This window comes from Argentina silus (genome assembly GCF_951799395.1).
Source record: "Argentina silus genome assembly, chromosome: 8".
Lineage (NCBI taxonomy): Eukaryota > Metazoa > Chordata > Actinopteri > Argentiniformes > Argentinidae > Argentina > Argentina silus.
Genome location: NC_139662.1, coordinates 1,547,308 through 1,619,396, shown reverse-complemented (window position 1 = coordinate 1,619,396; position 72,089 = coordinate 1,547,308). Strand labels below are relative to the sequence as shown.

Here is a 72,089-nt window from a genome sequence, read left to right as displayed (position 1 = left end):
GTGACTGGAGGTGACTGACTGGAGGTGACTGGAGGGGACTGGAGGTGACTGGAGGTGACTGACTGGAGGTGACTGACTGGAGGTGACTGGAGGTGACTGGAGGTGACTGACTGGAGGGGACTGACTGGAGGTGACTGACTGGAGGTGACTGACTGGAGGTGACTGGAGGTGACTGGAGGTGACTGACTGGAGGGGACTGACTGGAGGTGACTGACTGGAGGTGACTGGAGGTGACTGACTGGAGGGGACTGACTGGAGGTGACTGACTGGAGGGGACTGACTGGAGGTGACTGACTGGAGGTGACTGACTGGAGGGGACTGACTGGAGGTGACTGACTGGAGGTGACTGGAGGTGACTGGAGGTGACTGACTGGAGGGGACTGACTGGAGGTGACTGGAGGGGACTGGAGGTGACTGGAGGTGACTGGAGGTGACTGGAGGGGACTGGAGGTGACTGGAGGTGACTGGAGGTGACTGACTGGAGGTGACTGACTGGAGGGGACTGACTGGAGGTGACTGACTGGAGGTGACTGGAGGTGACTGGAGGTGACTGACTGGAGGGGACTGACTGGAGGTGACTGGAGGGGACTGGAGGTGACTGGAGGTGACTGGAGGTGACTGACTGGAGGGGACTGGAGGTGACTGGAGGTGACTGACTGGAGGTGACTGACTGGAGGGGACTGGAGGTGACTGGAGGTGACTGACTGGAGGTGACTGACTGGAGGTGACTGGAGGTGACTGGAGGTGACTGGAGGTGACTGGAGGTGACTGGAGGTGACTGGTTTATGGACTGTGAGAACAGACGGGATAATTCCAGGCTATTTGGTTGTCAGAAACATGTAAGAACTAATAGTCAGAGCCACGACGAAAACTATCCCAAAATATGACCACTTTAGTGAAGATCACATTGGTTATGACTGGCTGCATACTAGCTAGCACCATAGCATCCATTAGGCTAGGCTAGCTGACGTTAGCCTCATGAATACCCTCATGAGAACTAATCATTCGGTATTTTCAGTTATACAACGGTTTGACCAGAACAGACATTGTGACTGGTAGAGAGGCGTTTATTCTCTGGTAAGGTAACAGCTAATGGCCATTCTTTCTATAATAGCCTATGTCCTTTCAAGTACAGCCAATGACCTAACCTGCATAGAAATCCAAACACACCTGGATAGCAGAAAATGCTCCGCATCTGGTCCCATCCATGGGTGAACAGACTGTAGGGAGGGCAACTGTAGGGAGGGCAACTGTAGGGAGGGCAACTGCTGAAAAAGCTGCGGAGAGATTCAAGGTGTCAGAAGCTGCTGGAGACCGTGATGTGGCAGCTGGGTTAGGGTTAGGGTTAGGGTTAGGGTTAGACCGTGATGTGGCAGCTGGGTTAGGGTTAGGGTTAGGGTTAGGGTTAGACCGTGATGTGGCAGCTGGGTTAGGGTTAGGGTTAGGGTTAGGGTTAGACCGTGATGTGGCAGCTGGGTTAGGGTTAGGGTTAGGGTTAGGGTTAGACCGTGATGTGGCAGCTGGGTTAGGGTTAGGGTTAGGGTTAGGGTTAGACCGTGAGGTGGCAGCTGGGTCAGGGTTAGGGTCAGGGTTAGACCGTGATGTGGCAGCTGGGTTAGGGTTAGGGTTAGGGTCAGGGTTAGGGTTAGACCGTGATGTGGCAGCTGGGTTAGGGTTAGGGTTAGGGTTAGTGTTAGGGTTAGGGTTAGACCGTGATGTGGCAGCTGGGTTAGGGTTAGGGTTAGGGTTAGGGTTAGACCGTGATGTGGCAGCTGGGTTAGGGTTAGGGTTAGGGTTAGACCGTGATGTGGCAGCTGGGTTAGGGTTAGGGCAGCTGCTGGGTTCCAGAGAGAATTCTCCGTTCAATTCACCAACAAGACCCATATTGAAGGAGCATGCAGGGGGAGAGAAAAGGCAGTTCTGTAAAATGAAGGTTTGTTTCAAAACTACATCAGTGAATGTGAATAAACTGAGGTGGTGGTTCACTTGCCCTCTGACAAAACATTTGTAACATTTCAGATTTGCAGAAAAGAGCAACGCCGATTTGTGTTTCAACATCCCTCCTTTATTAAGTACCAGGATCAATAGCAAAATGAGTGGAAGGGATTTATTTATTTTTATTGAACCAGGCAAGGCATTAAGAATAAATTCTTCTTCACAATGGCGGCCTGGCAAGAGGCAGAGAAACCTCTTGAGGGAAAAGGAGGTTGGGGCTGAAAATAACACATGTTCAAGTTAAAAGTACAGACATCAGCTATCCAACACACCCACAGACACGTACACACACCCACAGACACGTACACACACCCACAGACACGTACACACACCCACAGACACGTACACACACCCACAGACACGTACACACACAACAATGACAAATAACAGGCAATGTAGCAAACAAACAGCAGCAGGCAATACCACACAGAATCCAGTAGCGACACAGGCTGCAAGCAACAGGCAGGAAAAACCAGCAGCAGCAATAGAGCAAGAAATGTGCATCTGTCCACAGTGGGCAGCAGACGGACAACAAAGGAACAGCAGAGATCCACACAAACATGTGTAGAGAGCAGCAGGTGAGAACAGCCTCCTCAGGGGGAGGAGCCAGGTGAGACTAACCCTAACAGCCTCCTCAGGGGGGAGGAGCCAGGTGAGACTAACCCTAACAGCCTCCTCAGGGGGGAGGAGCCAGGTGAGACTAACCCTAACAGCCTCCTCAGGGGGAGGAGCCAGGTGAGACTAACCCTAACAGCCTCCTCAGGGGGGAGGAGCCAGGTGAGACTAACCCTAACAGCCTCCTCAGGGGGGAGGAGCCAGGTGAGAGTTATCAGACAACAGCCTCCTCAGGGGGGAGGAGCCAGGTGAGACTAACCCTAACAGCCTCCTCAGGGGGATGAGCCAGGTGAGACTAACCCTAACAGCCTCCTCAGGGGGGAGGAGCCAGGTGAGAGTTATCAGACAACAGCCTCCTCAGGGGGAGGAGCCAGGTGAGAGTTATCAGACAACAGCCTCCTCAGGGGGAGGAGCCAGGTGAGAGTTATCAGACAACAGCCTCCTCAGGGGGGAGGAGCCAGGTGGGATCATTAGGGGAGGGGGGCCAGATCTCTGCTAGCAGGCCAGCTCATGACGCCTCCTCAGGGGGATGAGCCAGGTGAGAGTTATCAGACAACAGCCTCCTCAGGGGGATGAGCCAGGTGAGAGTTATCAGACAACAGCCTCCTCAGGGGGAGGAGCCAGGGGGATTGTAGTGCATTCATAATAATGTCCGTTTCCATGTGAAGGTGACAGGAGCAGGTCAGGTGACAGGGCTATTGAATGCTGTGGTCAATCAATGGCAAAGCATGTCCCTCCTACCAAGGCAGCCAATAGTGTCCCTTCTACCAAGGCAGCCAATAGCATCCTTCCTACCAAGGCAGCCAATAGCATCCTTCCTACCAAGGCAGCCAATAGTGTCCCTTCTACCAAGGCAGCCAATAGTGTCCCTCCTACCAAGGCAGCCAATAGTGTCCCTTCTACCAAGGCAGCCAATAGTGTCCCTCCTACCAAGGCAGCCAATAGTGTCCCTCCTACCAAGGCAGCCAATAGTGTCCCTCCTACCAAGGCAGCCAATAGTGTCCCTTCTACCAAGGCAGCCAATAGCATCCTTCCTACCACACCAGATGTAAACATCCACACGTGCTTTTGTGTGCACTTCAGTGATGAATATTAATTGCAGTTAATAATGTTAATAATGTTAAGTAGCCAGTTACACAAGACTGAAATACACCGCTTCAAAACTCAATCACCATGGCAACGGGCCTATCAACACAGCGGTCTAGGCGGTGAAATATGGACTGTTGATGTAAGCAACTTATATCGTCTGATCTTCGCTACTTAATGAAACACGCAAATATTCCAATAAAACTAACCCTAGCCCTAACTCTAACTAACCCTAACCCTAACTCTAACTAACCCTAACTCTAACTAACCCTAACTAACCCTAACTAACCCTAACTCTAACTAACCCTAACTAACCCTAGCCCTAACCCTAACTCTAACTAACCCTAACTCTAACTAACCCTAACTAACCCTAGCCCTAACCCTAACTCTAACTAACCCTAACCCTAACCCTAACTAACCCTAGCCCTAACCCTAACTAACCCTAGCCCTAACCCTAACTCTAACTAACCCTAACCCTAACCCTAACTAACCCTAACCCTAACCCTAACTAACCCTAGCCCTAACCCTAACTCTAACTAACCCTAGCCCTAACCCTAACTAACCCTAACCCTAACCCTAACTAACCCTAGCCCTAACCCTAACTCTAACTAACCCTAACCCTAACCCTAACTAACCCTAGCCCTAACCCTAACTCTAACTAACCCTAACCCTAACCCTAACTAACCCTAACCCTAACCCTAACTAACCCTAGCCCTAACCCTAACTCTAACTAACCCTAACCCTAAAGCTTTATAGCTTCTGTTATGAATGTGTGTACAGTATGTTAGTACTGGAGTACCACAGGGTGTCGCTGTTTTACGGTACTACAGTTGTTGCCGACTCTGTACTGTGTGATGACGAACAGTAAACGTGGTTTATTAGCTCCAGCAACCCTGGCCTCTGTGCGCAACTTACACTTACAGCTTCAATAGGCAAAGGGTAAATCTAATCACCATGGTGCTGAACTAGGCTCCCCCTATCAGATGACCTGTGCAGCCATTATAATCTTGTCTGTAGGCTACAGAACTTGATCTTGTCTGTAGGCTACAGAAACAGAGAGATTAAAATACAGAATCGACATTTACAGGACAATGGATCTATTTCATCAGACAGCTGAATAGCACTTAGTAAACACCCAAAATATTATACAAATATATTTTTAATAATCCTTAAAAAGTAGAAAGCATTATGCAAGTGTTAAAGATATAGAACACAGTTAATGAACACATCACATGATTGTGTCTTAGCAGAGTTAGGAGCAGATGGAGAGGGACAGAGATGCCTAAAGTGTGTGTGTGTGTGTGTGTGTGTGTGTGTGTGTGTGTGTGTGTGTGTGTGTGTGTGTGTGTGTGTGTGTGTGTGTGTGTGTGTGTGTGTGTGTGTGTGTATTTGTATGTGTGTGGTTTGGGGTCAATCCTTTGGGTCCATCAGGGCTTACATTGTGAGGTGAGCTCTCCTGCTAGGTTTGGTCTATCAGGGCTTCCTTACCATCATTTGGTGTTGGAGAGTAAAGTCCATATGTCATTACAGAACTAATCCAGTCTATAGATGATGAACATCCTAGTTTACATTACAGAACTAATCCAGTCTATAGATGATGAACATCCTAGTTTACATTACAGAACTAATCCAGTCTATAGATGATGAACATCCTAGTTTACATTACAGAACTAATCCAGTCTATAGATGATGAACATCCTAGTTTACATCACGACAAAGCTGACTGGCTCTGTAAATCAATCAAGACTGAGAATCTTCCAAATTCCATGGATATTTATTCAAGAACAGACTGGGTCAAACGAGGAGGCTGAAACCAGAGGATGCTAGTAGGTAACAACTACTGTAACAACTTAGAATGGTCAGTTAGCCTGAATATCCAAATGTTCATTATGTTCCATATAAGTGAAAGGTTATACAGTCATGTGTTAGAGTGTTCAGGCAGTCATGTGTTAGAGTGTTCAGGCAGTCATGTGTTACAGTGTTCAGGCAGTCATGTGTTACAGTGTTCAGACAGTCATGTGTTACAGTGTTCAGACAGTCATGTGTTAGAGTGTTCAGGCAGTCATGTGTTACAGTGTTCAGACAGTCATGTGTTACAGTGTTCAGACAGTCATGTGTTAGAGTGTTCAGGCAGTCATGTGTTAGAGTGTTCAGGCAGTCGTGTTAGAGTGTTCAGGCAGTCATGTGTTACAGTGTTCAGACAGTCATGTGTTACAGTGTTCAGACAGTCATGTGTTAGAGTGTTCAGGCAGTCATGTTAGAGTGTTCAGGCAGTCATGTGTTACAGTGTTCAGACAGTCATGTGTTACAGTGTTCAGACAGTCATGTGTTAGAGTGTTCAGGCAGTCATGTGTTACAGTGTTCAGACAGTCATGTGTTACAGTGTTCAGGCAGTCATGTGTTACAGTGTTCAGACAGTCATGTGTTACAGTGTTCAGGCAGTCATGTGTTACAGTGTTCAGACAGTCATGTGTTACAGTGTTCAGACAGTCATGTGTTAGAGTGTTCAGGCAGTCATGTGTTACAGTGTTCAGACAGTCATGTGTTACAGTGTTCAGACAGTCATGTGTTAGAGTGTTCAGTGAAGAGTTGTTGTATATTGAATGGGGCAGTTGGAGTGTCCAGCCGGCATACAGAACAGAGACAACTTGTAGCTGAAACAGTCAAGTTTATTTATTTGCACAATGAAAGACAAAGTTGGTACATAGATGACAACTGTATGTGCAGGAGGAGCCAATCATATACTGTATATATTGTTATATTATATTCTGAGTTTGTTCTCATTTAAAAAATTATTGATGAGAAATAAACAATTTTTGTCAACTAAAGTGCATGTTTACACACGTTCACACTGGGGATTGAAGTGTATGCTTTTCTTGTATGTGTATTGGAGAAATAATAATAAAATACAAAATATATAAAAAACTAAGTTAAAAGGTAACGTTCAAGATACTACCTTCCAAGAAAAGAAATAAGGTTTGGAACAAGTGTGAACAGCCAACCTTCCCAAACGCAGCCCTCTCTTCAGACACAGGCTCATTTAGCACCCGCTGACGGTTCCTGTGGGGGTCTGTCATCTACTAATGCTTGGTCCCTTCATCCTCTGGCTTAATCTCAGATGGCCCTGCAGAGAACGACAGGAAGAGGAGGAGGAGAGGAAGAGGAGGAGGAGAGGAAGAGGAGGAGGGGAGGAAGAGGAGGAGGGGAGGAAGAGGAGGAGGAGAGGAAGAGGTAGGAAGGGAGGAAGAGGTAAAGTTCAGGAACAAAACTGCATGTTTTCCAACACCAATCACCTTTAACCATCAGAGGCACTTCCTGAAAATACAAACTTGGAAGGAAACACAAACACATACCCACGCACACACACACACACACACACACACACACACACACACACACACACACACACACACACACACACACACACACACTCACACACACACACACACACACACACACACACACACACACACACACACATACCCACACACACACACACACACACACACACACACACACACACGTCTTGCCTTGATGTCCCTCGTGTTGCCTCAGTTTGAGATCCAGAATAACGCTAGCTACAACAGCCAGTCCGATTAGCATGAACACGACCACGCCAGCAACAGCCACCTTCTCATCTGAAACACAGGCCAGAGGAACCATCAGGAACTGAAACACAGGCCAGAGGAACCATCAGGAACTGAAACACAGGCCAGAGGAACCATCAGGAACTGAAACACAGGAACCATCATTAACTGAAACACAGGCCAGAGGAACCATCAGGAACTGAAACACAGGCCACAGGAACCATCAGGAACTGAAACACAGGCCAGAGGAACCATCAGGAACTGAAACACAGGCCAGAGGAACCATCAGGAACTGAAACACAGGCCAGAGGAACCATCAGGAACTGAAACACAGGCCACAGGAACCATCAGGAACTGAAACACAGGCCACAGGAACCATCAGGAACTGAAACACAGGCCAGAGGAACCATCAGGAACTGAAACACAGGAACCATCATTAACTGAAACACAGGCCAGAGGAACCATCAGGAACTGAAACACAGGCCAGAGGAACCATCAGGAACTGAAACACAGGCCAGAGGAACCATCAGGAACTGAAACACAGGCCAGAGGAACCATCAGGAACTGAAACACAGGCCAGAGGAACCATCAGGAACTGAAACACAGGCCACAGGAACCATCAGGAACTGAAACACAGGCCAGAGGAACCATCAGGAACTGAAACACAGGCCACAGGAACCATCAGGAACTGAAACACAGGCCACAGGAACCATCAGGAACTGAAACACAGACCAGAGGAACCATCAGGAAATGAAACACAGGAACCATCATTAACTGAAACACAGGCCAGAGGAACCATCAGGAACTGAAACACAGGCCACAGGAACCATCAGGAACTGAAACACAGACCAGAGGAACCATCAGGAACTGAAACACAGGCCAGAGGAACCATCAGGAACTGAAACACAGGCCACAGGAACCATCATTAACTGAAACACAGGCCACAGGAACCATCATTAACTGAAACACAGGCCACAGGAACCATCAGGAACTGAAACACAGGCCACAGGAACCATCATTAACTGAAACACAGGCCACAGGAACCATCATTAACTGAAACACAGGCCACAAGAACCATCATTAACTGAAACACAGGCCAGAGGAACCATCAGGAACTGAAACACAGGCCACAGGAACCATCATTAACTGAAACACAGGAACCATCATTAACTGAAACACAGGCCAGAGGAACCATCAGGAACTGAAACACAGGCCACAGGAACCATCAGGAACTGAAACACAGGCCACAGGAACCATCAGGAACTGAAACACAGGCCACAGGAACCATCAGGAACTGAAACACAGGCCACAGGAACCATCAGGAACTGAAACACAGGCCACAGGAACCATCAGGAACTGCATGATTAGGATTCATGATCTTCTTATTCCAGTATCATGCACCTACAATAGATGTTCAGCCTGCAAGGGCTTAAAAGACACTTTTATACAGAACATGAACGCAAGTTCACACAATTACAGCTGCTCATTACGATGCATAGCAGATATCTGATATCCCAGGGTTCAGTAGAGTCCTCAGGGGCAACAAAGACGATGTTGAAAACATTCCATAGGGGAACCTGAAGTCATCCAGGCCTGATGAAGATACACCAGCATCAACCAATCAGGCGCAGTCAACATCTACGGAACTCCAACTGTATTATTGGTGACTATCAAAAGCATGACTGATATATATATAATTCAATCACATCACATGACTTACTTTGTAATTAATGATTAACTTATTTCAGGTAAAATCCTCACCTGAGTGAGTCCGGTGCCTGTGTCAGATTTTCTGCCTCTGCAACATTTTAATATCTGTTAATACTTAATAAAGTAATAACATTCATGAGAATGCATACATTATTATTATATTATATATAATATTAATATATAATAGAATATTATTATTGTTGTTGTTATTATTATTATTATTATTATTATTATTATTGTTATTATAAGCATAATTAAGCATTGAAATAAGCATTGGAAATGAAAAGCATTAATCATTTGTAAGCATTGGAAATGAAAAGCATTAATCATTTGTAATACATATGAAGCATTTGTAAGATTGTATAAACATTTCTAAACCTTTGAATCCCTTCAACCGAGAAGTGTAGAAGTCCAGAGCGCCACAGAGCCACAGCCTTAACACAAGAAGAAATGTGCTCTCTCACCCAGGGTTGTGTGTGTGGGGGGGGCGGGTAGTAGGGTTAGGGTTGTGTGTGTGTGTGTGTGTGGGGGTAGTAGGGTTAGGGTTGTGTGTGTGTGTGTGGGGGGGGGGGGGGGGGGTAGTAGGGTTAGGGTTGTGTGTGTGTGTGTGGGGGGGGGGGGGGTAGTAGGGTTAGGGTTGGTCACAGAGCCACAGCCTTAACGCAAGAAGAAATGTGCTCTCTCACCTGGAACCAAAAACGCTAACAATGCATAAACAGTCACTTGAAACATGAACATGGATCTTGCTGTGAGTGAAACCAGAAATCAAAAGCCCAGCTTGGATTACAAACATCCAAATCAAATCATGTGTTCAGCATTTATAAGCATGTATTAAGCATTTATAAGCATTTATAAATGTTTATTCATAGTGGAGGAGGGTTTCATGCTCGAACAACGAGAGAACAAGACACTCGCAATATAAAAAGAAAATACGATTTTATTTAGCTTCGATTACAAACCTGACGTTTCGGTCTCACGACCTTCGTCAGACAAGCCTTTTTTTCATACATGTTTTACACTGAGAGAGTGTCATGCCTCTTCATGTTTTACACTGAGAGAGTGTCATGCCTCTTCATGTTTTACACTGAGAGAGTGTCATCCCTCTTCATGTTTTACACTGAGAGAGTGTCATGCCTCTTCAACGAACATAAACGTGTATCAATGAAAGTTATCATAATGTGTCATTCAATAATTGAAGCTGTCAACAGTCCAGAGGAAAACGATATCCATCTATTCAAATCAAATCAAAGTTTATTCATCATGTACACAGAATCCAGCCGTAGACGGTGCAGTGGAAGGCTTAGGGCGAGCTCCTCAACAAACAACAAACAAACAATAAAAACTACTCAGCCTCCAGGACTCACCTCCACCGTCACCGACACGCAGCTCCACCGTGGCCCTCCGGGTCCTGAGACTGGGGATGTAGGACACGTAGGTGCCGCTGTCCTCCTCCGTCACGGTGCGCAGCATCAACGAGATGTTGCCGTTCTTCAGCTCCTCTTTGAACAGCCCGGTTCTGCCCCGGTAGGACGGGTTCAGGCCCTCCGCCAACTCGTAACCGTTGCGGTAAATGAGCACGTATTCTGGGCTCAGGTCTGTTCGTGTCCACTCCACCCTCTGGCCCTCAGCATTGAGGCCAGGGATCTTGCAGGGCAGGGTGCAGTCCAGACCCGTGGTGCAGCTCACATGATGGTAGCCTGTAAAAGCTAAGGACAGGAAGACAGACATGTCACTGATCTATCATCAGCATCTCTGTGGACATCTGAACTGGCCAAGCCCCTCAAATCAGAGGAGCTCAAATGCTTTCAGTTCCAGAGTGAAGAAGGTAGGAGGTTTATTGTCCTCCTCCTAGTAGACTAATATATTAGATTATACCTTCTTTACCACTGATCACCTCGTGGGAAAATGCTAAAGAATGTCAATAGATTTGCAGCCCTGATCAGTAATGTGAAGCATTTGTTCTTCTTTTGGCTCTATACTCAAAAGGTTTCCAAAGGTAACCCTAACCCTAACCCTAACCCTAACCCTAACCCTAACCCAAACAATTCATATGAGGTTAAAGTACAGATTGTCATATTGGTTTCACCATTCAGAAATTCCACCACTTTTTATACATAGTCCCCCTATTTCAGGGTACCCAAAAGTAATGGGACAATTGGCTTGACAGGTGTTTCTGGTATGTCAGGTATGTTCCTTCACATCATTTGTGCAGGCGTAAGAGAGCTGTCAATGTATTGATTCTATTGAGAATATTGAAAGTTGTTTGGATTCGACTTTGCTATTGGTGTCTGTCAACATGGGGGGGGGGTCTGGATGCACCGGTACCCCGGATGGTAGTAGAGAGAACAGGGCATGGCTGGGGTGCAGTAGGTAGTAGGTTTAGGGTCAGGGTCAGGGTCAGGGTCAGGGTCAGGGTCAGGGTCAGGGTTAGGGTTGTGTGAGAATGCATGCATTATTATTATATTATATATAATATTAATATATAATATAATATATTATTATTATTATTATTGTTGTTGTTGTTATTATTATTATTATAAGCATTTTTAAGCATTGAAAATGAAAAGCATTACAACATTGGAAATGAAAAGCATTAATCATTTGTAAGCATTGGAAATGAAAAGCATTAATCATTTGTAATACATATGAAGCATTTGTAAGATTGTATAAACATTTCTAAACCTTTGAATCCCTTCAATCGAGAAGTGTAGAAGTCCAGAGCGCCACAGAACCACAGCCTTAACACAAGAATAAATGTGCTCTCTCACCCAGGGTTGTGTGTGTGGGGGGGGCGGGTAGTAGGGTTAGGGTTGTGTGTGTGTGTGGGGGGGGGGGGGGGTTAGTAGGGTTAGGGTTGTGTGTGTGTGTGTGTGTGTGTGTGGGGGGGGGGGGGGTAGTAGGGTTAGGGTTGTGTGTGTGTGTGTGTGTGTGTGGGGGGGGGGGGGGGGGTAGTAGGGTTAGGGTTGTGTGTGTGTGTGTGTGTGTGTGTGTGTGTGGGGGGGGGGGGGGGGTAGTAGGGTTAGGGTTGTGTGTGTGTGTGTGTGTGTGTGTGTGTGTGTGTGTGGGGGGGGGGGTAGTAGGGTTAGGGTTGTGTGTGTGTGTGTGTGTGTGTGTGGGGGGGGGTAGTAGGGTTAGGGTTGTGTGTGTGTGTGTGTGTGGGGGGGGGGTAGTAGGGTTAGGGTTGTGTGTGTGTGTGTGTGTGTGTGTGTGGGGGGGGGGGTGGGTAGTAGGGTTAGGGTTGTGTGTGTGTGTGTGTGTGTGTGGGGGGGGGGGGGGTAGTAGGGTTAGGGTTGTGTGTGTGTGTGTGTGTGTGGGGGGGGGGGGGGGTAGTAGGGTTAGGGTTGGTCCCTGATGATCTTCCCGGCCTTCCTCTTGCACCTCCCGGAGTATACTCTCCTGGACTCTGCAGAGATGGATAGGGAGAAGGAGAAGATTGAGAAGGAGAAAGAAAACGATATTGAATGGATGAGAAAGGAGATGGAGGCGGGTATGAAGACAGTAGAAGAGATGGAGAGAATCCTGGAGGAGAAAGAAATGGAGGTGAAACAAGTGAAAGAGAGGATGGAGGTGATGAAATGGGCAGAGGAGGAGAGGGAGAGAGACAGGAGTGAGAAGGAGAAAGAAAAGGATTTTGAATGGATGAGAAAGGAGTTGGAGGCGATGAAGAGAGTAGAGGAGGCCGAGAAAGAGATGGAGATAATCCTGGAGGAGAAAGAAATGGAGGTGAAACAAGTGAAAGAGAGGATGGAGGTGATGAAATGGGCAGAGGAGGAGAGACAGAGAAACAGGAATGAACAGGAGAAAGAAAAGGATATTGAATGGGTGAAAAAGGAGTTGGAGGCAATGAAGAGAGTAGAAGTGGTCGAGAAAGAGATGGAGAAAATCCTGAAGGAGAAAGAAGATGACGTTAAACGCATGAGAGAAGAGATGGATGGGATGATAAATAATATGGTGGAAAGGAGGGAGAGGGAAGTGAAAGAGTTGTTGATGACAAAGATTACAGAAGATGTCGTGAAGAGGATGAAGACAGAAATGGAGAGAGAGAAGGAGAAGACTGAAAAGAAAAGAGTAATGGCGGCGAACCTGGAGTTTGCCAGAGAGAGCATGGAGAGGGCTTTCCATAAAGGGAAACAAAATACAGGTATGCCCTCCATTATCTGCTTACAGAGCATTCTAAGCATGATCCTTTTGGCTTCTCAAATCACCTCAAAATAATTTAGATTTTATCTATACAAATGATAAGACAATTTTTCTCTTTCAGATATTTCAACACAGAGACAATTCTGGAAATCCACAACTATCCCGAACTTACTACCACAATAACTACCCTGCATACTACCACTATAACTACACTTGCCGTTTCAATTCTCTTTCATTAAAGTCGTATTCAAAGGCAAACTGTGTGTCATGTTTGAAATGCTGTATTTTACAAGTTGCATAGCTGTAAACTATGTTGAGTGATGATGAGTTTAGGAAGAAAAGGTATGTAAAAAAATGAATACTCCTGCACACACGATTGTTACCTCTGCTTATTTATTTTGTCGACGTTTCGGTTTATGACCATTATCAAAACATTTTTATCTGTGAGGTCTGTATTCCTAACACCACAAAAAGACAAAGTGGTGGTGTTTGTGTTTTTTACATTTACAAGTTGAGGAAGAAAAAACATGGCACATGTATGCACATGGTTTAGATTAGAAACAATCTGGGTAAACCTTAATTTGAAGAGGTATGCATGAGGTCTGTTATGTTTTTCTCTATATCCCATAATATTGATTACAATGATCAACATATTTGTACCCTGAAAAGAACCCAAACTGAACAAGTTCCCCATTATAAGTACCTGGGCATTTAGATAGATGATACACTTTTAAAATACATGTTGAAAAAGTGATCAAGAGTTTGCGAGTTAGACTTGTACTTGTTTTGTAAAGAAATGTCTTGCTTCACCTTTGATAATAGGAGGAAGATTGTCTTGGCAACGCTCCTCCCTGTCCGTGATTATGGTGACACAATTTAAAATCACACGACAGCCTCAATTCTTAAACCTCTAGACCCGATTTATCACTCTGCTCTGCAGTTCATTTGTAGGCATGTTTTCTGTACCCACCATTGTCTTTTGTATCAGTCTGTGGGTTGGGATTCTTTGATGTTGAGAAGGGCTTATCATTGGATTTCATCTGTATATAAAGCAGTTCTTTTAAAACTCCCATTTTACCTCACATCATTGCTTTTATGGCGACTTAGTGGCAATCAAACTTGCAGCTTGTTACTATTTAATGTCCTACAAGTGATTACAGAATTGAGAAGAACTTTTTAGCTGCTGTGCTCCTCAGATATGGAATGATCTTCAGACTAGACTGAGGTTGGAGCACTTGGTCCCTTACACTTGTACCATCATCTGCTTTTTAGTGGACAATATATGCAATAAATACCTTTTTTACACAAAAATCTTGAATCAGAATGGGTCAGCCCTAGCCTCTTACACAAACAGGGTCACAGTCAATGGGTACAAAACTGGAGCAAACGTGTGTATACCAAGACTCCTTTCCATTCCAAAAGAAATGTGTGCTTCCCTTTCCCTTCACTCAAATGTTGTGGATGACATGTACATAAAGCTACACACTGGTGCAGGTGTGATGTTTTGAGAGCTTTAGCATTCAGCATTTCCTGTGTCCAGGCGTTCTATTCACTTCTAATAGGACAAATGAAGGTACACTTGCCTCATAAGGCTCATTCTTGTTTCATTTGTCCTATTAGCTCCTACTGACCTCACTTTACACAGACACAGAGGAGGAGTGACTCAGACTCATTAGAAGTTTATTACTGGATCAGTTTACAAAACAAAACAAAACTGCATGGAGCGTACAGTACAGCAGAGCTTGGAGTACCAGACATGAACACACACCTCACATGCACACACACATCGGAGCTGTCACAGTGGTATACCTTGGATCACACACAGACACACACACACACACACACACACACACACACACACACACACACACACACACACACACACACACTCACTCACTCACTCACTCTCTCAGGGCTGCATGCGGATAGCTCCATCCAGTCTGATGACCTCTCCATTGATCATGGGGTTCTCAGCCAGTAATGTCACCAGGTGGACAAACTCTGCAGGGTCTACCAGGCGCGAGGGGAAGGGCACCTGGCGGGCCAGGAATGAACGCACCTTCTCAGGTAAACCCGCCAGGAGAGGAGTGGAGAACAGACCTAAGGAGAGGGAGAGAGAGGTTGTCTTTCATGTTGTACAGTGTATTACTTTAGCAACAAACTCTTTTTATGCCAATATACCTTTGAAATTAAGAGATGGAGAGGAAGGGGGGTGGAAAAGTGTGTGAAAGAGTGTGTGTGTGTGTGTTTACTGACCGGGTGCGATGGTGACCACAAGGATGCCCATGGGTGCCAGGTCTCGGGCGATGGGTAGAGTCATCCCAACAATACCCCCCTTAGAGGCTGAATACGCAGCCTGACCCACCTACAGAGAGAGAGAGTGAGAGTGAGAGTGAGAGTGAAGGAAGGTACTGTTGAGACAGTGTGTGTGTGTGTGTGTGTGTGTGTGTGTGTGTGTGTGTGTGTGTGTGTGTGTTTGTGTCCAGTCTAAAGCTGGCGCACACACCCCCATCCTCATCAACGGGACTGAGGTGGAGCGAGTCACCAGCTTCAAGTTTCTGGGTGTCCACATCTCTGAGGACCTCTCCTGGACCCTCAACACCTCCACCCTGATAATGAAGGCTCATCAGCGTCTCTTCTTCCTGAGGAGACTAAAGAAGGTCCATCTGTCTCCTCAGATCCTGGTGAACTTCTACCGCTGCACCATCGAGAGTATCCTTACCAACTGTGTCACAGTATGGTATGGCAACTGCTCGGCATCGGACCGGAAAGCACTGCAGAGGGTGGTGAAAACTGCCCAACGCATCACCAGTTCCTCACTCCCCTCCATCAAGGCTGTCCAGGGCAAACGATGCTTGCGTAAGGCACGCAGCATCGTCAAGGACATTTCTCACCCCAACCATAGACTTTTCACCCCACTCCCCTCCGGGAGGCGCTACAGGTCTCTCCGCACCCGAACCAGTAGGTTCAGAGGCAGCTTCTTCCCTGCGGCTGTCACCCTACTGAACTTGAACACTGCACCGACCTGACAACCTACTACCCCTGCAACCCCCCTCCCCCCCCCCCCCCCCCCCCCCCCCCCCCACCCGGACAATTGCACTATTGCACTATTACTCCCCTCCCCTGCTCTTACTCAATACCACTGCTCTTCTGTACATACCTGTCCATACTGTTCATACTGTTTCATAATGCACATAATGCACATATCCTATATTTTCTTTAATACTACTGTACATACCTGTTTATACTGTTTATACGGCATTCCATATTTATATTTATTCTGCATCTACCTCATGTACTGTTAATACATATATACTGCTAGACTGCATTACCCATACAGCTCATATGCTGCTACACTGCTCATACTGTAACTATTTATTCTGCTATAATGCTACTCATATACTGCTATACTGCACTGCTTATATTATACTGCACTACTACTGATCATATATTGCACTACCTGTAAATACTGTTCATTGCACTTTCTGCTATTTTGCACTTCTGGTTAGACGCTAACTGCATTTCGTTGTCTCTGTACATGTACTCTGCACAATGACAATAAAGTTGTCTAATCTAATCTAATCTACCTGTCCATCAAATGCTGCTACACTGGCAGTGTTGATGATGCAACCTCTGTGTCCATCTGCGTCTGGTTCATTCTTCTCCCCCACGGCCAATCGGATTACGTTAAAGGTCCCTGCGACGTTCACCTACACAAACACACACAATCACATAATACCAACGATTTACGCATACCAATACATCTGACTGGACCACACTGTAGAGAACATTGTTCCTGTCATAAACCATACATTCCCCTCTCTGAGGTTCCATTGTTTTCAAGACAGACTTCCAATTGGTCTTATCTGAGTCCTCATCACCAGAGACCCCTCAAAAGACCCTAAACCATGGAGTACTGGCTTTGTATCAGAAGGTGCAAATGGTCAACACCACTCCCACAAGGAAGGATGGGAGAGAAGGGTAAGCGGGGTTCGTCTCCAGTTGTGCACAGCTGGTTACTCATCCCGGAAGGAATGATCTTTGAGGGGATCACTCGCCTCCTCCGCACCCTTCACTGGCTCCTGGTAGCAGCTCGCATCAGATTCAAGACCCTGGTGCTTGACTACCGGGCGGCAAAGGGAACAGCCTCTCCGTACTTGCAAGCAATGGTCAGCCCCCAAACCCCTGCCCGATCACTCCGCTCCACCTCGGCTGGCCGCCTGGCACCGCCGCCTCTACTGGGATGCAGCAGCCGCAATACTTGGTCACGGCTTTTCACTGTCCTGGCGCCCCGCTGGTGGAATGAGCTTCCCACTGCTGTCAGGACTGCAGAGTCACTACCAATCTTCCACCGTAGATTGAAGACCCATCTCTTCAGGCTACATCTTAACGGTCCCTCCTAAAGACCTCTTCACCCCCACTACCCTTGTACAAGTTCCTCTCCTGTTAATAAAAAAAGAAAAAAAATCCTTCTTCGAGCATTGTGACTGCCTATGGCCCCTGGTCTGACCATTGATTACTTTATCTTATGATGACTGATGGAGACTGATGGATTCATTTACTTAAACAAATGTATTTGTTGTAAGTCGCTTTGGATAAAGGCGTCAAAATGCCATAAATGTAAATGTAAATGTAATGAGAAGGAACATTCAGAGAAGGCACTCATACACACATAAAACACAGACAAAAGGATCTGTGCACATGACTGACTGATAATTTCTTAACACATTCGAAATACCAACATACTACCTGTGAATGTATTTTGAATAGTGTGTGTTGTGCAACAATGCTTGAGATTGATAGATAGATAGATAGAAAGATAGATAGATAGATAGATAGATAGATAGATAGATAGATAGATAGAAACTTTATTTATCCCAGGGGGAAATTCAGGTTCCAAGTAGCATACAGACATAGGGGTATCACACATAACATACACATACAACATACAACATTAGCAGCATTTTATACAGACGAGGTGCAGTTGTAAATGTCTTTGCAGTTAGGTGAGGTGCAAAAAGGTAAGGCAGACAGTGCAATTATAGCATTAAATACTAAAAACTAAATACGGGTGTGGGGGGACATGCAGCGTTCGGCCTGTAGAGGGAGCTACAGGACCGTGGCCGGGGTTGTGTCGGCGAGACTTTTGTTGCACACCTGCTGCGAATTAAGTCTCGCCGGCAAATGTTTAAGATGTGTGTGCTTCTGCCATTTCAGTAGGCGAGGTGAGCTGGGAACGGCGGAACGAGAGAGAGAGAGAGAGAGAGAGAGAGAGAGAGAGAGAGAGAGAGAGAGAGAGAGAGAGAGAGAGAGACGACTGCAAAGTCGCCGAGTAATCATTGAGGAGGCTGGAAAGCCAAAAGGACATTCGTACGAACTATATGAATAAACGGGAGAGATTCCCTTACAGTAACGCTGCGTCTGCCTCTGTGTACAACGGACTTTGTTACATTGGCGCCCAACCTGGGACACAGAGGGAAGGCAGAATGGAGGTGTTAGCAGCGGCGATGTCGAGGATAGCGCTTGTCCTCGAGCAGCAGACGGCCCTGCAGCAGACCCAGCAGACGACGCTGGAGGATCTAACGGCGGCGAGGATCACGGACAGTGCCCTCCTTCAGGACTTCACCAGGGTCGGCGGGCCGGCGCCGGGGACCGGAGCGGCACCAGGTCCCCCCAAGGTCCAGTACCACCGCCCCCAGGACCTCCAGACCGCCGTCGGACAGGCCGAGGACCATCTCTCCCTCCCACCGCGGGGGCCACAACGACCAACCCCGGCCCCGCGGCAAGGGGGGGGGGCCAACGCCCAGGAGGAGCCGGGGGAGCAGAAGGAGAGAGGCCGGCGCCAGCCCCGAGGACGAGATGGCAGGGGCGCACCTATCCGGAACCGACCCCGGCCCCACAGGGAGCACCTCGAGCGACAGGGGGGGTGTGTTGGCGGTGCGGACGGCCGGGCCACGTGCAGGCCGAGTGTCGGGCGATGGACGTGGGACGGGTCGTCCGCATCGGCGACATACCGGGCCCTCCCCCCGGACCAGGAGCGGCGTATCGTATTCCGGTAAGGATACAACATGATACGCACCAGGCATTCTTGGATTCGGGCTGCATGCAGTCCATGATCCAGGAGCGCCTGGTTCGGCCGGGGGCATTGTTGAAGGCATCGAGGGTGCGGGTGAGGTGTGTGCATGGGGACATTCACGAATATCCGGTGGTCGCTATCGAAATTCATTTTGAGGGGAAAAACCATAGAGTACAGGCGGCGGTTAGCCCACGCCTCACGCATCCCCTGATTCTAGGTGTGGATTGGGAGGGGTTTCCTCAAGCGGTAAAGAGGGCTACCGGGATGCGTGCACGACAGCTAGGGAGGTGTGTGGCGTGTAATGTGCTCTGTGCCGAGGCGGCGCCTCGCGACACTGCCGGGGAGCCGGAGCCGGCGGGGGCGCCTCACCCCGAGACTTCCTCGCCGAACTATCTGCTGCTAGGCGACTTCCCCCTCGAGCAGTCTCGTGACGAGACCCTCAGATCAGCCTTTGACCAAGTGATAGCAATTGATGGTACTTTGATACGGCCAGACACAGTGCGCGCCCACCCCTATTTTGCGATTATCAGCGACAGGTTATATCGAGTAAGTCGTGACTCACATAGTCAGGAGGAAGTAACCCAGTTGCTGGTTCCCCGCAGCCGCCGCGAAATGGTCTTCCAGGCGGCTCATTTCAACCCCATGGCGGGCCATCTAGGGTATGACAAAACACTGCACCGTATAATGGCTCGATTTTATTGGCCGGGGATTCGGGCAGAGGTGCGTAGGTGGTGCGCTTCCTGTCGGGAATGTCAGTTAGTAAATCCCCCGGCCATTCCCCGGGCCCCCTTGCGGCCCTTACCATTGGTCGAGAACCCGTTCGACCGCATTGCGATGGATATTATCGGGCCATTTGAACGGAGCACACAGGGTTATCGATTTGTGTTGGTCTTGATAGATTACGCCACCCGATACCCCGAGGCAATACCTCTGCGCAATATCTCTGCCAAGAGTGTAGCGCAAGCATTGTTTCAAGTCATCTCCCGCGTGGGAATCCCGAAAGAGATTCTCACCGATCAGGGCACTAATTTTATGTCACGCACCCTCAAGGAACTGTATGGCTTGTTGAACATCAAGGCGATTCGAACCAGTGTTTACCACCCGGCCACTGACGGCCTTTGTGAGCGGTTCAATCGGACCTTGAAGTCAATGATCCGGAAGTTTGTCCACGAGGATAGTCGGAATTGGCATAAATGGCTAGATCCCCTGTTGTTTGCGGTGCGGGAAGTTCCCCAAGCTTCCACCGGGTTTTCCCCGTTTGAATTACTCTACGGGCGTAAGCCCCGGGGTGTCCTAGACCTGTTTAAAGAAAATTGGGAGGAAGGGTCTAGCGACAGTAAGAGTGAGATCCAGTACGTCCTCGACTTGCGCACAAAGCTCCACGCCCTAGGGGCTATCTCACGTGAGCATTTGCTGCAAGCCCAGGAGCGTCAGAAACGCCTGTATGACAGGGGGTCTACCCTACGAGAGTTTACACCGGGAGACAAGGTGCTCGTACTGTTACCCACCTCCAGCACGAAATTACTCGCGAAGTGGCAAGGACCGTTTGTGGTCACACGTCGCATGGGGGACGTGGATTATGAGGTTGTACGCTCGGACCGGGGGGATAGCTTGCAGGTGTATCACGTCAATCTCCTAAAAAAATGGAACGACGTGGTCACGGTTGCTCTGGCTACGGTAATTCCGGAGAGAGAGGAGTTCGGTCCGGAAGTCCCAAAATCGAAAGTTAGCACTCCGGTCGATATTGATAACCATCTCTCTGCTAGCCAGGCCGCGGACGTTGCAGATTTGCAGCTTAAGTTCGCTGACGTGTTCTCTCCCCTGCCCGGTCGGACTACGCTCATCGACCACCATATAGAAACGCAGCCGGGTTTAACGGTGCGCACGCGTCCCTATAGGGTGCCGGTGCACAAACGAAACGTTGTGTGCACGGAGTTGGAAGCCATGCTGGAGCTGGGTGTGGTCGAGGAGTCCCGCAGTGATTGGTGTAGCCCCATCGTGCTTGTCAACAAGCCAGATGGGACTATACGGTTCTGTGTGGATTATAGACGGGTTAATGCGGTCTCCAAGTTCGATGCCTATCCGATGCACCGGGTCGACGAGCTCTTGGACCGGCTTGGTACGGCCAGGTACTTCACGACATTGGATTGCACGAAGGGATACTGGCAGATTCCACTCTCGCCGGTGTCCCGGGAGAAAACGGCATTCTCCACTCCGCTCGGGTTATTCCAGTTCACCGTGCTCCCTTTCGGGTTGTTCGGAGCCCCAGCCACTTTTCAGCGCCTCATGGACCGTATTCTGCGGCCGCACGCCGCCTATGCTGCGGCCTACCTAGATGACATTGTCATTCACAGTGACACCTGGCCGCAGCATGTGCGGAGTGTGGCTGCTGTTCTGCGGTCCCTGAGGCAGGCGGGGCTGATTGAAAAGACTGCGGCCATCGCCACCTCTCCCCGGCCCAAGACAAAGAAGGAGGTGAGGGCCTTCCTGGGGCTGGCGGGATATTACCGCCAGTTCGTACCAGGGTTTTCGGAGCTGGCCAGTCCCTTGACGGACCTCACCCGGAAGGGTGCCCCGGATCCGGTCCAATGGTCGGGCCAGTGCCAGGGGTCGTTCGAGGCCCTTAAGGGGGCTCTTTGTGGAGAAACGGTCCTGTATGCGCCTGATTTTAACCTCCCTTTCTCCCTACAGACGGACGCGTCGGATAGAGGGCTGGGAGCAGTACTGACCCAGCGCGTGGAGGGGGCCGACCGGCCGGTGCTGTACCTGAGCCGCAAGCTGTCGGAGAGGGAGGGTCGGTACAGCACCGTGGAGAAGGAGTGCCTGGCCATCAAGTGGGCGGTCGGCACCCTCCGCTACTACCTGCTGGGTCGCGCCTTCACCCTCTACTCCGACCATGCCCCCCTTCAGTGGCTCCACCGCATGAAGGATGTAAACGCGAGGATCACCCGGTGGTACCTCGCGTTGCAGCCCTTCAACTTTTCCGTCGTGCACAGACCGGGTGCGCAGATGGTCGTGGCAGACTTCCTCTCCCGTGCAAGGGGGGGGGGGGAGTAGGTCGTCGGCCGTCGGTTCCCCGACCTGTGTCGGGCGGTGGGGGTATGTGGGGGGACATGCAGCGTTCGGCCTGTAGAGGGAGCTACAGGACCGTGGCCGGGGTTGTGTCGGCGAGACTTTTGTTGCACACCTGCTGCGAATTAAGTCTCGCCGGCAAATGTTTAAGATGTGTGTGCTTCTGCCATTTCAGTAGGCGAGGTGAGCTGGGAACGGCGGAACGAGAGAGAGAGAGAAAGAGAAAGAGAAAGAGACGACTGCAAAGTCGCCGAGTAATCATTGAGGAGGCTGGAAAGCCAAAAGGACATTCGTACGAACTATATGAATAAACGGGAGAGATTCCCTTACAGTAACGCTGCGTCTGCCTCTGTGTACAACGGACTTTGTTACAACGGGCTACATACATATGGACTATTTTAAAGTGCATTTAGTCCAGGCTGGTGGAGGGAGGTAGGGGCTGTGTATGAGACCTAGCATAGCTAGTAAACATTGTAGATAATGAGGTGAAACAGTGACATGATACATGATAGTGATATGATACAGAGGGTGGAGGTTATGCAGAGAAGTCCATCTCTTTGCCCTTGATTGACCTATTGTAGAGTTGTATGGCTCTGGGGACAAATGATTTAGTCAGTCTGTCAGTTTTGCTTGTCAGTGCTCGTAGCCTCCAGCTGATCAAGCTCTTCTGCTGGATGATGGTGTGGTACAGTGGGTGACCTTCATTGTCCATGATGGTGAGCAGTTTGCTCAGAGTTCTTTTTTCCATTACTGAAGTGATGCTCTCCAGTTCAGCTCCCACAACAGAGCCAGCTTTCCTTACCAGCCTGTCCAGTCGCCCGGCATCCCTCTTCTTAGTGCTTCCTCCCCAGCACACCACTGCATAGAAGAGAACGCTGGCGACCACAGACTGGTAAAACATCCCTAGGAGTTTGCTGCAGACATTGAAGGACCGCAGCCTCCTCAGGAAGTACAGCCGGCTCTGTCCCTTCTTGTAAATCGCATCAGTGTTGGTTGACCAGTCCAGTTTATTGTCCAGGTGGACCCCCAGATACTTATATGTGATTGGAATCACTTATTGTTTGATGTAATTCTCAACTAAAATATAAAACATAGACTTTAGTAATAATTGCAGATGTGCATATGCCTATTAAAACATTTTAGGAATTTTATCTTTATTTCTTGACTATCTGCATTTCACTGGTCATTCCTAAAGGAGAGGTGAGATTGCCGGAAGCTAACTGTAGAGGCTTGTGTGTGTGTGTGTGTGTGTGTGTGTGTGTGTGTGTGTGTGCGTGCATGGTGCAATGGAGGTCTGGGCGATCTGTTGGTTCTTGTGTGTGATTGGTCCACAGTATCAAAAGCTGCACTCAGGTCCAGCAGGACAAGGACAAAGAGCATTTTGGCATCAGTGTTAATTATTCATTCATTCATTCATTCATTAACAACCTAGTTAATAACTTAACAACATAGTGCTATCTCAGTGCTATGATCGGCACAAAAGCCAGATTGGAACAGTTAATCATTTAACAGTTTGAACACCTTTTTTTCAAGAATTATTTTTTTTTGGCTTAAAAAGGGAAGGTTGGAGATTGGCCAAAAATTGCTAAGGACTGAAGACTCTAAGTAACAGCCCAGAGAACATTACCATGGTGCTTTTGAATATTAGGTCCCTATCTGATAAAGCAAAAGCAGAGACAAAGTCAAATGGGTGAACCTGCTAACCATTGAAAGACAGATCTTACCATTGGGCTAAAAATAATTCACCCTTCAGCTAGAAAAATACACACAAACAAGTCCAAAGCTACACTGGAATGGCTTAACACAAAGTCATAAAAGCCCCAAAAATCAAACACCCTTTTACAATTAGAACATGAATCAAGTTGAAGTCTTGAGGGGAGACTACGATTACTGTCCATCCAATCCCTAACCAACTTGATAAATCCTGGGCAATTCACCAAGGAGAATGGATTAATATTGCCTAGTCCTGATGTGCAATGTTAGTAGACTCATCTGAAAAGTCTCAAAGCTGTAAATTGATCACTTCACATACTTATTCACACAAATCTCCATTTTACATTTTTACTATTTGTCAACATTTAAAAAAAAATCACTTTCATATATTTATATGCTGTTCAATTTCAGACTCCAATGCATTTTTTTTTTAATTCTAATCAATCACATTTAAAATGCTAAAGGGGATGTCTCAAGAGAGGAAGCTTTCGGTTTTCAGATAATTTAAAAGAAGGGCCTTCCTCACTGAAACCCAACACAGGAAAATATGCATCTGCAGTCGTGCATGTTAGCATCAGAGGTACATTTCTACAGTATGTCATGCCCCCCATGTGGGGACTATGTGTAAATGCTTTTCGGGCCTTTGACTTGTTGCACTTGGTAGCCAATATAGTCTATATAAAAATACAGTACTATCTTTTAGTTCACTCATATCTCATATACTAGCAAGTGAAGTGCGCACTATGTCGTTTAGGTGCAGACATTATAGGACTGTACCCTCAGAGGCATTCAATAGGTTCACTTCAAACACAGAAGAATCTGTCTCATCCTGTTGTTTTCATCAAAAGGACCTTACCATTGTCTCCCTTGAGACATATTATTTGTATGTGTTGCTCTTGTTGACAAAAGAGATATATGGATATATAAAGATATATGTTTTTCAATTTGAGGCTGACTTTATGGAAAAGGGAAGAGTGAGGTCTTCGGATTCAAACATCTGGATCAAACAATGCCTCCTTCTGGTGGTGCTGATACAATATATAAGCCATTTAGCTGATGCTTTTATCCAAAGCAACTTACATTGCAGTGAGTGCATACATCTTTCAGTATATATGGTCCCAGCAGGAATCGAACCCACCACCTAAGCATTGTTAGCGCCGTGCTCCACCAACTGAGCCACAGAGGACCACAATGGAGGAAGACCAAATAACATCAATGGAAGCACAGCACAGTTGACTTCCATTTCCTATTGAAGGCGGCTTCTTGCAGATGTTATTGTTTACATATGTGTAAGTGGCGAGTATCCTGAGAATTATGTAATACTGGATAGGTTTGCTTCTATTTCTAGGCTGGTCCAACAGTGACTGAAGCTTTCACAAAATCATGTTTGGAATGTTTTAATATAGAATGTTTCCATATTAAGTTTGAGTTCATTTTATTTCATTCACATGGCACGAGGTTCTGTACGAGGTGGAGTTGGGTGGACCCAGGTGCAGCAATAACTTGGGAGTCAAGGTGTGCAATAATTCAAAACTCAGGTGATACACAGACAGTGAAGACTGAGGACTGAACACAAAGTAACAACTGAGCCAGGCTTATATACTGGTCACATAACTCGACACTGGTGTAGCCAATTAACTAAACAAGATGAAATAAGGGAAACGATGAGGAGTCTCTGGCGGCCACTGGTGGCCAGTGGAGGAAGCAGCAGGAGTGAGAAGGATTCCTCACAGGTTCTATTCGACTCATTTCGACCCCCTCACTGTGGGACACGCACTTGTGTACCTTTCGCTGAATACGACCTATTCAATCACGCAGTTGCGATTTTAGCATGGCATTTCTGGAGGGGCAGTTTTGTATGACGTCCCCATCACAAACAATAAAGGTAGTCTACGGTAGGCATAGGCTATGGGCTGCGCTGTGAGTGCCAGGGAGCAGAAAGATGACTAAACTGAATACACTTCATACGCTTCAGCGCGACTCAGAAGGCTACATTGAGGTGGCCTATACTGCAACAAAGTAAAAAGATGAGACAGACACGTGTCTTCAATAACTTGCTTGTTTTATCAAAATACAAGCATGCGGCACATTGTTAACTTGTAGGAAAGTTTCATTAGGTTTTATCAATTGTATTTATTTAAATGTCAAATAAATATCATCAGTGCAGAGGCTATAACACACTACAAAAGTCACATTAAGACACGGAAAGTAGGCTAGGCTAATTAACGGAGCTATATGAATATACAGCCCGAGCCCAGTCCAGGGTTCTGAAAGCGACAAGTAACAAGTGTGCCCATCAACGGTCTAGACATTAGGCCTATACGTGACATTTAGTCCTCCACTTTATATCACAGACAGTATAACACGTTTAAAATGACTACAAAACAACTTAGTCAAAAGCAATATAGTCTACAGTGAACGGCGCACTGTCCATTTGTCATACATGTCCAAACAGACCTGCTCACTTGAATAGGAAAGTAGCGCGGCGGTTCGTTGCTTCAGCAAACCTCTCGATGACTTTACTGTTGAAATCTATCTGTCCCTGGACCAATGCATTTTCAATGGAAAGCATGTCAAGGCCGTTCAGTCGCTGGTGTCTGTTCTGTTCTGACAGATGTTTAATGTCTTTGAATCCAGCCGATGCCCAAATAGTCTCCACCAAAAATCATACATGGGAAACAGAACAGCGCATGTTTCGAGGTGCTAGCGGTTAGCCATCTCTTTTTGTCAAACCATTCCTGTTGGCCCTAAACGTTTTATCTCCAACTTCTCTTCCAAAGGCAATGTACTAAACCGTACGGTCAGACCATGTTAAGGACATTAGCGTTTAATAGTTTTTCGCCACCTGTTGCTAGGCAGAATTCATACCCAATATAATTTGCGGGAGGTTTTCCCTGCTTACGCCAATCACGCTCACGTTGTTCCCCTAGCAACGATGGGGCAGAGTGCTCCGCTGCCCCACAGCAGAGAGACGGAACAGGGAGCGCAGTCCGCAGCATGAGCACACACACACACACACACACACACACACACACACACGTAATTACTAGTAATTAGTCATTATTCCAAAAACAGCACTATAAGGATTGTGAGTCAAGTTTATTATATTTATACACACCAATTTCACCATTGAATCACTATTTTGTATTAAATATAAAATACTTATTATTATTACTAATAAAAAATATTACTAATCATTGTTTTGCATTTGTGATGTACTTTATGAGACTTTATAGTTGTAATGTACTTTATAAAGAAAGAAAACCTGTATATCCCCAAATTTGATTCTATGCAATATGTTTTTTCAAATGTTGTATTTGTCTTGTAGGCTACTTTTGTGTAAGCCGTATATTGTGGGTAAAATGCACTATAAATTCAAATGAACTTAAACTTAAATGTGTATTGCAGTGGAATCCTAACTCGAGATCCGCGTGTAAATCGAATCAATTTCCCATTGACATGAATGCAAGATTTACGCGCGCGGATTTGGAGTTAGGATTCCACCCAAAATGCGTTGCTATTGGTATCATTATGACGTTAATATGTACACAGAATTGAGAATGTTCTGCAATAATACACAAAGTTCTTGAACTTTTAGTTCAGTGGAATAACGAGCCAAGACGCAACCTGAACCTGTGCAATCAGTATTACCAGAGTGAGATATAAAGAGATTATAACCGGAATATTCGGCGCTTATACACAGCCTACTGACTGAGGTAGGCTAATGTAGGCCAGAGATGTAGTATAGTTGACATATAGTATCGTTTTATAACACTTGTATTTGTAAATACTTGAGACGGCATAGGCCGACTACCTTTACAGCATTTGGACAAGTGACGCGTAAAAATGTCACTGAGAGATATCTGTCACTAGGAGATGATATTTCCATTAAGTCGAATTCAGCGTTGGATATTTCTATATGCCTAAAAACTCACATCTTTAGAAAGGCCTTCCTTTAGGTCCTGTCCTCTTGTTGTTGTTAGTGTTTTTTTTGTGTTTTTGTTTGTGTGTCTATTGCACTCAACTGCACCGGCTTTGAAATTATCGGCTACAAATGAAAAACACATTCCAAATAAAATATATTTTTTATTATTATTATTAGAGACCTAAATGCATGAATTGAATTAGGGCTATTTTAATTTTGCCGAGGTCTTCTGCTTATTAGCCTATAGGCTCCTACCTGTACCAGGCCGATTCCAGTTAATAAAATGTGCCCATTATATGGCCACTGATATTTGACCTGTTGACCACAATTGTAGGCTATATTTCAAGGCGTGTCAACAAACATAGCCAGCCAACCCACACTGGAAGCTTTTGCTGACTCTAACATAGGCCTCTGACAGGACCAAGTCACTTCGAACCATTGCATCGAACGCTGATAAGAGTTGTTAGCCAGTGAATTACCATGATAATGAACGCACACTCTATAGTCATTCCAAACCCATTATGACGCCAGCAAAATGCACATTACAGTTAATAACATTTATTTGCTGCCAATCGGTGTACTGGTATGTGTTGACTGATTCAGAAGGGTAAACTCAAAGATTGTTATCCCATTCTCATTTGGGGAATCTTTCTGACATTCCTGTTGCATTATAGTATGGGTGTGTGGAGATTATTTCAATCATTTTTGGTTGTGTTCTATCTACTGTAGGTGCATAAAAACAATGGAGGTGGAAATATATATGAGTATTGAGGATATCAGGAAGGAGCATGAGAGGATTAAGACAGAGAAGGCAGAGCTTGAGAAAAAGATAGAGGAATATGAGAAACAAAAGAGAAGGGACCAAAAAGTTAGGCAGAGGGAGGAGGAGATCCTGGCCAGAAAGGCAGAAAGACTGCAGGAGGACAGGAATGTGTTCAATAGGGAGAGGGAGGAGATGGACAGTGGGATCAAGATCCTCATGATGGAGATTGAGAAAGAGAGGAAGTCCTCAAAGGAGATACTTAGAAAGGCTGAGAAGGCAGAGGCAGAGTTAAATATGATGAGGAAGGAGAGCGTGAAAATCCAAAGAGACGGGCAGAAGGTGGAGCAAGAAATGCTCAGGATGTGGAAGGAGAAGGAGACATTTCTCAAGGCCAAGAAACAGATGGAGAAAGAGATGGAGAAAAAGATGGTGGCAGTCAAGAGGAGAGAGGCCCTAGTGATGGAGGCCGAAGAAAGACTTAAACTGAGCCAGGAAAAGGAGAAGGAAGAGCAGGAGAAGGAGACCTCAAAGGAGATGCTTAGAAAGACAGAGAAGGTTGGAGCAGAGTTGCAAATGATAAAGATGGAGTGGATGAAAATCAAAAGAGACGGGCAGAAGGTGGAGCAAGAAATGCTCGGGATGTGGAAGGAGAAGGAGACATTTCTCAAGGCCAAGAAACAGATGGAAAAAGAAATGGAGGCAGTCAAGAGGAGAGAGGCCCTGGTGATGGAGGCCGAAGAAAGACTTAAACAGAGCCAGGAAAAGGAGAAGCTAGAGCAGGAAAAGGAGACCTCAATGGAGATGCTTAGAAAGACAGAGAAGGTCGGAGCAGAGTTGAAAATGATAAAGAAGGAGTGGATGAAAATCAAAAGAGACGGGCAGGATGTGGAGCGAGAAATGCTCAAGATGTGGAAGGAGAAGGAGACATTTAAAAAGGATAAGAAACAGATGAAGAAAGAGATAGAGGCCATCAAGAGGAGAGAGGCCCTGGTGATGGTGGCTGAAGAAAGAGCGAAACAGAGTCTGGAAAAAGAGAAGCTAGAACAGGAGAGGGAGACATTGAAGAAGGTGAGCATGGTGAGGATTAGAGAGATGGTAGAGAACCTATAGACTAAATAGATGAAGGTGGTTGTTGCTAGTTTTACTATAGCATTTAGTCCATGACCTTCAACTCTCAGTTGAATTTGTCCAATTCTTGTCTCACCTTGGACTCCCTTCTGATGTTACTTTTTTAATTTCAGATGAACGAATGCTCCAGATATGCCCCAACCCTCATGTTCTCGTTGAGAGCGACTCCTCTGATGGCTCAGCTGGTACACCATCAGGCAAGCCAGGGGACGAGCCTTTGTGTCAAAAGCCTGGTTGATGTGGCCCTGGCTGAGAGCGTGTGGGGGTGCAGAGATAAGACAGGGGACTGCACATGCCGACACCGTTAGCCTGGAAACCTCAACACAATTGGCCGCTATTTAGGGATATAAAGCAAATCAATTTAGATAGTTGTCTTAAGTTCAATAAATTAAGTTGAACATTAAATTAAATTGACTTCCTTTCTCAACCACTGTGACTGCTTGTGGCATTTATTATTATAGAAAGTCTTACTTGTGATGACCGTGATGTATGTAGCTGAAGATGAATGTAGCTATTTATTTTAAGTCGCTCTGGATAAGAGCTTCTGCTAAATTACTCAAACGTAGGCCTAAAGAACATCCGTAAAATAATGTATCCATTTCCTGTTAACCATCTCTAAACCCTAGATGGTAGTATTTACTCTTACACCAGAAACGTGACCAGTGTCTTCCGGCAAAAGTTGAGTTTCAGTTTAAAAATATAAAAATTCACAAACAGAACTCAAAGCCCTATACAGGGCTCCGGTACCAACCCTCTAGTAACAGGTTTGGACCTCGGGGTCCGGTGTTGGGCGGTGGTGGTTAGATTCACTCCGCTGTTAACAGCCTAAAAATCCCATAGTTCCTCCATATAGGCTTTCTTCACTCACTTCAAATGCACTGAAAAGTCATCCCTATAAAACCGTGCACAGAAGCGGGCGACCTCTATGGTTGTACGGCTGCTCTAACCTCAATGAGTGCCAGTTGGTGTAGTTGCGGATACAAGATTTATCGGTATGGAAAATATACCCAATGGAGGTAAAAATAATAGGCCAGATATAACCCTTCAGATCCTATGATATCACATGCACAATTAGCCTATAACCTTTTACATTACCAGGAGGAGAAATGTGACTTATACTGAGTTCTACAATTTAAAGTAAAAATAATAAACCATTACATTTCATGACACTGTTGCTTTGAATGCAGGATATGATGTTTAATTAATGTTCAAAGCATTACAGCATAGCTAAAATATCATAAAATGGGGTTACAGACAGAGTGGCTAAAATGTTAACATGATAACATTTAAAACGATAAAAATTAGAAAATAACAAAACCTATCAGTCTGTCTTACTATTGGTCAGTGAAGATTTAGAGAAGCTCCGGTTCCAAACCCCGTTGAGTAGGCCCGTTTCCTCTGTCCGCCGTGTTTGTGGTGAGCTCGAGTTTCCTCTACCCAGCCAAGAGGCTCTGATTCCCCGCGGGGGGCCTCAGCTTTGCCCCTGACGAGTAAAATCTAGAAAAACTACTAAAATTATTTTTCTTTGGAATTGATTGAAGAATCCTGAATTCTGGACGAACCTGAAATCTCGAGGATCCGGAATTCTGGAGGAACCTGAAATCATGTGTCCAAGTATTTTCCATGAATCTGTTGAAAACTCCTATAATAATACTATATCTAAAGGTGCTCCTCTGAATTTGTGAAAACCTATGATAATAGCTCCTCGGTGTGAAAACCTATGATAATAGCTCCTCGGTGTGAAAACTTATGATAATAGCTCCTCGGTGTGAAAACCTATGATAATAGCTCCTCGGTGTGAAAACCTATGATAATAGCTCCTCAGTCTTACTCACTGCCACAGCCCCAACAGCTAAGGGTCTGGCCCCGTGCTGAGAGAGGAACTGTGGAGTTTTCAGAGTGTGGTCTAGTCACTAAAAAGATCTCCAAATACTTGTCAAGAAAACTCGTCTCCAAAAGTTGTTCAGCGGTTGCAATTCGTAAGTCAGAATATGGTCAGAGTATGAGCTCCGGGCTTGGTCTCCAACACACTCAATCCTGCTCCGATGCCTCAGGTTCATACGCTCCGCAGCGGGGAATGACCAGCGAAATGCCCCAAAAAGCATGTTTTATACCCTGGCTAACCCTGTGTTGTGTCTATGTTTTGCACAGTGCACATCTATGTTTTGCATGTTAAACTTCTCTGTTTGTTGTACATCTATGCTTTGCATAGTGTGTATCTCTGTTTGTTACACAGCAGGCCTGCAATGCTTCCTTTCCAGGGATCACAAGACGAGAAGGAGGGGCTGCTACAGCCCCAAATGTTGCAACTCTGTGGTTAGGCCATTTCCCTTCACCCAACAAGTATGGCTTCCAGGCCCTATTACCAACACACTCTCCTACCGTATAACAATATAGTAATCAATCATTTAAAAAGCCTTAAAACCAGCAAATCACTCTATTCTCTATATCATTAGCATCACACATTTCTCAGCATATTTCTACTTAATTTTGGACGCCAGGGGACTTTCCACCACCTGACCTGACCCTTCGACGGGTCTCACTTCATATTTTCTTTCCTTCAGTGGTTACACTTTGCACCCATGACTTCAACTTTTCAAAGATATATTGCCTTACCTCAGCGATTAATTCTGAGCAAGACCACACAGTTAAACATGGTTATTTCTAGCACTTTCTTTGTTAGCGGGCCTACTCTTACAATGAGGCCTAAGCAGATATAGTGACACGGGGTCATACACTCAAGTCCTAGTTATATCTAAGCAGTTTAAGCAGTTTACATACATTTGAATCAACTCATCACTTCTAGGTAATTTATGCAGGTACACTACTTATAAATCATTTTATCATCTATAAGCAGTTATGCAGTTGCACCTATTTGAGGGATAAATCAAAGATAAAATGTGTTTCAGGAACATCCGCAGCCGCGGTGTCCCTCATCAGGTTGGGCCCCCAGCTGCTAAGCTTTTTCTCTTTCTCGCAGTGTCGTGGTGATTCACCAAGGTTGCTCTCAAACCTCGGGCCAATCCTGCTGTGCTTAACTGGGTAACGTTGGGAATGGTGTTTAGGCCGGGGAAAGGCCATACTAGACTCGCCCTCGGCGACACCAGTTGTGTGGATGCAGAATAAATAGCCCTCCCAGTCTGTTTCTGCAAGGAACTTCTAATTTATGGATTATCTACATTGTTTTATGTTGAGAGTCTTGTCAAGTCTGAATATGTTAGAGTTGGGATTTGTCCTCGACCTCCAAATATAAACGAGGACAATCACTTTGTTTTTCAAACAGGTACCACTATTGTATGTATTTCTATTATCAAGGTTTCTATTACTTTACCATACTATGAAACAAATTGAATATGTTTTTAAGCGTCCAAAAAGCATTGATACCATTTCCAAGCACTCCAAGAATCATTTTGCGTTGCTGCTACAGCAGCCGCGCAATGTCAACACTTTACACACGCACTGGTGTAGCATGTAACATTAAAATCCATCAACTTCATATCACACCATTGCAACACTTGGTGAACTTGTTGGATCAGTTAAGGCCTGTGCCAGAAATCAGTACACAGACCAATCACACAATGGGACTATAACAGGCACATACATTGCATTCGGAAAGTATTCAGACCCCTTCACTTTTTCCGCATTATGTTATGTTACAGCCTTATTTTAAAATAGATTAAATTATTAATCTAATCATTAATCTACACACAATGCGCAATAATGACAAAGGTGCTTCAACAAAGAACTGAGTAAAGGGTCTGAATACTTATGTAAAGGTGATATTTCAGTTTTTTATTTTGAATAAATTAGCAACAATTTCTAAAAACCTGTTTTCGCTTTGTCATTATGGGGTATTGTGTGTAGATTGATGAGGGAAAAAAAAATTTGAATCCATTTTAGAATAAGGCTGTAACATCACAAAATGTGGAAAAAGTTAAAGGGTCTGAATACTTTCCGAGAGCACTGTATTTACATCTTGATTCACAGAATCACGCCTCGTACACATTTGCAAGTGATAGCAACGCCCATCACCTGTCCCAATAAAGAGATGCTACAAGCGCACCATTTCATCCTTTCCACTCTTCACTCTCTGACTGTCTCAAGTGTACTGTAGTTGTGTTGTTGTAGCTGGCTACACCTCAGCCTATGATTCTCACGGGGCGTTAGGTTGAAAAGTGTACTGTAGTTGTGTTGTTGTAGCTGGCTACACCTCAGCCTATGATTCTCACGGGGTGTTAGGTTGAAAAGTGTACTGTAGTTGTGTTGTTGTAGCTGGCTACACCTCAGCCTATGATTCTCACGGGGCGTTAGATTGTCTCTGATAGAATCCTACGGTTCAGCTCGACATTCAACAACGATTTTCACCTTCTGAGCACCTGTTAACTCTCTGAGCTAGCAGGCTAACCTGTGAGCTCTCAATTCTTTGTTATTGTTGAACCCTAGCTCAACAATAATTCCTCAGGTTATTATTATAACTTGCTAGGTCACATGTGTAGGCTACAGCTAGCACTTGGGACGGTCGGCTAACTAAGTTACTTGTTGTTTCCGGACAGCTGAGAACCTTGGCTAGCTTTGACAAGCAAATATTGAGAAATATTAGCACCCTGTTTGCAGGAGGGTTGGCCAGCTTGTGTTTGTAGCCCTAGGACTACTGAGCACTTTCTAGTTTGACATAATTCCTAGCTAGTTACCCCGTAAAATGATCTAGAACATGCCAGTTCTCTCTGGTGTGGGACCAGTGCCATATCTAACTATGCGGGTACCAGTTCCCTGTGGTAGCACGATGGTATAGTAATGCTGAGGTGTGCTGATATTGTACCTGCTTGTTGCATCGTGCGCTGTATCTAAACTAACCCCACAACTAAGTCAACTAATAAACATGGGCTACGCATATCTTAAACATGCCTGTGTGTGTGTGTTTGTGTGTGTGTGTCTGTGTGTGTGTGTGTGTGTTTGTGTGTGTGTGTGTGTGTGTTTTTTCGGGGATGCAGAGAAAGTCTTCCAGCTGTTCCAATGAGAACATCCATCCATAGACCTATGCATTTAATTCTGGTTTGTTTATAACTAAGAGGAAGACACGGTTATCATCAAAAACCACTAGTTATCATCAAAAATGATGGTCACAGTTTGCTAAAAAAAGTACCTAAAAAGCCTGTAGAGGTCTCGTAAAAATCAAAGTTTGGAGAAAAAAGGATCTGCCCAAGATTTACAGCATACCACCTCATCTGTGAAACATGGTGCAGGGGGTGTTAGGTTTGGGCATGTATAGTTGCCATTAGAACTTGTTAACTTGTCTTAATTGATGATTGTACCTGCTGACGGCAGCAGCAGAATGTATTCTGAAGTGCACAGAAACATCTTGTCTGCTTGAGTGCAAGCAAATGCGTCCAAATGCATTGGATGGTGCCACACCATACAATAAAACAATGCCATAGCCAAAACGCTGCCATAGCAACTAGTGGAAAGATCTTGATTGGCCAAGTCAATCTTCAGATTAAAATTCAATTGAACATGCATTACATTTCCCTAATGATAATAATTTAGGCAAAAAGACCTCAAAACAAACAACAACTGAAGATGGCTGCAGTACAGGCCTAGCAGAGCATCACCAAAGAAGATGCCCAGCGTCTGGTAGGGTTAGTGGGTTGCAGACTTCAGGCAGTTATTGTCCACTAAATACTAGTGGATTGTCCACTAAATACTAAACATGACTGCTTCATTTGCACATTTGATAAGTCCGTCCCATTACTTTTGGGTACACTGAAATAGGGGGACTATGCATAAAAAGTGGGGTAATTTTTGAATGGTGAAACCAATGGGTACACAAATACCATCAAATAAAAGCTGAGAATCTCTACTTGTAATAATTGTTTAATTTCAAATCTAAACGTTTGGAGTATAGAGCCGAAAGAACAAAAAATGTTTTGTTGTCCCATTACTTACACAGGCAGGGGTTTGGGAAAGTGACAACATTTGACGGCGAATATATACTGTATGTCAAACCCCTGCCTGACCACTCCGTTCTTCCACCTCGGCTGGCCGCCTCTAAGAGGATGCAGTGGTTGCGCTAGTTGGTCACGGCTTTTCACTGTCTTGGCGCCCCGGTGGTGGAACGAGCTTCCCAGTGCGGTCAGGACTGCAGAGTCACTACCTATCTTCCGCCGTAGATAGAAGACCCATCTCTTCAGGCTACATCTTGACTGTCCCTCCTAAAGACCTCTTCACCTTCCACTACCCACCTGTACAGTACCTCTACTGTAAAGCATTTTTAAAAAGCATTGTGACTACCAATGGCCCATGGTCCTAGCATAGTTTTGTTTTTCTTATGATGACTGATGTATAGATGATTCACTTACTTTAGACAAATGTACTTGTTGTAAGTTGCTTTGGATAAAAGCATCTGCTAAATGTCAAAAATGTAAATGTGGTGAAAATGGGTGAAGTGTCTAGCCCCAAATTTACAAAAAATGGTTAGGGCATAAACCCAATATTTTCATGTTTTATTCATTTTTCCAGAGAACAGATTGGTGTTGAATTGTGGGATATATGAAGGATTGCCCCTTTTAAAAGGCTACCCATTTTTAATTGGCAATTAGGGCACTTGAAAGTAGCCAAATAAGCCACCTTTTTGTAGTGGTAGGGTCTCTCTCTGATAAACCCCCCCCCCCCCCCCCCCCTAAAAACTACCACACAGGTTCTTGACATCAAAGATGAGCATCTTTTAACAGACAATTAACAGGCCATGTAGCAATTAAGTTTATTTTATTTTCTAGTGCATGAGGTTATTCGCAGACTCAAACCTGGCCGTAGGGTGATTACTGATTAAAGTATTTGTTATTATTTGATTTCAGCTAATCACACGGCTGCAAGGTGTAGCTTCTTATCAGAAATGTGTGGAATGTGCTGTGGAAGATGATTGATGCGAGGTAAAGCCAATGGCTATGCCCCGTCCCTGTTTTTGACGCTCTTGCTCTTGGCTTAATGAAAGCCAATGAAGTTTAACGCATTGGTCCAACAGACCTTTCGGGCAAGTGTCTGGGAACGAGACTACTTAAATCTTAACATAATATTAACATAATCTTCAGCAGTACATGCTAATCACAGTGTATCTATGAGAAGATATTCAGCAGTTTGCTCGTACAAAAGTCCTACAATTCCGAAGCGAGTATAAACCAAGGCAATAATTAATATTAAATACATTTAACTACATTCATAAAGTTCTTCATAACCAACATCAGGGAGATGTGACCAGAGAGGTGGTGAGTGGATCCTGGCTATAAGGGCACATTCTTGCCAACACACATTCTGGTGTGACATGTGGGATGTGTTATTGATCTATGTTGCTTTGGCTGTCTCCATGTGTGGATCATTGTAATCAGGGGTGGGGCTGGCCTTTTAAACACCTGTGCTTTGTTTCATTCAGGGAAAACAAAGAGATTTTTAACATTTCTTTTAAAGAGACAACACACATTTTCTGCCATGCCTGTCAATTGTTTTGGCTTTAATCAATGGTTTCTTCTTGATGTTGTGTACATGTTTTCATGCCTATGTCACCTTTCAGAGGAAATCAAGGAACCTATCCAGATCTGATGTCGTATTAGATGAGTCAAACCCTGTCAGAACATAGTTTGCTTTTGCTAGATTATTTTCTTTTCTTTTGTCTAGTATTGGTATACATGGTCGAAATTATGCACTCATATTTAGTATTTGGTCGACAATACTTTGTATGCAATAACCGTCTGGGACCCATTGACCCCACCAGGTGCTGGGTATCTTCTCTGGTGATATTCTGCCAGGCCAGCCATCTTCAGTTTTTGAGGTCTTTTTGCCCAAAATCTTACTATCAGAAAATGAAATGCATGTTCAATAGGATTTAAATCCAAACATTGACATGGCCAGTCAAGAACTTTCCACTTTTTCGCCCTGAAAATCTCCCTAGCTCCAATGGCAGTATGTTTTGGGTCATTGTCTTACTGTATGATGAAGCGCCATCCAATGAATTTGGAAGCATTGCTTTTACTCGACCAGACAAGATATTTCTGCTGCTGCTGTCAGCAGTAACATCATCAATTATGATAAGTTAGCAAGTTCTAGTGGCAGCTATACATGCCCAAACCATAGCATCCCCTCCACCATGTTTCACAGATGAGATGGTATGCTGTAAACCTTGGGCAGATCCTTTTTTCTCCAAACTTTCCTCTTGCAATCACTCTGATAATATTCATCTTATCTGTCCACAAGACTTTTTTCCACACCTCTGCAGGCTTTTTAGGTACTTCTTAGCAAACTGTAACCTGACTATCCTTTTTAAGGATAACTAGTGGTTTGCACCTTGCAGTGAAGACGAGTGGCGATTGGCTGAAATACCAGCAGAGCGTTCGTGTTCAGAAAGGAGACGTTTTCGTGGTCAAAGGTGTGACCCTGAGTAAAGCAACCAAACAACTTTTACTACAAGTTACAAATACTGCAATGGAAATGACACTATCTATTCATTTGGAACATTATAATCTAAGATAGAAATATTTCTCAGACTAACTAGAAAATGATGCAGGAAATATTTATCATTGTTTATTATGTTGTGATTATTATCATTATTACAGACTTGATTAACACTGAGATTTTGATAATAGTCAAATCTGATTGATGTTATATAGATCATAGTAATACCTACGTTTGGTGTCACATAACCAGTTTGTAGACCTGTATCTGATTGTTAAATGTTTTGGTCTTTGTGAATACGGTAATGTAACAGCGTGACATCAACAGTCAAAGGGTTTGAACATGAACAATGTTTACATCCTGGGATGTAAACATTATTTACATATATATATATATATATATGCGCTCCATCATTATTCTCTGACGCTGACGTACGTTCCTCTATCCTGCCGCCAGGCGGGACAAGTAGATCTCCCCCTGACTTCTGGGAAACAGAAACTTCGGAGAGGAGGCAGAGAGGAACTCCTGACCATGGGGGACGTACTGTATACATCTGAGTTAATATTATCATTTTGTTTGATCCTTTACAATATATTGTACATATAAACACAACATGAATGTGTCTTAAAAAGCCTCCTAGAGAAATATAAAACCAAATGGACAAATGTGAGAAAGGGTGCACTATCCAGAACACGTTGTTGTCCAATATCTCCCTATCAAATAAAACATACATTATTATGATAGAGGCTTTTTATAAGCTACAAAGACTTAATGTAGAAAAGGTGTGTGTGTGTGTGTGTGTGTGACCCACACACATACACACACACTGACCCCCCCCCCCCACACACACACACACACACACACTGACCCCCAAAAGCACAGTCAGATTTACTTGGGTTAGGTCAGGGTTAGGGTTAAGTCAGGGCTAGGGTTAGGGTTAGGTCAGTGTTGGGGTAAAGTCAGGGTTAGGCTTAGGTCAGGGCTAGGGTTAGGGTTAAGTTAGGGTTAGGATCAGGGTTAGGTCAGGGTTAGGGTTAAATTAAGGTTGGGGTTAAGTTAAGGGTTAGAGTTAAGTTAAGTCAGGTTTAGGGCCAAGTTAAGGATAAGACTAATGGTTAGGGTTCAGGTAAGGGTTAAGGTCAGGGTTAGGGCTAAGTTAAGGTTAGGGTTAAGGTCAGGGTAAGAGTTAAGGTCAGGGTTAGGGCTAAACGTAGGCCATCCCAAGGATCCCATTTAGCATCTGTCCTGCCAAATGCCAGTTGTATAGTCAGACGGAGATTAGAATAGTCACATGATTTCCTTTAACAGCATCAAGGATGTATAATACAACCTTCCACCTGTAGAGGGCGCTGTGACCACAGAGATGCACCACGGTTCTGTGTGTGTGTGTGTGTGTGTGTGTGTGTGTGTTGCTTCTCACCAGGGGACTTTCCAGTCCTTGACTCATCGCCTGATAACTGTACTTGTTGTGGTATTCCCCTCCATACACACATACCAACACACTCTGACAGGAGGTTTATTCATGTTATGTTTATGAACGTGTTTGTTGTTTAAATAATGTAACGTGTTGAGAAATGCACTTTAAAACTAAATAAACTTGAAACTTGAAATTTGGGTTAGGGTTAGGGATTAGACAACAAGGCGAGCCGGGAAATCATAGTAGCTCCCATGGTTGGTCCTGGAGAGAAATGTAATCTCATCTAATCTAAATGTATTCATCATATACACATTCATCCTACAGCCGTAGACAGTGTAATGGAATGCTTTGGGCAGCTAGCTCCTCAACAACGCAACAAAGTAATCAAACAATAAAAACAACGAAAATGTATGAAAATGAAACTAACAAAGAATATGACTCAATGTCATACATCCCACAGCAACATGGATCTGACCAATCAGGTGGGAGCGCTGTGTGTGTGTGTCGGCCATGTCAGGAGGACTGGGAGATGAAGACACAAAATGGCGGCCTGGGTTTACAGTCTCTCAACAGCATGTCGTCTCCTCCCCCACCCTAGTGTGTGTGTGAGTGTGTGTGTGTGTGTGTTTTGTCACACTGTGTGGTGTTCTGAGCGTGTTTTGGGTTGTGATTGTATAAAAGTATTTCTTATCAGGAGGAGAAGCACCTCCTTCAGCGTGTTATCAAAGCCATCATCAGAGTGATTCCAGTCTGAGAAGGACAGGGAAGAATAGAATTTAGTCATGCCTCTCATGATCTAAGTTCAACTGTCTTACCCAATCAGAACCCAACAGAAAGTGTTAGAAATTATTTTTAGAAAAACAGTTGCATTATAATGCTCAGTAGCAGACGAGTAAATAAAGCTATTCAGTTCTTTATTTAGGGTGATTCAATTTACTAATTGTATTTGATATTCCATATGCAAATCAATTGAATTAATATGTTTTTTAATCATCAGAAATTTACTAATGTGATGGCCTGTTGATAAATGAGAGATGAATCAAGCATTAGTTCCATGGTATGTTGGATTAATACATAAAGAGGTAAGGGTCAGGTCATCAAGATAGATGTTGCAACACACACATAACATAGGAATGATGTAATGGAAAAATACTAGGATAGGAAAGGACAAATCAGAGTTTGTTTTCTTCAGCAGGTCAACTCGTTCCCCAGAGGGAACGGACCGGCGATATCTCTACCTGGAACGGATCGTGTGTCAGGGGCTGGGACCAGCCTAAAACACCAACGAGAGGAGAGCCAAGTCTAAACCGCGGCTCCTCCCCAACCAAATAGCCAATCACAATCATTTTGTTTACTGTAAAATGCTTTGTTTGACATTTTGAATGTATCCATTTTTGGAGGGTTGGTTACAGATTAACAGCTTGCTGACTGTGATTTTCTTCTCCAAAGGTGGTCCTTGTACAAGTCTAGAATTTTGACATATAAATAAATAGCTAAAAGTAAGAAGTAGTTTGTCTTCTCCTTCAAATAAAGAACATGTTTTCTCACAAAAGGTGTGTTTTATTCCATTGTTTTTAAACAATGCAGGTGTAAACAAAGACTTCATAGACTTTATAGCTTCAAAACAGGCTGAAAACTATCATGTTGATGTCATGGATGGTTAGGGTTAGGGTTTGGGTTAGGGTTAGGGTTAGGGTGGAAACTATCATGTTGATGTCATGGATGGTTAGGGTGAGGGTTAGGGTGGAAACTATCATGTTGATCTCATGGATGGTTGGTCCTTAAATCTGTCGCTCCATCTCTGAATATGAGAGTGATGACATTCCTCCAGCTCCGTCCCTCGGCTGTTTACCAAAAAAGTGGCGGGGAGCCCGCTTTGTTATTGTTTGAATTACAGATTTATTATTTGACCCTTTAAGTCTCTTTTCAGATCTAAGAGAGTCCCATGTGCATATAACACCATCATCAGGGTTAGGGTTAGGGCACCATCAGTAGAAACAGTCTGATCAGGGGTCCACGCCCTTATTTGACCCTGAAACTAATATGTTGTGTGTTGTCATGGTTTTTCAAATGGTAAAAACACACACTCCTCCTTGCAGTCTGTGTTGGTGGTGGTGGTTATACGATCACCCTAACCCTCGCCCCGCAGATCAACTTACCTTGAACATGAATGATGACACAGTCATAGTGAAAGCCAAACACTCAGCTCAGCAGAGAAGCCAAGCTGTTTGGGACTCTGTTGAGACACCTGACCTCGGTGATGCAGGTACACAGCTGGGATGAGGAACAGAGTCATGACTGACTGACTCTCAACACTGAACTGGTTACATTATCAGCACTGGTCACACACTGGAAGTTACATCTGGCAAAGGTGGACATTAATGCTTCAGTGATGGTTGATGTGTAGTGATCTTGGTGCCTGCCTAATAGTGATCTTAGTGATCCTATCGATGCCTAATAGTGAGCTTAGTGATGTTATGGCTGCATAATAGTGATCTTAGTGATTTTATGGATGCCCTGGTGTCAATGCAGTAGAAATCCACTTACAAACGGCTGCACCCCATGATACAGTTGAAGTTGAAGTTGAAGTTGATTTGATTTTTAAATGTAGGCTCACTAAAACATAACTCATAGTAGACCTACCAAACGTCTAAATGACGTTATTAATGATCAATATTCTGCGCCAGGCCAACTGGCCAAGTCCTTTCAGTTTCGAGTGACAACCTCAGTGGCTCCGTCTTGCCTGGGTTTTGATGACGTAGGTGCCTTTATTTGATTTCTATTGGTTGAACAGATCCTGTGTGCGCTCCTCAGGTATTACGGTACAGCCTCCCGTTTCCCCACCGACTCTCAACCCCGTCGGAGCTCCGCCGCCAGCGACAGGCGCGCTTTTCTGACAATCTTCACCTTCCTTTCACTAACAAATCATCATGAAGGCTTTTCTGGGTCTGCTCCTCTGCGTTCACACCGCATCTGCAGGTAAATGAGCTGAGGATATTTAATTCATGGAAACTGCTGTTGTTTTCAAGTTGTTTTACCTCCTTCACTTAAGACGCACTTCAAGATTCAAGATTCAAGATTCTTTATTTGTCACGTGCATACAAGTATACAATGAAATGCAAAAGTGACAGTGCCACAGAGTAGTGCAACAGTACAATAAGTTTTAAAATAGAATAAAATAAAATAAAATAGAAGTACTAAAAAATATACAGTATGAACAGTATAAACAGTATAAACAATATGAACAGTATAAGCAGTATAAGCAATATAAACAGCAGATGGTTGATTATGTGTGTGCATATGTGTTATGATGTCAGTGAGTGTGTGAGTGACTTGAGGGGGGCACTGGTGGGGTCATCACTGATGATCCTGATGGCATGGGGGAAGAAACTCAGTCTAAGCCTCTGTGTTCTTGCTGCATGACAGCGAAGGCGTTTGCCTGACCGCAGCAGCTGGAACAGTCCGTTCTTCGGGTGGTGAGGGTCCTTCATTATCCTGTAAGCTCTGGTCCTACACCTCCTGGTGTACAGGACATGGAGAGGGGGGGTTGGAGCTCCCATGGTCTTTTCTGCCAGGCGTACCACCCTTTGCAGAGCTCGCCTGTCCTGGGCCGTGCTGTTACCGTACCAGACGGTGATGTTGCCAGCCAGGATGCTCTCCACAGCTCTCCACAGAGTAGAAGGACTGAAGGATCCTCCGGGAGACTTTGAATTTCCTCAGCTGCCTGAGATGGAACAGGCGTTGCCTTGCCTTTCCCACCAGTGAACTGATGTGGGTAGTCCAGGTCAGGTCTTCTGTGATGTGGACTCCCAGGTATTTAAAACTGCTCACCCTGTCCACAGCAGTCCCACCGATGTCAAGCGGCGTGTAGGTCCTTGGATGTTGTTGTACTCTCCTGAAGTCTACAATCAGCTCCTTAGTCTTGGAGACATTCAGGATGAGGCTATTCTCCTGACACCAGAGTGACAGGTCCGCCAACTCGTCCATATAGGCTTCCTCATTGTTTTCTGAGATCAGCCCCACCACAACTGTGTCGTCCGCAAACTTGATGATGGAGTTGTCGCTGGACTTAGCCACACAGTCGTGGGTGTACAGGGAGTAGAGGAGGGGGCTAAGGACGCAGCCCTGGGGGGACCCTGTGCTCAGGATGAGTGTGCTGGAGGTGTGTCTACCCACCCTGACCACCTGTGGCCTGGCCGTCAGGAAGTCCAGGATCCAGGCACACAGGGGAATGTTCAGTCCTAAACCAATCATCTTTTCAGCCAGTCTGGTGGGGATTATGGTATTGAACGCTGAGCTGTAGTCTATAAACAGCATTCTCACATAGCCCCCTTCTGATTGTCAAGGTGAGAGAGAGTGGTGTGGAGGACCTGGCAGACTGCATCGTCCGTAGATCTGTTTGGTCTATATGCGAACTGCAGTGGGTCTAAGGTCGGAGGGAGGGAGGAGCAGATGTAATCCTTAATCAGCCTCTCAAAGCACTTCATGACCACTGAGGTTAGAGCCACGGGTCAAAAGTCATTTAAGCAGGCTGGGGAGGTGATCTTGGGCACAGGCACGATGGAGGATCTTTTAAAACAGGTGGGAACTACTGAATTTGCCAATGATGTTGAATATGGTAGTGAACACAGGAGCTAGCTGGTTAGCACAGGTCTTAAGTACTCTCTTAAGTACTTTAGGTTATTCTCTCGATAAAACTACGTTAAAACTACCATATAACTACCGTATAACTACCTTATAACTACCTCATAACTACGTTAAAACGACCTTATATCTACGTTTCGATGATGTTTGGTGGATCAAATCATGGGGTGTTTGACCTTCCTTAAATGATTTAAATGAAATTCAGTCAAATTAAAATAAAACGTGTTTCTGTGTCACATCCATTTGATTGATTCCCCTCAATCTTTGAGTGGTTCAGACAAATGTACTTATTGTAAGTCTCTTTGGATAAAAGCGTCTGCTAAATGACCAAAATGTCAATGGAAAATGTTCCTTTCCCGGAAAGCAATTCAGGGCTGTTGTATTACCAAGTGGTTGTCGGCTTAATGACAGTTGATCAAACTATCTAAGACATATTTGATATCCTGTTGTATTTGTTACAACCTTCATGTCTTGGTAATTATCACATAAGATTAGTTGAATGTTGTATAGTTCAGTAGATAACTAGTTGTATAGTTCAGTAGATAACTAGTTGAAAGTTGTATAGTTCAGTAGATAACTAGTTGTATAGTTCAGTAGATAACTAGTTGAATGTTGTATAGTTCAGTAGATAACTAGTTGAATGTTGTATAGTTCAGTAGATAACTAGTTGTATAGTTCAGTAGATAACTAGTTGTATAGTTCAGTAGATAACTAGTTGAATGTTGTATAGTTCAGTAGATAACTAGTTGTATAGTTCAGTAGATAACTAGTTGAATGTTGTATAGTTCAGTAGATAACTAGTTTCACAGGAAAGTTGATGGGAGAAATGACACATTTGGCTCCTTTCCGTCTCCGGTTTGATGCGTTTGTAAAATAAAAGCCTTGTTATCAGGTGTGTTGAAGAGCAGGATATCAGCTGAGGTCAGCAGAGGAGCAGAGACCTTGTTTTACTTCAACCTGTCTGAACCTGGACCCTATTAGGCTACGCTTCATTATAATGATTATGTCAAGTTGATGTATTTACTATCGATGTGAATCACCTGATAGTCAGAAAATGCATCTCAGTTGTGTGTCTGTGTTGCCGTGGTGCTGAGCCCCTCAGTGCCCCAGTCATGACAGTGATGTTAATACCAGCAGTGGCCGGTAGGTGGCGCTGCAGCCCCACTGGAGCAGCAACCAGCTCCATGCTCAGTGTTCTCGCTGTGTGTTGCTGTCTGACTGACATGATATGGGGTTTAGAAAGGGGGTTCATTAAAGTATTTCATGTTGAAAGCTGCAGTATTCCAACCCTCGTTAAAGAAAGTCATGACTGATACATTTCCCCTGAAATGCTACAACAGTAAAAACAGACTTTTCATCATGTTGCCACGGTTCCTCACCATCGACAAACGTGTTCAGTTCATTACAAACTAACTGGTGCTGCTGTCATTTCACTTCATGCTTTGTCACACATTTAAAGTCACTGAGCAGAATTGTTCTTATTGTCACCTTGTCCTGCCAACCGCGACTGCTGGTCTTAGAGGGCATTGGAGGAACGTACGGAGGATGCATGACATCACAGTTCAGTCTGGCCTGAAACAATAGTAATAGTATGACAGTTATGAGCAGACTCATCTGTCATGCAGGCTCTGTCAGGAGGGTAAACATGTCTTTTATATCATAACGGCCATTTAGCTTGTTCACTCCAGACTGCACTACGGATGTCCAGTGACACTGTGATGTGGTACACATGAATCCTGTGTGTGTGTGTGTGTGGTGACATAGTACACAAACGACGACTCCACAATGACAGAGAGCCGTTATGTCTCAGGGGGGCTGGGAGAGCCTTTATGTCTCAGGGGGGTTGGGAGAGCCTTTATGTCTCAGGGGGGCTGGGAGAGCTGGCCAGGACTCCTGGAACAGATTCACATCTCATCTAGAAACACAACACAGCTACGACATGTTGACATGATAGATTCTGCTGTATAACTTAGACAGTATAAGGAGATGGGTCTTAAGGCTGCCTTGAACACATTATATTATTATTATTATCATCATTATCATTATCATTATCATTATCATTATCATTATTATTATTATTATTATTATTATTATAGAGATACAACAGAGCTGAAGGGTCTGAATGAATCCAGGATACTAATAGAAACACATCAGAGCTACTGGAGGATGATGTTCTAGACCAGGGACCACGTCATGTTCTAAAAACAGCACCAGTCACCATGGAGCTCTTTCTAAATTAAATTTGTATTTAATTGTGTTGATGTTCTTTTTGAATGAATAACATGCAATGACAATATTGAATATACATTTTTAAAAACAAAAATGTTTTATGAACTCTGACCGGAAAGTTCAATATCGCGCGCACTCTTTACTGAGACAAGCTAGCGAGTGCAGCTACAATGGATGCAGGTTTTACCCCCAAAATGAAGGAAAACATGGCGGAAAAGCGAAAGAAAACTAATCATTTTCACAATGATTGGGAGGAAGAGTTATTTTTTACGATAGTGAAAGACAAGTGTGTATGTTTCATTTGCGGGGTGACTGTGGCGACGGCAAAGCGGCACAATGTGGAGAGACACTTCATTACCTGTCACAATAGCTTCCATGCTAACTACCGTGCAACTTTGTTATTCAGGAAGTTTGTATCAACCAAATAGCCCTTCGTATTACTCAGTACCCTTGAAGTAGCTCTCAGGTTCAAAAAGGTTGGTGACCCCTGTTCTAGACTATTCTGTTGTAACTTATATTTATTAAATTGTAAATAGTTTCTGCCTACATGAATGTGTATAGTTGTGGAGAAGGAAAACAAGTTGTTTGGTTTTTCTATTTTTTTCTCCAAAGTTCAAGTAAAGTATGAAAGAGGATGATAGGTCTGAGGAGGAGAGGAGAGGGGGATGATGGAGGGTGTTAGGGGATGAGGAGGAGAGGAGAGGATGATGATGATAGAGGATGTTAGGGGATGAGGAAGAGGAGAGGGGGATGATGGAGGGTGTTAGGGGATGGAGAGGATGATGATGATACAGGATGTTAGGGGATGAGGAGAGGAGGATGATAGAGGGTGTTAGGAGATGAGGAGAGGAAAGGGGGATGATAGAGGGTGTTAGGGGATGAGGAGGAGGAGAGTGGAGGGGGATGATAGAGGGTGTTAGGGGATGAGGAGGAGGAGAGGGGGATGATAGAGGGTGTTAGGGGATGAGGAGGAGGAGAGGGGGATGATAGAGGGTGGAGAGGTCTGAGGAGGAGGAAGAGAGGAGAGGGGGATGATAGAGGGTGTTAGGGGATGAGGAGAGGAGAGGGGGATGATAGAGGGTGTTAGGGGATGAGGAGGAGAGGAGAGGGGGATGATAGAGGGTGTTAGGGGATGAGGAGAGGGGATGATAGAGGGTAGAACAAACACAATGCTCTCCTGTGTTTTTGGTCGACTGAATAACAAGAAAACTGGTCCTTTTCTAGAGTTTGTAAAACACTTTTTCATTCATCCTTTCATTCCTGTTTCTTCTAGTGACCCACTCCCTGCACTACTTCCTCACTGGATCCTCTGGAGTTCCAGACTTCCCAGAGTTTGTGGCTGTGGGGATGGTGGATGGTGTTCAGACGGAATACTATGACAGCAACACCAAGAGAGCCGTGCCCAAACAGGACTGGATGAACCAGGTCACTGTAGACAACCCACAGTACTGGGAGACGCAGACTCAGAAAGCCATGGGCCAACAGCGGTTCTTCAAAGTAAACCTTCCTACTCTAAAGCAGCGTTTCAACCAGAGTGGAGGTAAGAGACAGAACTTCTCACCACGGTTACGTTCCTTCTGATGATTTGAACCATCATTAATGTTTACAACTGTTGTTCTCTTGGATTGGGGAAAGTGATGACACAGACTCAAAGACTTACACACTCTCACACTCACACGCACGCAAGCAGACACACACATACTCACGCACACACACACACTTACACGCACACACTCATACTTACCCACGCACACACACATATGCACGCAGACACACATGAACATTCACACACACACGCTCACTCACGCACCTGCGCGCACACACACTCTCACGCACATAGACACACACACATGCACACACACTCACCACATGCACACTCACCGGCACTCACACAGACACACATGCACACGCACGCATACAGACTTGCAGACTCACACGCACACACACGCATGCACACACACACGCTCACACACACACGCACACACAAACGCTCACATGCTCGTACACACATGCACTCACACACTCTCTCTCTCTGAATCCACATGAACTGTGTCTGTCTCTGGAGTGAAGGTGTGACATCACTCTGTTTTATTACTGCTGATAGACGATGATAGAGAACCCTGAACCTGTCTCTCTCTCTCTCTCTCTCTCTCTCTCTCTCTCTCTCTCTCTCTCTCTCTCTCTCTCTCTCTCTCTCTCTCTCTCTCTCTCTCTCTCTCTCTCTCTCTCTCTCTCTCTCTCTCTCTCTCTCTCTCTCTCTCTCATGGACATATTTTCCAGAGGATGTCTGGCTGTAGTTGGGATGAGGAGACTGGAGTCACAGAGGGGTTTGATCAGCATGGTTATGATGGAGAGGACTTCATTGCATTTGACGTGCAGACGTCTACATGGATCGCTTCAACGCCACAGGCCTTTATCACCAAACAGAGCTGGGACATAAATCAAGTTCGTAATGAGTACTATAAGCACTACTTCACCCAGACCTGCATTGAGTGGGTGAAGAAGTACGTGCAGTTGGGGGAGAGAACTCTGAAGAGGACAGGTACAGACACACTGACCACACTGAATCACCTCACACCACATCACATTCAAATACTTTGAAGTGGAACAATTACATTCTTTTGATTTCCTGCTCTTTTTTTTCCTGCTGTCCTTTCCCTCCCTCTCTTCCTCTCCCTCTCTCTCCCCCTCCCTCTCTCTCTACCCCTCACTCTCTCCCTCTCTCCCCCTTTCTCTCTCTCTTCCCCCCCTTTCTCGCCCTCCCTCTCCCTCCTCCTCCCTCTTTCTCTCTCTATTCCCCCCTTTCTCCCCCTCCCTTTCTCTCCTCCCCCTCTCTCTCTGCCCCCCTTTCTCCCTCCCTCCCTCCCTCTCTCTCTTCCCCTCTCTCTCCATCTCTCCCCCTCCCTCTCTCTCTCCCCTCCCTCTCTCCCTCTCTCTCAGTCCCTCCCTCAGTGTCTCTGCTCCAGAAGACCCCCTCCTCTCCAGTCACCTGCCACGCTACAGGTTTCTACCCCAGTGGAGTGATGGTGTTCTGGAGGAGAGATGGACAGGAGGTGTTTGAGGATGTGGAGCATGGAGAGGTTCTCCCCAACGACGACGGAACCTTCCAGAAGAGCACTCGCCTCACTCTGAAGCCTGAGGACTGGGAGAAGAACCAGTATGACTGTGTGGTTCGTCTCTCTGGGATGAAGGACGACATCGTCATCAAACTGGAGCGCTCCGTGATAAAGACCAACAGAGGTAAGAAGATCCAACGTGATCATTCTCAGTGAGTCAAAGTACCTCCAGCAGAGCACCATCGTCTCCCTCACTAAAGGTCCTCATGTTCTCCATCTCTCAGTGGCCCTGGTCAGTGTACCCCTCTCTGACAACATGTTCACTCTTCACATTCACAAAGTCACTTCAGGAACTCTTCCTGAGTGACAGAGGAAGTGGGTTGGTTGAGAGGAAACCAAACTGTGACCTCAGTTCCAGTCTGACTGTCTGTGTTGGTTACAGGTACCACTGACCCCGCCCCCCTGGGCGTCATCATTGGAGCTGTGGTCGGACTCCTCCTCCTGGCCTCCATCATCATCATTGTGTTCTTCATCATGAAGAAGAAGAGGAGCAAGAAAGGTGAGAAACGCCTCCTCTTCATCATATCATCACTGAGGTGTTGTTGTCAGTATCTTAGCAGTGATGAACTAGTCTGGATTGGTCAGTTTTAGTGCAGTTGGTAGATGGAGATGTTTCACCAGGAATAGTGTTGTGATGTGAAGTCAGGGCTGTAGAAGTCGTGCCTCTAAGGATTCTAAAGTGAACACAGGCGTGTTATCAGGTTTGATCCCGTCAGGAATACCATATACACTAGAAATACAGGATGTGACATGTAGTTAGTAAAGTCTCATACATGTTGTTTAGTTAGTAAAGTGTCATACATGTTGTTTAGTTGTAATATTCTACTCAACCAAACTATAAGAGTCAGTAATATTTTCATGTCCACCTCTGTGTTTCAGGCTTCTCCCAAGCTAGCAGTAAGTATTCTACACCTTCATGTTTTTTTTTTTTACAAATGTACACTGAACTGAATGACAATCTTGTGTGGCTGTTTCTTTTACTAGAAACCATAAAAACTGAAATATTGACCTGCTTCAACAGCTAATTTAATATTGTGTCTATTTGGTTGTTTGGTTGTTGTTGTATTTTATACTGTGTGAATGTTAATCTGCTATGGTGTGTCTTGGCCAGGGCTCCCTGGAAAAAGAGATTCATATCTCAATGGGACCTGGATAAATAAAGCATTAATAAATCCATGTAAATGTTGTTGAGGTGTCATGTGACTGGTTCCATGTCAGAATGTAGTTGTGTATTCCTCGTTAGTTGAACTGGCGTTGTCTTGTTTCCTCGTAGCTTCTGGCGATAGTTCCAACAACTCTGCACCCAAAGCATGAGGTTTCTCTGCACTGATCAAACAGGTGAGATTCTAGTTCTGGAAACAGACTTCATACATACATCTGACACTAGTCCTCTGTTGACATGAGTCAATGATTTAGGGCCGACATGTTAGGCAGTTCTAGAGTAGGTGGGTCTCTCAAGTCTGGTCTCTTTGACCTTCAGAGGAATACATTACCTCACTTACATCACTGAACTCAGTATTGACCTTGGCTTTGTGTGTGTGTCCTCCACCAACCTATCAGACCATCGTCCGTCTCTGTTTAAAAGTCCCTTCAGGAAGGGAGAGAGGTGTGGTAGCATCGTAGCGGTTTTTCTCTGTCAATTGTAATCCTCGTATCCGACTGTTCTGTCAGTGTCTGTACTACCATTGTGTCTGCTGCCACACCTGTAGTTAGCCCCAGGGGAGGGCGAGTTAGGCAGGTACGACGCCCATGGGCTTACACCTCCATCACGCAGGTTGGTTTTGTTATATACATTCGGTTAGTTTCCCCAGGCGGGCGCCACCTCTTGTATTTTGGGTCTAGGGTAGGCGGGCAAGATTTAGTTAGTTAGATAGCCGTTTTTTCGTAGTTAGAACAGATAGGACTAGAAATTAGCTTTGGGGTTATTTTTGTTTTCATTCATTTGGCGCCGTCTGGCATCCTCCCCTTAGTTCCCTCTTTATGTTTCTCCTGTGTTGTCTGGTTGTTTGTTGTATGTTTTTCTAATAAATCTGTCCTATTTTCATTTTTTACTCAGTCGTTGTGTGTGTTGCACTACCACCGCACCAGCGGGTCTCAGCCGCATACACAGATACAGTATGTTACGTTTCTCCCACCTTTTATATCCCTAGACGTAGTATCTGGGGGGGGTTCGTAACACAGAGACTACAGGAGGATATGAAGTCATCTCCTCTGACAGATTAAGTCAGATCAATGTGCACCTTGACACAAAGACACAGTTCTCTAAAACAGCATTTTATCTGATCATAATTCATATTGTTACTGTACTTGATTAGCGGATGGCAAAAATCACATTTTGAACTTCATATATTTTAGGTTTTCTAGGATTTCATCCTAATTCAACACATCCATGTGTTTTCTTCTGGTTTATCATTGATGTATTTTGTCTGTATTTCTCTGCTTCCTCCTGATGTCCATGTTGTAAATCTTCTAATCAGAGCCCTCTCCGTCTGAGTGTCATCTGACTCTCCTGTCAGAGTGAAACATTGATGATGTCACCAGGTTTTAGCAGCTGCTCAGTCAGCCTCAGCAGCAGCAGTCTGGTCATGGAATAGTACAACTGCTGAACCAGTGGTTTAACATTTACATTCAAGTCATTAGACGCTTTTATCCAAAGCCACTTACAATAAGTCCATTAGTCTCAGTAAGTGAATCAACTATCCATCAGTCATTGTCGGTAAAACCTTCCATAAGAACAAGTTCCATCGGCAGTCACAGTTCTGGAGAACTCATCCAAAATCTCATCCATTTTTTGGGGGGATGAGATACTTCCTTCAAATAAATCAATATCTGAAATCATTAAAGTTTGTGTTTGAGATTATCTGCGCTCTGCTACAACCTGGACACCTGCCAACTTGTTTTTTTATCTGTGTTGTTAAAATATTAACAGAAATATGATCGGTATCAAACTATTTTGGTCCAACAAATTCCCTGTGACGGTGTTGCTGCTGACTCCTTGGGGTCCAGTGATGCTCTGCTCTGTCATTGTATAGTCATTATGTTCATGGTGTAAAAATCATCATCTCCAATCTTTACAGTTTCATAGTCATGAGGGAGAGGGTTATTTTAGTGTGCTTTGTGTGATTCTATTGTTTCTGTATCAGTAGGGAGAGAAGCTGTTCTTGGGAAATAAATTGTGTGTAAATCATGTTTATTTTGACAAATAAAATGGGGTTAAAAACAAACTAATGTGTGTCTGAGCCTCTACATTGAGCTGGGTGGGGTGTGGAAGCAACAGACTCCCAGATTAACACATTTACTTTCTATGTTTAATGAATCAGAAAACCACCATCGACTGCCAAAGCTTGTAAGATAATCAACCATGATGGTTTGACATGATAGTGTGGGTTAACCCTAACCTACACAGATTACCTCTAGTCTAACCCTAACCTACACAGATTATCTTTAGTCTAACCCTGACCTACAGGGTCCTAATGAAGAGTATCTAGCTCCCTAGCTCATTCAGGGCCGAGGGCAACTTTATTCACCAAAAATGCAGAAATGATGATGCGTCATTTTGTAGCCAATCAGAGTATTGTTGCTAGGTAAAACACCACATAAAACTCTCGGCCCTCGAGGTGGTGAGGGTTGTGGAACTGTTTGGCAGTTGGTGACAAAACCCTGACACAAGCTCTGACCAAACAGGGAGTGATCTGAGATCATGGGTGAGAGGACGTGATCAAACTCAACCTTGTCAAACCAGTTTCTCTGCCTCAGGTGTTCCCTCGCTCAGAGAACCACGTCTAACCGCCACCGTCTAACCGTCACCGTAACCACCGTCGTCCTGGAGTGAAGTAGCATGTTTGAAATTCGTGTCACGTTGCTATGGTTACCAGGGTGCCATTGTGATGACGGTGTGGAAGCTGAGGGTGTTCTCAGATCCCTACAGCTCTCAGACAGCTGCTCTGATGCAGTCTGCCTCTGTTGTTTACAGTGAAAGCCTCGTTGATGAAAATCAACACTATGTATCAAGCCTCGGTCACATGGCTGGGCTTGGGGAGTCAGGTGACTGATCAGCAGCGAGCACTAGCCCCCACTCCTCTCCCTTCCCCACTCTCTCTCTCCCCCTTGGTACCCCTAGGCAGATAGGTAAATTGTTGTTGCACCAGTCAAAGGATAGGGGAGGAGACAATAGAAGAAACAGGAGATTCTTATGTAGTTGGGTATTTATCTGCCGCCATTTTGTGGCGATGTATGAGCACACATACAGTGACAAAATGGTGTCCAGTACGGGCATGCCTGTGTTGTTCCGGTAGGGGGTGTGGCTGTGATCTTCACCACCAAAACATGTCTGCAGAAAACAAAGGTTGGGCAGCAAGGACCTTCCTGTGTGTCACCGCACAGACACACCAGACAGCACTTTAATGCATAATGCCACAACACCACCACTCACACGAACACACACACACAAGCACACAGTCTACACACACACACACACACACACACATACAGCCTACACACACACACAGCTTTTTCCTCTAACACACAAACACAGCTTCCTTTCTCACACTCTCTCTCTCTCCCTCCTCTCTCTCACTCTCTAACACACACTCACACTCTCTCTCTCACTCTCTAACAGTGTTTTTCAACTTTCTTTGAGCCACGGCACATTTTTTACATTGGAAGAATCTTGCGGCACACCACCAACCAAAAATGACACTGTAGCCTGATACAGTATATATAATTACAATATTATATAAATTTCCTCTCCTGTTGTTTTTTCTGGCAGTGCCTTGCAAAATAGTAAGTTTTCTCTAATGGCATCTCCATCCACAAAACGGACATTGGCCAAGAGCTGAGAATGTCCACTAATATCCGTAGACTCATCAAGTTGCAACGCAAATTTCCTACTGATGCGTATCTTTCCCAAAACATGACTTTCGATGTCTGTAGACATGTCATCAATACACCTGGCAATTGTGTTATCTGAGAGTGGGACTTTAGCTATGTCTTTAACCGCGTCAGGGCCGAGCATCTCGTTGACAATGGCTTTGCAGGCAGGTAGTATTAATGTCTCTGCCACAGAGAGGGACTTTTTTGATTTAGCTACGAGTTCAGCAACTAGGTAGGGGAGAGTGGGGTAAAGTGAGACATTTTTTACATTTGCTCCCCTCTAAGCGAGCTAAAATGATATATCAGTAAAATGTACACATTTCCCATTAATTCAGGATGTTTCCTAGCAATGGAAATTATCAGAATATATTCAGGAAGAAGGGCAGTGAGAATATGATTGTTTTTCAAAAAAGTGGTCTTGTGTCTCACTTTACCCCAGCTTAGGGGTAAACTGAGACAGACCAGAGAAATCAAGGGGGTAAAGTGAACCAGCTGGGGATAAACTGATCCACTTACTTTTTCCACTCTGAAACTACCATAACAACACATGTTGTAACAGTTAGAATCCTGACAGGTAGCTTGACAACCACACATTCCAGAACTAATGTCGGACTAGTAACAGAATCATGGGGATTGGTCAATTAAGAACATTTTTTTTCTAAACACTTGAAAGTAACTCTGAACAAAATCAAATACAACATAATATAATTCAAAATGTTTTAATTAACATTCAAATGACAGAGCTTTTGTACTGTAAAGACGCCTGTTTCATCCACATTGTAAATCATGTGTGGAGGGAATGTATGCCTGTTAAAGATGAGAGGCAAGGGAAGAACCTTATCAGAATCAAAACCAAATCTTACAGGTAAAGCCTCCATAAAACATTTGCAACGAAATAATTAATTCTGTCACCTGTCCATCACTACAGCCAGATTGTCAAAGAACTCCCCGACTGTAGTTTTATTGAAGGCTGTAGCCCTTCCCAGGGATGTTGCCTCTGGAGTTCGGACAGAGAGATGGCGACGTGCTAGGAATCTGCCAAACCAATCTTCACCTAGAGTAGACAACTCATTATTATAAGATTTAGCTTTGTGGCAAGATCAGTTGGCCTTAGTTAACCTACAGAATCATGTGATCTCTTGCACACCCTAGCCTACCTGCACATTGTGTCTTTGTCCAATTGGCAGGGACAGGGATATTGTTTTTCTTTGCGTATTCAAATGCCAGTTGACGGCACTTAACTGGAGGAAGGCCATGGAACTGTTCAGCTAGTTGTTTCAAGTGTTTGGCAAGCTCCTCCTTCATCTCATCTGTGAATATTCTCTTTGCCTCAGCTACTGCACCCCAGGCTACTGATTTTACTTCCCCTTTCTCTATTTTCTTTAAGAATCTTAGGAGGCTTGACTTGTCAATATTTCTATCCCTTGCAGCTGCTCTTAGAGACTTCTTTCCTTCCTTGACCTCAGCGGCTGCACTCTCCATCTCCTCGAGGGGTGTTATGCCCCAGGTTGTCTTCCTGGTGTATTGCCTTGGCATGATGGCTTTTCTACAATGTTTCTGACATAAAAAATAAAACATATGTAATGTAATATTACATGAAAATATGTTTAAGACTAAACTTAACTTGTGCCTGTAATGAGGTTGGGGCCTGTGTGAAATGGAGGACACCTAATATCTGCCGTGAGTCTTCTCTTTGAGTTGAAGAATATCAATGTGTGGCAGGGATGGCAGATTCAAACCTGTGTAGAAAACAAGTCATGACAAACAAAACATGACAAGACTTAAATAGTGTAGTAGTACTGTAAATTCACAAGAGTAACAGCACACAGATGTATCAGCAAGATTGCTTTGAGATGTATCACATGTACTCTATCTGAAATAAGGGCCAAATCTGAACTTGAGAATTGTATTAGCAACTCAGATTTAAGAGCAAAATGTCCATTGATATACATTAAACAGATATTTTGAGTGGCAAATGAAGTTAAGCTGTCTCACTTTACCCCACAGCATTTGTCTCACTTTACCCCACCGCCACTATTTTAGAAAAAACGACCTCTCTTAGCAATTCAGGCTAATCTTCACCTAGCATCATCACATGGTTTTATATGTTGGTAGTTCATCAACATGTATGATATAAGTTATTTCTACCTGAATCAATTTGCTTTGGCACAACAGTTGATTAAGTTGACAGCAAGAAAATTTACTTCTACATGCAAAAAAATATATTTTTGTGAAAAAAAACATGCTTACCACAGCACCATGATGTCCTCTCCTTCATGGCCAAGTGGAAATGGGAGGGGCTTGAAAACATAATGGTCACATGACCACAAATGTGTTCCGTTGCCTAGATACAGGGGGTGTCTCACATTACCCGATGTCTCACATTACCTCACTTTCCCCTAACTAGCTTTGAGGGCTTTCTCATTTGCCTTTGTGGTTTTTCTCATAAAAGTTGCCTGTTTCTCTGTGTTTTCACGCAGGCGAACAAAATAGTCCATCGGCTTGTTTTGAAGCGACGGGTGTTTCGTTTGGAGATGGCGTTTAAGCTTGCTTGGCACCATGGCGCTGTTGGACAGCTTCTCGCCACACACCAAGCATAATGGAGTCGGTGTCGTCTCATCCCCGGTGAAAGTAAATCCGAACGAAAGATAGCTTTCGCTGTATTGCCTCGAGCTCACAGTCTTTGCTTTCTTTTTACCACCACTCATACTAGGGCCTTCACCTGGGTCAGAATCTTGTCCAGGGCCCAGTTCGGAGTTTGCACTTTTCCTTTTTAAAAATTTCTCCATCACTGTCACCATGACCTGTCGCATGCGTCACTAATTCTCTTGTCTCTAAGAAGGAACGAGGCAATTAGCTACCTGCTGCCACCCGGACGAATATTACATTACTCTGCTAGTCACTATATTACAGCACAGACACTCGACAATGGCATATTATTTGCAGATAATAATTAATAAATGTTAATTAAAAAAAAAGTGAAATTGGATAATTTCTCACAGCACACTAGTTGGTTGGGAAACGGGAATTTCCCATTCCGTCCCATGCATTACTATGAGCCCCGTCCTCCGATTTCTACCTCCACTGATGCATTCTAAACGGTCGTATTCAACAGCGGCTTTTGGAACCTAACCGCTGTGTGTTTCTATTCACAGTAACGGGTCAGATCCCCTCTTGGTCTTTGTCCTGGTCAGCGTGGCCACCAGTCGGTTTGGCAAACACCTCCACGAAGCGCCTGTAATAACTGGCAAATCCTAGAAAGGACCTCAGTTCAGAGATGTGTTTCGGCCGCTGCCAGTTGGCAAAAGCATCAATTTTGCTCTGGTCAGTCGACACACCAGTGCTGGAAATTACATCACCCAAGTAATTTACCTCCTGTTTGAAGAATGCACACTTTCCCGGTTTGACCTTCAGACCTTCCTGCTTCAGCCGCCCCAGCACAGCATCAAAGCTCACCACCTTCTCATCTACAGTGGAAGAAAACATGACAATTTCATCCAAGTACAATAACAGAGAGTTGCAGCGTTGAGCCCCGAACATCAGCTCCATTTGCCTCTGGAATGTACTTTGCAAAGAATTGCAAAGCCCAAAAGGAATCCTATTCCACTCAAAAAGGCCAAAGGGTGTGCAGAAGGCAGTATTCAACTGCCAGTAACGGGTACCTGGTTATACCCGCAGGCCAGGTCCATGGTTGAAAACCAGCGGGCTACCAACAGTGCGTCTAGCGATTCTTCGATGAGGGGCAAGGGAAATGTGTCCTTGCAGGTCGTTTGGTTCAATTGCCTGTAATCTACACACAGACGAAGACTACCATCTTTCTTCCTGACCAAGACAATTAAGGCATTGTCGCTACTACTCTCCAGGATAACCTGCAATCTCTAGCAACTGGTGTACGTGGGCTTTTACAGACTCATATTCGGAAGGGGGCATACGCCTCTACCTCTGCCACACTGGTGTCTCATCTAGTAGAGTAATGCTGTGTGATATGAGGTTGGGTACAAGCCAAGTCGCCATCATGGGCTGAAAACACAGAATGATATTTCTGCAACAAAGACCTTACTTTCGCTTGTTCCTGAGCTGTGAGTGCAGATAGGTCAATACACTCAATCTGGTCTTGCATCGGGCTAATGGCAGTCTGAGAGGAAACAGTAGCAGAGACACCTTCACTGACCTCGCTAATGCCTGCCAGTAGACTCACAAGGTGTGCCTGAATTAAGGTGGAGAGAAAAGGGCGTGGGTTATTACTATTGGGATATTGGCTGTGCCTCGAGTCACCTTAACCATAGCAGGAGATGCCAGCAGACCAGCTGGTAAACCATTACTAGGGGACTCGAAAAACCCTGTGTCGCAGGACTCAAAGTGACGCTGGGAGCATGTGGTTGCTACTAATTTCAAAGTACCGGCAGGGATAGGAGAGACCCTCCCACCCCTCACCCTTACACTACCGGAACAGTCTGGGGGGGTTTGGGTTTGTGCCTGATGGCACTGCTGCAAAGCTTGTTTCCAGGAGTTGAGAGCCTGACTTACCGGAGCTAAATCAAAAAAGACAGGGCCATGTTGTCCAAATAGCTCGTTGTAATATTCTCTAATTGTGTTCATACCGAGAACACCCGGGACCCCGAGCTTTTGTGCTTTGCCGGGGAGATCTCTAACCACCAGCACCCCACGGTTTGAAAGTATCTTACCAAAGACCTCAATGTTGAGTTTGAGATAACCCACATAAGGGATGTCCAGGCCATTAGCCTGCAACCACTGGCAAGACTTGAGTTTCTCGTGACCTCAAGGCTCAAAGTTCTGCAAAAAGAAGCTTTCAGTAATAGTTGACACCACAGACCCTGTGTCTAACAAACATGAGATTCCATAGTAACAATTACATGGGGACATAAACTTAACAAACTGGGCATGGGGTTTTGACTCACCATGGAGGTGGCACTTGAGCCAGGAAGGCCCCCTTCTGAACTGTGGCTCCGCAGATCAGAGGGCTTGAGACATACTTAACGTCTGAAACTGGGAGGCCTGGGGATGAGAGGACTGGGCCTGTAGAGGGACTTGTTCATTCTCAAGCAAAATGGCCTGGTTGTTGGCATCTCCTGCAAATTAGAGGACCATTCTGGTTAAACAGTGTACGTTTGGAGGGGTTCTGGATGAGGGCAAAGCTTTGGGTAAGCTGATTAAGCTGCTCTTGTTGTTTTCTCATCATCTCTTTTAGCTCAACCAATTCAGACCCTGGAGTAACTTTGCCTGATGGAGCTTGAGGTTTACTGTGTACCAAAAGTGGAAGGAACAGTGTAGCTTCTATTCCTTCCACCCCCTGGCATACCCTTCCGCTCCCATCTAGCCTCCCCACGAACATCCAACCAAGGTGTAGGTTGGATGCTGGCGAAGTAACTGTTTCAACTCTCTACGGAGGGCACAATCATGAACATATTCAATGAATTGATCACGTAACAGTACTTCTGAGTTAAGAAGTTACTCAGTTACCTTTTCCATAAGACACAAGGCATGGGAAAATTCTTGTAAAGTCTGCCCCTCTTCCTAGAGAAAAAGTTCTCCTGTAATGCAATGTAGGATTGAGAACACCCATACAGCTCTTGAAATATGGCAAGAATCCACAGTGCAGTTGCTTGAAGCTTGGAGCTCTCCTGGGTCCACTACACACCAGCTGCTGTTTTGCCTCTAGTCTTAGAATATTATCTCGGAACGAAAGAAAAATGTTTCACTGGACACAACATGCTACAGGAAAACCAACCGGTACAAATCAAAACAAAAAGAATACACGTCTCTGATTTTACAAATCCTACCGACAACGCCAAAATGTAACAGGAGGGTGGTAGAGCAACCAACACTTAGCCAGACAACGGCACCCAAGGAAATAGTTTAAAGAGGGGATAATTCAAACATCTTACAAGTTACAACATACGGGATCCCCTAGGTTTTTTTAAATGTAAGGAAAACAGAGATGTGATTCAAAATCAAAAGGTTACATTTATTAAAAAATGGTTCAAAAGGTATGGCTGGAAGCATCTGTGGGGAAAATCTGTCAATTGGTTATCTAATAAAGAAAGCTGCAAAGGAAATGGGGGCAAAACAGAAGTAAACCAATAATTACTTTTATTGTATTACAATTAATGATTGTTCTAGGTAGAAACATGTATATGTACAAAAATAGACTTCCAGCATACCCTACAGGTACAAATTCCAGACACTGCTTTCTTAAATGTATCTTATATTCGTAAAATACTGAGCTAAGGGCCAACTGCAGGAAGGTATACTCATGGCTAAAGGGGCTATTCACTTGTGCATGTGTACAAACACTCTGAAACACAAAAACAGTGTAGAAAGGGGTGATCACAGTGCAATTAACGTTATCACGCTCACACATGCAAACAGTGATGGACAGGACCTAAGGTAGACTAGAGGAGTGAATGTACGGTGTTTAAATTATGTATTGTCACATGCCAGGTATGCCATATTTGTGGAGAAATTTAGCAAGGTTTGAGGAAAAGCAGGTAACTGTGAGGAAAATATTTGAAGGATTGATGAAGGATGTGGGGCTGATGTACAGGACAGGTCAGGGGGATTTTGAGAAGGTGTTTCAAAGGGATTGTGGTTTTATCAGAGTGGGGATTGATGGAGGGTTGGGGTTTGGATTTTGAAGGTTTCATGTCTGTGTTTTTATTTTAAATTTTATGTTTTCTCTGATTTAACGGGAGGCAGTGTCTGCCCAGTTTTGTGTTTTCGTCTGTCATATGGTTGTGTCTGAGGTTTGTCTGTTTTATGTATTTATTTGTCAGGATACTCTGGTGGTCTGCCTGTGTGACATTTGTTTTTTGTCTCACAGAGATGGTATGCTGTCGTCTGTTTTGTTTGATCTATGGTTTTGTTTGTTTTCGTTGGTGGCTTAAAGGTTTGACTAAGTGTCTGTATTATATTGGTGTTGGTGTGGGATAGTGTGAATGTTATATCTATGATTGAATTTGTTTGTATTTTTTATAATAAAGAGAAAAAATTAAAACATGCCCGATTTCGGAAGCTAAGTAGGGTTGGGGCAAGTTAGTACTTGGATGGGAGACCGCCTGGGAATACTCGGTGCCTTAAGCTTTTCTCAACTTCTACCAGTAGAGTGCATGGTTTGATCATTTTAACAACTTGAACCATGTCATAGTTTTTGCAGTACTGCAAACAATGTAACCGAGCTTTATGTACTCCAGACAAGATGCTTCCCATCGTTTTGGAATGAAGGGCAATAGATAGTCAACTATTGCCTAGTTGTTAGACAACATCCTTCCTACAATGTCATATCTGACTCCCGGTGTGGCCTTCGTTCCGATTTGATGACAGTTCTTATCTGACCTGCTGTTTAGATTCCTCGACTGAAACAAACCCTCCCCTGTCTCCCCCTCTCCTCCTGTCCCCTCTTGATAACATGGAGGCGGTGGGCTTCAAGAAGTGTCAGGCTCCACGGCTGGCCTCCACAGACCGAGACTGAGCATCGACTCGGCCGCCCCCGCCTTGGACCCCCCCCAGCTCAGCTACTGTCTGCCCGGGTCGCTTTCCTGCTCACCCCACACCAGCCCATTAATAAGGCATTAATAAGTTACATCATTCAAGAATGAATGGCTAAATATAATTAAAAGTAAAAAAAATAATATATATTATTTTTTTTGCCATTCCCAGATTGCCCCTTTAAAAGTTACATTCATATGTAGTCAAATTTCACTTCTGAATAAACAGTGGTTTCAGATACAAATGACAGTTAGTGGGTGTCTGTTTCAGGGATACCCATCTTTCAGAGAGGGGACTACAAAAACCTTTGAGAATAATGTATCACAATAACATGTGACCTAAATGAGTACATGGTATGCCTTTTGTGTTTCAGGCGAAGAGGAGAATCTGTTTCAGCTGAGTGCTGCCACCATCAATGCAGAGTGGCTAGTGGATGCTGAGCTGACAGCCCAGGCTTGCGACAGCCAGTGTACCCCAAGATCATGCTCTGCCTGTGAAGTCGCAGAAACAGAGTGCAGTGAGCACAAACCACCACTGGAGGGCAGCAACATACACAAGTCCAAAGAAGGTGTTAAGTCCAAAGCAATAGTTTGAAAAGGAGCACTCTCAAACTCAATTCCTTCAGAGCAGGTGATGTGTAACATTTGTTTTGTTCCAGCCCACCACTAACAGTGCAGGGCTCGAACAAAAACATGCATACACACTGGCACTATAAATATTCAGTGTAAGACCAATGGCCTGCAGTAACCTCATTTACTAGTTTATTAGATTAGATTAGATTAGATTCAACTTTATTGTCATTGTGCAGAGTACAAGTACAGAGACAACGAAATGCATTTAGCGTCTAACCAGAAGTGCAAAATAGCAGAAAGTGCAATGAACAGTATATACAGGTAGTGCAATATATAGTTTATAGTTATATATATATATATAGTTTATACAATATCATTTCTGCCACATATGCTCACCACTGATACCGGTCATTACATGAGATATAGTATACTGGACAGGTGTGTGTGCCCTTCATTCCATCTATACCTCCATTTTTCAGCCCCTACTCTCAGGTAACAAACAAGCCGAGGAAAGAACAGCAGCGCCTCGAGAAGAAGAAGAGACAGGAGGAGAGACATCGACAGAAGGTTCTCCAGAGCAAAGGAACACACGACCAGAATCAGAACCTTACCGAACCGGTCACTCTAGTGCCAGCTCTCAAAACACTCAGTATATAGAACAGAGAGCATGGCTGAAACAATTATATCCTGGGCTGATGACAATGTTTTGCACACAGAATCAATCACATTAGTTTCTTTGCAAGTGTATGATGCCTGCAATAGAGTGTGTATGTGTGTGAACTGCAAACATGGGTTCAGGCTTGTGGTTGATTATGAATGTGTTTGATAGAACATTGGTGCAAATAGTTTCCTATTAAGAGACAGGCTGTCTAGACTCTTTCTATGCTGATGCGAATGAGGTCTGGCTTTTCACACTGATCATACAGTACATCTTGGGCTCCTTTTTTGGTTTTGTTTGAGTAGTATTTCTCTAATTCCAGCCAAAGACGAATGGAAAGGGAAGAGAAAACATGAGAAGGGAGATTACTGTAGCAAAATGAAAAGTTTTTATTTAAGTGTGGCGTGGTGGTACTCATAACATTACTGGTTTCAGAAAGTTGTTTCGACAACGCCACTCTCACGTATAGGGGTGAGAGACCCTCTAGTGGGCGCACTATACTTAAGGCTGGGTTCCCTACACACGTCCTGTTCAATTCAATGAACTCCAGCAGAGGCAGTGGTATCAAAAAAATAGATATAAAGTTTATTCAAGTACAATATTAATAGGCATACAAATGGATATCCTAGTAGCAGCTTCACTAATAATTTACATGTCCATATAAAAACAGCTTAACAAGAAAAATAATAAACACTAAGGGCAGGGGCGGGGAGTGACTGGGCCTGTATAGAATTGGGGCCTTGGCCAAGAATGGCATGGTTTGGTGAGCTCTTAACTTGCACACGTGCCTGAAATGACACCACACTTGTGTAAAGATTAGATAGACACACTTAATACTGTATCACACACCAAATATCACGGCTATCACACAGCGTTCATTTGTCTCACTGCAAATCAACTCATGACAGGTTAACAAGCCAGACATAACCGGCGCAGAATCGAAGTTCGGCACCAAACTAATAGCCGCACAGAAAAGGCCCTTTGTACAAACAAAACACTGAATTGCCCTACCAAAGAAACTAACATGGGACAAACAGTGGCAGTCGCTGGACACAACCTGTGGCCAGAGATTGGTATTAGTTGCACAGTTCACAATAATCAGTAGACAATGTCTTTTAGTTAGGCTACCTGTATTAACAAACGTACCGAGAGCTGTTGGGTTTAAAACCTGGCTTCTCAACACTCGCCGTCACCATCAGGTTCAGCGGTCACTACATGTGATGAAACATTACAGTCAAACACCAGTCAAATAAATGAAGACAAGCTGGTCGACAGATGGTTGCAAGCCTACCTGAATACTGTAGTTTAAATGCTCAGCAGGTACCTGCCTCCTGCACTGCTAGCCCTGGACAGACGCTTGCCCGTCAACATGAAGTTGAGCACACTGTTGCTTAGGTCGCTACACAAAAACACATTAGTCAACCAACACTGAATAGATGACGACAAGCTGAGATAAGACTTACAGATTGTTGCAAGCCTATCTGAGTAGCACTGGTATAACGCCTGAAACATTAGATGGAACACTCAGCAGCAACAACCGCCTCCTGCACTGCTAGCATAGTACAAGCCCGTTATCAAACGCTACCTTGAATTATCGCGGGCCTGATAACGGAGTTGCACGTTCACAGTGGGCTGCCTAAAAGCTCCTGGGTCCTAAAGCTACCCGCTACATAAGAATGATACTGAAATCATTACTTCGATTTGCAAGGTATGAGTACTTTATCTCATGGATAACAGTTACAGTATTGCTAATCAGGATGAAAAGAATTCTGATGTTGGGATTTGTTGATGAATGAATGTTAGGCACACTGTCTGGTATGATGTGGAATGCGGCAATAAATTAAAATATTTACAGATTGTATTTGTTTGGCAAATAATTTGAATGGTAAGTGTATATCAGGGTTTAGAGATAGCTTAACTCCACCAACAGAAGTGCCTAAAAGGTCATGTGAGATGAGATGTTTCATGATTTAGACGAGACCTGATATTTTAAGGCAATCAATTTACCAGTGATCTAACCCAGAAGGTCAATGTATTCCTATTCCTAATTGTATGTAAATATATTAAACAAATAATTGCACTGCTACATTTGCACTGTTTTATTATTATTATTGTTGCTTTTTTATTATCACATGCTGCCTTAAATTTTGTTATCTTGTACATTTTGTTTAGTATATATTGTATATTATTTAGTATTGTACATTTTACATTGGTTGGCATTCTGCGGACAGCAAAGGAAGAATTTCATTGTACAGGGAAACATGTTTTCTACTGTGCATATGATAATAAACACTTTGAATCTTGAATCTTGAAATGTATACTGTATACAGATAAATTCATTAATGAATTCATAAATTCAATCATTATCATAGGAGAAAGGGAGCAGTATCAATGCAGAGTTGATCCCTGCATGTACAACGATGTCACAATGAGGGTTTGTGACATCAGTGTATTCCAAATTACAAACACAGTAGCATTTTCGAAATCCCCATTATGAAATGCATTCAAATGCAGGTTACTCTAGCCACCTCTGAGAACTGGACGCTATTCTGAATCTGCAAGGGTGGTGAGTAACTTTTCATGAGAACTGAATTCTTGATTCTGATCAGGGAACAGACCCTAAGAGTTGAATTTTAGATTTTAATTAGTTTTTCAGCCAAAAAGCTTGCCACACACATGGAAATGTGACCGCTCTCAATTCATAGAGCTCTGAATGCAAGGACTAACAGTCTATGAAATTGAAATGGTATTGTGGCGATCGTGAGAAGCAGGGGCCTAATAGCTTTTCGTGAGTTTATTGTAATTTATACAACAGTACACAACACACTTCACTTAACCAACAAAACTAACATTAGGCCACTAAAACCAACAACACTCAAGGCTACGGTATTGCCCCGAACATTCACACTGCAAGACGTGATGGGAACACAGCAGCAGCCAGTAGCCTAAACAAAAGAACGATAATAGCCCCGCTACAGTATTTTTAGACGTATGTAATGTTCCAAATACATTGTGAACAAACAATTAAGTAAAACAACCTTATATTTTGGGTTATGATTAGGTAAGACAGTCGTACTAAGCTCATTAGGCATTTACAAGTAATATTCTTTAAGAATCAACGGATGCACATCGTGAATGATAAGATGAATCGAGCCCGAACACTCAAATGCTCCACCACGTACCTTTATGAAGCAAACAGTTGAAACGTTTGTTTCATAAAGGTACATGCTGTAGCATTTGAGTGTGCGGGCTGGATTCATTCGATACTGACATTTCTCGGCCCTGCGCCCAAGTAAAGGATGTGCGTTTTGACCTAGTCTCGTTCCCAAACACATCCGCCCAAATGCGCGAAAGGTCTGGTGGACAGACTGTGATTTCTCACAATTCAGATTATATTACAATGCAATACAATAACTTTATTTTTCCTGTGAGGGATTAGTAGACTACAAGTGTCAGCAATATCCACAGCACCTGTCGCCATTACAGCGCCAACAAAACAATAATAAACAAACAAATGCAACAAGAGTGGACCACAATCGTCAATGATATTGAGAGTTGGAGTTGAGGAGTTGTTGTGGATTGTGGTTAGATTGTTGTAGTACAGCACAGAAAATAGATTCTAGTGACCATATGCCAATTAGACAATATTATTACTTTATTTTAATCGCCTATTTTAATCACCTCACAGGTGCTACTAAGTACTTACTAGTAACATTATTAGCACCAGGCAGTCATTTTCTATGGTAGCAAACGTGTGTCAGGGGTCTGGTTGCCAATGGTAATCATTGCATCACAATAACTGTGATGTCATAGAGGGTGTGTAATGCTGAAATTCTGTCACTTTGTCACTTCATTCTGCAAATTAAAAAAAAATGCTTTTTTGAATCAAACGTTTTTCTAGAATCTGATTGAGCAGAAGAGATGAGGAGTGACTGTGAACCGGGAAAAGTTCACCCTCAAGTGAGTGTCTGTTTTTATCTAAACTCTAAGAAGTAAAATGCAGTCAAGAATTATTATTAAGTGGCCTAGTCCAGGAAATTGACATGAAAAGCATAGAAGAGGCCTCTTGTCTCCTAACAGTTAAAAGTGGGGCCTGGATTTTTCTCTGCTCAGGTCATATGGTCAAGAAAAACTCCTGGCCCTAATAATGTGCAATTATGTTTTTGCTCATTATGGCTTCTTATACAGGTAGAAAATGGGGCGAATGTGAACTCCACAGCTTGCCAGCGTCGACGTGTAAGTTCCACTCAATTATCAATCATTGATCGCATCATTGCAACAGTGAGTCAAAACTGTATGTCCCTCCTCCTCCCTGCCCCTGCCCTTCAGGACAAAATCCAGAGGAAGCTGGCGGGAAAGCTGGTAGTGGTTGAGCCGATCCCTGAGACCAGCTTCGACAGAGAAATACGGCAGGGCCTGGAGAAGATGAAGAGAGCCTTCGTCATGGGTCTGGACCGGTCGTCCACCTGGAGGAAAGGCTTCAACAATAACCTGACTGTGGTGCTCAAGAAGCACGAGAACGTGTGGGAGAACGTGGAGAAGATCCAGGAGGAGAGAGGGAGGGAGAACGAGGCAATCTGGAAGGAGCTGAAGACCCTTAGGTCCATGCTGGAGGAGGTAAGACTACGCAATTATCTCTTGTTGCTAGGTAAATACCACATAAAACACTTGGCACTCTAGGTGGTGAGTGTTACGGAATTCTTTGGCAGTTAGTGAGTGCAGAACATTTTTTTGTATTATTTGAACTGAGACTAAAGGGATGTGGGTATGGTCTAGTGTTCCAACATGATAGGATTAAGACATTGCTTTAGAGAATCTTATCCCAGTTGATTTACAGTATCTGTGTGGGTAGGGATAGGGTTAGGTTCACATATTTTGTGAACTTAGATATCCTCTGCCTCTTTACCATCTATCTCCAACCTCTACTATACTGACTGCCTGCTCCATGTCTACACAGAGAGGCATGATCAGGCAGCGCTCCGCCTCCTCCATCCTGCGCCCCATCTCCCCAACCCTACCCATCCTACCTCAGGGCAGAGGTGGTATATTCAATCCAGGCTCCATCTCCAACAATACCCAGTCAGATCTGCCCAGGCACACCCGTGCCAAGCGCCTTGCCTGCCCTCTCCCTCTGGTCACACGCAGCTGCACCACCCCCTGGGCCGAGCCGGGGCAGCACCCCCCCGCCAACTCAGTGCCCCCTTACCCACTTCTCCTCTCATTGGCCCATGCTACGTCCCCCCCTTGCCCGCGGATCTCTCCACCATTGCCGCAAGCCCAGGCGCAACTGCCGCCATTGTCGACAATGGCTCCTCCAACTCTGGACCTACCAGGGGTGCTGACCTCGGATGACTCCAGGAGTGGGACGGCTTCATCCTCAGAGGGGAGGAGTTCACCCACGGATGATGACAGTTCGAATGAGAGTGTTGAGACCCAGCGTTCACCACAGCACATCTTATTCGATAATTTAGTCAAGGAAGCGCTGTCAAGTTCTATAGAGCCAACCCGTATTAAGCAAGTCCCAGATGAGCTGCAGTTGACTGCAGAAGAGCAAGAGTGTCTTCAGGCTATGGAAGAAGAGAGGGTGAGTATTTTGGGATGAATGGCCTTGTATATTTACTCCTTGAAGGAATCACCTTCAAGGTATAGCTTTTGATTATGCTTGATTTAACTTGTCAGGCACAAGGGAATATATGGATTCACATCAGCAGTGCAAATGCCTCTTGCATTTGGCAAGACAAAGATCATTTAAAATAAGTATTTTGCCCAGGTCTGGTTGCTGGACGAAAAAGTCCTTGCATGCTGAATTGGGTTGTTATTGCTGATTGTTCTATTCTGTAGTGATAAAACAATGGCTCAAATTATAGAATGCATGTAAAACTGATATGGTGTAACACTGAATTTTGTACCTTCAGCAAGATCCATTTGCCTGCACTATGTATGACATACCTTTAATCTCGCTTTGCTAGGAGAGGTATTTCTCAAAGGAGGCGAGAGCAGAGAGAGCAGAGAGAATGAAAAAAACATATGAGTATCTGGCGAGAGAGGAGGCTCGGATGAAGATGGAGGAGCAGGAGAGAAGAAGGGAGTATAGGAGGAACCCATGGATGACAGAGGAGGACATTGAGAGAGCTGAGAGAGCATTTAGAGGAGAGGAGGATGAAGAAAAGGAAGAGGAGGAGGGAAGAAGAGAGCATAGGGGAAGATGTAAGGAAGAGAGAGGGATTAGAGGAGAGGAAGAGGAGGAGGAAGAGGGGGAGGAACGTAGGGAGGGTAGGCCATGCAGAAGAGAGGAGAAAAGAGAGAGTGATTACTTCATTGCGGATGACAGTGATGAAGAGAATGTGAGGAAGGATGAGAGGCAGAAGGAAAAAAACTGCATGCAGGACAGTGCTGGTGCAGAGAAAGATGAGCTGTCTGGCTTGTCCAACCAACAGAAGCTGAGGGCTCTGGAAAAGATGGCAAAAACAAAACAGGAGATGGTGAAGAAAATTGAAAAAGAGGAGAGAGCAGAAAAGGCACAGGAGAAGAAAGAAATGAAAGAAAGGATGGTGAGAGAAAAGAAGGAGAAAGCCAAAAGAGAGTCTTGGGAAAAGATGTTCAAAAAAGACGAGAAATGGAGAGAAAAGCATGAGAAAGAAGAGAGAAAGCAGCAGCAAAAGTTGGGAAAAAAGGAGAGGATGGAGAAAGAGAAGATAGAAAAAAAGCTCTGTGAGACACAGAAAAAGATGAACAAAGAGAGAGAAAAAATAGAGGCACAGGAGAAGAAGGCAGAGGAAAAAGCAGAGAAAAGGAGGAGAGAGCAGGAGATGCAAAGAGAGAAAGCTTGCAGGAAAACTATATTACAGGACCAGAAAGACAAATTTGAGAGGGAGAGAAAACAAATGATGGATGAGTACAAACACGAGAAGAAACAAAAAGAGGCAATGTTGAATGAGAGGAGGCAGAAACTGAAAGATAAGGAAAAGGAGGCCAAAATGGAAGTGGAGATAGCAAAGAGGAGGGAGTTGGAGATGCAGAAGGAATTGGATAACCGTAGAAAAGCGTATGGGGAATCACCGGTCAGAAAAAGAGGTTTTAGGGGCCTTCTGGGGAGGCTGAAGAAGGCCTTTGTGCCGTAAGACTGAGATACAGCCACAGAGGATGGCAGCAGTGTGGGACACATTTCTAATTTGCAGCCGCACACACTGCATGACACTTTTGGGATGAATTTGTAAAGTTGACTATTATTCTATAGAATTTTTTTCCCCCCTAAATTTGAATTATTTGTGATAACATTTATTTTTTCCAATGTGTGCCAGTAATATTTAGACAACCATCTATCAGTACCACCATGAAAGCAAGGGTTTTTGTGCTGGCCCTCCCTAGCAAGCTAACTGGGTTTTATATCTACGCCAGTCCATAAGCCAGTCTACTTACTACCCGGTAAAGGAAGACAAGTTAGCTTGCCAACTTGCCACAAGCACTCTTACAAGGAGAAAACAATAAGAAGAAACAAATATGTATTGATGCTCATTCCTTCACTGTGCACTCTTTTTGTTTTGCGCTGGCTGCACCAGCACTCTTACAAGTAAAAATAATAAAGAAAAAAATACCATTGAAGTTGTGTTAGCACACTTGATTTGCCTTTAAGTTTGTAGTTTTCTACCATGCAACTGGTCTTGAACTCAGACCCACATTATACAGATTTTATGACAATTATTGTGTAAGGATAACAGCTAACTTCAAACATCATACATGTAATACTGACACAGATCAAGCCCTGTCCAGATCTAAATCACACTTTCAAAGAAGGATCAAGCATGATAGTGTTATATCTGACTGATGACTGCAAATGTGATTTCAGTATCTACAAACCTATACTTTTGTTTTTGAGCCCTATAAAGTACACCATCTAATGTCCACAGAGGGGCAGCAGAAACAATGTTATCAGAGACTTTGTTACTTTTATCCGACCTATACAGTGGGGGAAATAATTATTTGATCCCCTGCTGATTTTGTTAGTTTGCCCGATTACAAAGAAATGAGCGGTCTATAATTTTTATGGTACTTTTATTTTAACAAATAGAGACAGAATATCAACAAAGAAGTCCAGAAAAAACACATTATATAAAGTTATAAATTAATTTGCATTAAATTATAATATTTTCACCTGAAATTGAGAGTGGTTACATTTCTCCAGCCCCATCCCTCACCTGTGGCGGGGTGTCCACTTTGTTTTTGTTGTTGTTGTTTGACTCCTAGATTGCCCCTTTAAGTAAGAGAGAGAGATAGAGAGGGGGGGGGGGAGGAGCAACTGGTGTTTAGCCTTTCCCTGTGTTGAGGGCAGTCTGTTTGCAGTCTGACAGTCTGTTTGTGTGGATCTTAGAGGCTGGGTTAGCCAATCAGTATGAAGATACCGCTGAGTACTAGAGACCTCACCCTGACCCGCAGGTCAACAACATCAACACACGAGCAGGTTCATTCCAAAACACTAGAAAAGCATGAACAATTTTCTGGTTACATTTATCATTCAAAATGTAAATGGTAAACATTGATTACTTCAAGAATGTGATTATTATGTCAGCAAATAACTGAACATAGCTACTGTCCCCAAATGTATCACAATGGGATTTGATTTCAACAATAATGTTGTAGAAGATGAAGCACATTTCTGAAAATGATGGATGTAGCGTTTTGCAATGAAACTCTTTAAATTAAATACTCTAACACATATTAACCCTAACCCCCCGAGGTCATCATAGTGTGTGTGTGTGTGTGTGTGTGTGTGTGTGTGTGTGTGTGTGTGTGTGCATATGTGTTTGTTTGTATGTACGTGTGTGTGTG

At 44.4% G+C, this 72,089-nt stretch overlaps 2 protein-coding genes across 2 annotated transcripts; one reads left to right on the top strand and one right to left on the bottom strand.

Moving 5' to 3' along the window:
• Nucleotides 1-14,998: 14,998 nt before the first annotated feature.
• Nucleotides 14,999-41,852, bottom strand: LOC310808838 (3-hydroxyacyl-CoA dehydrogenase type-2-like; the record flags this gene model as incomplete). The annotated part of the gene is made up of 4 exons (XM_083675936.1): nt 14,999-15,233; nt 15,390-15,498; nt 16,721-16,843; nt 41,826-41,852. The coding sequence occupies 4 exons, from the start codon at nt 41,850-41,852 to the stop codon at nt 15,043-15,045; spliced, it is 450 nt and encodes a 149-aa protein (XP_083532062.1). The 3' UTR covers nt 14,999-15,042.
• A 628-nt stretch (nt 41,853-42,480) lies between these two features.
• Nucleotides 42,481-52,873, top strand: LOC310808417 (major histocompatibility complex class I-related gene protein-like). The gene is made up of 8 exons (XM_083675321.1): nt 42,481-42,645; nt 47,813-48,079; nt 48,803-49,081; nt 49,480-49,779; nt 50,038-50,154; nt 50,535-50,552; nt 50,929-50,993; nt 51,806-52,873. The coding sequence occupies exons 1-7, from the start codon at nt 42,597-42,599 to the stop codon at nt 50,967-50,969; spliced, it is 1,071 nt and encodes a 356-aa protein (XP_083531447.1). The 5' UTR covers nt 42,481-42,596; the 3' UTR covers nt 50,970-50,993; nt 51,806-52,873.
• The last annotated feature ends 19,216 nt before the right edge of the window (nt 52,874-72,089 follow it).

Bases quoted from the DNA above. Each gene is read 5' to 3' on its own strand.
- LOC310808417 (XM_083675321.1), top strand. From the start codon at position 42,597: ATGAAGGCTTTTCTGGGTCTGCTCCTCTGCGTTCACACCGCATCTGCA. The intron at 49,082-49,479 runs GTACAGACACAC...CCTCTCTCTCAG, and splicing joins GAGAACTCTGAAGAGGACAG to TCCCTCCCTCAGTGTCTCTG. The intron at 49,780-50,037 runs GTAAGAAGATCC...TGTTGGTTACAG, and splicing joins CGTGATAAAGACCAACAGAG to GTACCACTGACCCCGCCCCC.